The sequence below is a fragment of the Apium graveolens genome, chromosome 2, assembly GCF_009905375.1.
Source record: "Apium graveolens cultivar Ventura chromosome 2, ASM990537v1, whole genome shotgun sequence".
NCBI lineage: Eukaryota > Viridiplantae > Streptophyta > Magnoliopsida > Apiales > Apiaceae > Apium > Apium graveolens.
Window position 1 is genome coordinate 235,913,281 of NC_133648.1, and position 72,089 is coordinate 235,985,369.

A 72,089-nucleotide genomic window follows, 5' to 3' on the forward strand; every position below is an offset into this window, starting at 1 on the left:
ACATACTAAGGCTTATTCTTGATGAAATCTCCCCACAAATGCAAGTAATACCCTGAAATGCACAAACACTAGAAAAACGCATCAAATACAAAAAATACTTGATTCCAAGATATCAATTCAAGCCATTATAAGACGTTCTAAGTGGTATAAAATGTCATTTATCACTCATACACCTGAGTTTGATTGCACAACCTCAGGGGGAGAAAGAGGATTTTCAGATATTTGAAGGGAACTCCAAACTTGGGATTATGGTATCCTAAGGGAACTGGTTTTGAAGCTGTTGGATACACAGATGCAGATTTTGCTGGATGCAGGGTTGATAGAAAGAGTACCAGTGGAAGCTGTCAATTTTTTGGACAAAGACTTGTATGTTAATACAACAAGAAACAAAAATATGTATCAACTTCTATAGCTGAAGTTGAATATATTGTTGCAGGAAGTTGTTATGCTCAAGTGCTTTGGATTAGTAATCAGCTAATGGATTATGACTTAGTGTTACACAAAATTCCTATAATGTGTGACAATACTAGTGCTATATCTATAGTAGCTAATCCAGTTAATTATTCTAGGACAAAGCACATTGATGTGAGGTACCATTTTATTAGAGAACATGCTACTAATGGTACCATTGAGCTCATTTTTGTACCAACAAAAAAACAACTAGCTGATATTTTTACTAAACCTTTGGTTGAAGCAACTTTCACTAGACTTGTAAGTAAAATTGGAATGCTCAATTCTTCATCCTAAGGCAAGAACTCAGCTAATGTTTTGCAGGAGATTAATCTCCAGTAAATCAAAATTTATTTGATTAAATTGGAAATTAACTGAAATATGAATTATAAATATTTCAGAAATCTCTGCATATTTTTTTTTCAAATTCATTTAACTTGGAATTTTTCAAATTCTGAGTAAACTGCTTAGTTGTTAATTGTTAGATATATTTGTGATGTCATGTCTAATAATGATTTTTGTTTAGTTTTCAGATCTTGACTAACAGACAAATCAGGACTTAACTGGAAATCAATACTTATACTGAAGTCAGAACTTAAGATATCAGAACTTAAGTTATCAGAACTTAGGATATCAGAAGATATTCATCAGGAGATAATATCAGGACTTAAGAAGACTTTCAGATAAGGAAGGCGGCTGATTGAAGGAAAGAAGATTAAGACAAACACAAGAAGAGATATACATGGAGAAGAATTCTATGAAGAATAGATGACTTGGAGGAAAAGATAACTAATTGATATATTTTAGGATGCAGACTTATATTCGATATCAATTAGAAGATTATCTTGTAACTGTGTGGTATATAAATACATCATAGGGTTTACACTAGATGTGTTGTTATAATCGAGAATATTATTCATTGTAACCCTAGCAACTCTCGTGATATTTGTTCATCATTGAGAGAGAACGGTTCCATTACAATACTATTTTATTAATAAGATTATTCTGTGTTTCATACTTGTGTTCTTAATTCGATTTGATAGTAGTATACACTGTATTCAACCCCCTTCTACAGTGTGTGTGACCTAACAAGTGGTATCAGAGCCTATCTGTTAACACATATACAGTAAAGATCCAAAACAATCATGTCTGAAGAAGAACAAACTCCAACCAAGCCCACCAAAACTGAAGAAACTCCAAAGAGTCTGTGAAAATCCTTGTTTTCATTATGGTAGTTTATGGCATTCCATTTATACTTGTAAGGAATATCATAGTTTATACTATGATTATTATCAAATAAAACCTTCTTTAAAGAAAGTTACCATTATTCCTTCTAGTGTAAGTTCTGATGCAAAGTCTGATACTGTAAATTCTGATAAGAAAAATGTTAACATAAACTCTGATGTTAAATCCGCTGCAAATGTTAACAAACTTAATAAGGCCAAAGGATCCAAGCAAGTCTGGGTCCTTAAAACTAATCATTAGTGGTCTTTGTGATTGCAGGGCAACAGGAAAAACATCCTAGTTCTGGATAGTTGATGTTCAGGATATATGACTGAAAATAAAGCCCTGCTATCAGACTTTGTGGAGAAAGCTGACCCATGAGTTTCTTATGGAGACGACAACATGGGAAAAACTCTGAGATATGGCAATATCAATCTTGGGAATGTCATCAATGAAAAAGTAGCTCTAGTCTCAGGACTTAAACACAATCTGCTAAGTGTTAGTCAAATCTGTGACAGAAGTTATCATGTGGATTTCTTTGAAGAACACTGTGAAGTTGTAAGAAAATTTAGAGGCAAAGTTGTTCTGAAGAGATACAGGCATGGTAACATTTATGAAGCTAAGCTTTCAACAAGTTCTGATGGTTCTGCAATCTGTCTGTTAAGCAGAGCATCAATTGAAGAAAGCTGGGATTGGCACAAGAAACTCTCTCATTTAAATTTTAACAATATAAATGAACTAGTCAAGAAAGATCTTGTGAGAGGACTGCCAAAATCAGTATTTGCTCCTGATGGCCTTTATGATTCATGTCAAAAGGCAAAACTAAGAAAATCTTCATTCAAGAGCAAGACTGAATCTTCAATTCTTGAGCCTTATCACCTACTACATGTTGATCTATTTGGTCCAGCGAATATCATGTCTATTGCAAAGAAGAAATATGCTATGGTCATAGTAGATGAGTTTACCAGATACACATGGGTGTATTTCTTGCACACAAAAAGTGAAATTGCATCTATCTTGATTGATTATGTCAAACAACTGGATAAATTGGTCAAAGACTCTGTGAAAATCATAAGAAGTGATAATGGCACTGAGTTCAAGAATATGATTATGGAAGAGTTCTGCAAAGACCATGGAATAAAGCAGGAATTCTCTGCTCCTGGAACTCCACATCAAAATGGAGTTGTTGAAAGAAAGAATAGAACTCTTATTGAAGCTGCAAGAACTATGCTTGATGAAGCAAAGTTACCAACTTACTTTTGGGCTGAAGCTGTGCAGACTGCTTGTTTTACTCAGAATGCAACACTTATCAACAAGCATGGAAAGACACCATATGAGATGGTAAAGAAAAAGAAGCCAAATCTGAAGTACTTACATGTATTTGGATGCAAGTGTTTTGTTCTTAAGACTCATCCTGAACAGCTATCCAAATTTGATCTAAAAGCTGATGAAGGAATTTTTGTTGGATATCCACTTTCCACAAAAGCCTTCAGAGTCTACAATTTAAGAACAATGGTTGTCATGAAATCTATCAGTGTCTCTTTTGATGATAAAAAGATTAATGGACTTGAAGATTTCAATGATCATGATTAGCTGAGATTTGAGAATGAAGTTTTAAATTCTGATTCTGTAAATTCTGATAGTCTAAATCTTGATGCTACAAAGTTTGATGGGTTAAACTCTGATGTTATTGAAACTGTGATGACTACGCCAAAGGAAAATGCACCTATGCAGGGGGAGCATATTGAAGATCCAACCACATCTCAAGAAGCATCAGAACCTAGAACAGGCTCTTTAAGTTCTGATTCATCAAGTTCTGATGGGCCAAGTTCTGATAATTCTGGAAACTCAAATTCTGATTCATCAAGTTCTGATGGGCCAAATTCTGAAAATTCTGGAAACTCAAATTCTGAAGAATCCAACTCAGAGAGCATAATTTCAGGGGGAGCATCAGAAAATGTTGATAGAGACAGCACGGATCATGGGGGAGCATCCAGTTCTAGAGATCACCTTCCATCTGCAAGGAAGTGGACTAAAGCACATACACCTGACTTGATTATTGGAGATCCTGAAGCAGGAATTAGAACTAGAACAGCTATATCAAATGAATGTCTCTATCATTCTTTTCTTTCTCAGGCTGAACCAAAGAAAGTGGAAGAAGCTCTTCAAGATGCTAATTGGGTGCAAGCAATGCAGGAAGAGTTAAATGAATTTGAAAGAAATAAAGTCTGGACCCTAGTGCCAAGACCAAACAACAGATCAGTTGTTGGTACAAAATGGGTGTTGAGAAACAAAACTGATAGTGATGGCATAATTACAAGAAATAAAGCAAGGCTGGTTGCAAAAGGATATTCTCAACATGAGGGAATTGATTATGATGAAACATTTGCACCAGTTGCTAGATTGGAAGCCATAAGGATATTTCTGGCTTATGCTGCTCATAAAAAGTTTACAGTCTTTCAAATGGATGTAAAAAGTGCTTTTCTTAATGGAGAATTGGAAGAAGAAGTATATGTTGAACAACCTCCAGGTTTTGTAGATTCAAAATTTCCTAATCATGTCTACAGACTTGATAAAGCACTTTATGGCCTTATGCAAGCTCCAAGAGCATGGTATGAGACATTAGCTCAGTTTCTTCTGGAAAGTGGATTTAACAGAGGGACTATTGACAAAACTTTATTCTATATCAACCATGGAAATGACTTACTTTTGGTGCAGATATATGTTGATGATATCATTTTTGGTTCTACAAATGACAGACTTTGTAAAAGGTTTGCCAAGCTAATGCAGTTAAGATATCAAATGAGTATGATGGGATAACTTAGCTATTTTCTGGGCCTTCAAGTCAAGCAGAATGAAGAAGAAACTTTTATTTGTCAATCTAAGTACACCAGAAATTTGTTGAAGAAATTTGGAATGCAAGAATGTTCAAGTGCATCCACTTCTATGGCCACTGCAACAAAATTGGATAAGGATACTGGTACATTAGTAGATATTACTGATTACAGAGGTATGATTGGCTCACTACTCTATCTAGCTGCAAGTAGACCTGATATTATGTATGCTACCTGTCTTTATGCAAGATTTCAAGCAGATCCAAGGGAACCTCACTTAACAGTTGTGAAAAGAATTTTCAAGTACCTTAAGGGTACAGCTAATCTGGGATTGTAGTATCCTAGGGAATCAGACTTTAAGCTAATAGGTTACTTAGATGCAGATTTTGCAGGGTGCAAAATTGACAGGAAAAGCACAAGTGGAAGCTGCCAATTTCTTGGAGGCAGATCAGTTTCTTGGTTTAGCAAGAAACAAAAGTCAAATTCCACATCAACTGCAGAGGCAGAGTACATTGCTGCAGAAAGTTGTTGTGCATAAATTCTTTGAATGAAGAATCAGTTACTGGATTATAGGTTAGAATTTTCTAAAATCCCTATTTACTGTGATAATTAAAGTGCTATTGCTATGACATGTAATCCAGTTCAGCACTCAATGACAAAGCACATCAACATTAGGTACCACTTCATAAGGGAACATGTGATAGAAGGTACAGTGGAATTGCATTTTGTTCTAACAGATCAACAACTAGCAGATATCTTCACAAAACCACTGTGTGAAGCTACTTTTACCAAATTGGTAAATGAACTTGGAATGGTTTCAGGTTCTTTCTCTAAATCTGTTTAGTTTATGTTCTAATACATCAGACTTTATGATTAGTATTAACAGATATTACTATCTTTGTGTAATTTGTGCTTAAATTGAAATTTACCTAAGTGCTGATTATTGTCTGATGTGAGTTTCTAAATTCTGATAGTGATATGAATGTTTCTGTGAATATTCAATCCAATAAGGATAACTATGCTAGATGCTGACCTAGTAGTCTCTAATATACTAAAGATCCCATGTTTAAAGTAATTGTTTATGAGGAAATCTTTTAACACAAGCAAATTCTGATATTGAGCATGGTTAGGTTTACTTTGTGTATCTTATTACTAAGTCAAAAACTAGAATAATGCTTATTATCTGTTAAGTTTTGATGTTGGTAAATCTCATGGATGTACTAAGTGCTGATAAGCCTCACTTATCAAAAGAAAAAGTAAAGAAAATAAATAAATATCAGGTACTCCTTTGAGATCTAGAGAAAAATGTATGTGGAGGGAAGACCCAAGTGCATTGCTGGTATTAAGTAATATGCATTAGAAAAGCAAAATAAAATTTTCTTGGTGACTTTTCACATTCTCTGATTACTGGAGAAATACTCTGATAATAACATAATTTCTTATAAGCAGTCATGACTCACTTACACTGGGAAGCCACTATAAAAAGGAATTTCAAAAGATGCATAAAATGAGCACAAAACAGTTGAGGTGGACTCATGCATGAACTCATTCTGTAGTGGACTTCAGACTAATGACAGATTTTGAGCAAAGTTCTTAGTTATGCCTTATTTGTTACGACCGGCATTTTATGTAATATTATTTGTGAATAATATTAAGTTAAATAAAAATATATTCAATGATTGTGCGCTAGTGTGAGTAAAAATTTCTGCATTATAAATTTGCTTTGTGTAGTATATGATTTTTCAAAGCAAAAGTTTACTTAATTTCTTTATTTTTGATTTATAAGGAATATTCTAAGCCTTGGAGAAATTTTCTTTTAAAAGATATTTTGTTCACAAATTTTGAAAGTGATTTTATAAAATCTCTAAAAATCCAAGTTATTTTATGGTATAAATTTTATAATTTTTGAACTTGTGTTTTATTTTATAAAAATAAATCTTTATAAATATAATTAGCAAATTACATAGTTATCCTTGCATGCAAATTCCTTCCATACATTCCAAAAGGGCTAAAGAGTCAATAACCACCCCACTAACTCTTATTTCCTAGCCAAATACCTTCTTTACCCTTGCATGCAAATTCAACCAAGTTTAAGTGGAAGGTTAATCATGACAATTCCTAATTCCACTCACTTTTGCCAATACAAAAACCATAAGACAAGCAAAGTCATGATCATTTTACTCATCACCCACACCACACTCACTCTCTCCTCCCTCCCCTTCTCCCTCACTCTCGGCTCTCTCTCTCATTCTCGGGTTTTTAGACCGAGAACCCCCCTCCCCATTTTTCTTCATTTCTCCACCAAGCTTCTACTCTTTATACAAGTAAATGTTATCTCCCATACCATGATCATTCATATTTCAAAGAGTTTTGAGTAGAAAGTTTAAGTTTAAGGGTTGCATGTAAAGGTTTTAGTGAAACTCAAAATACAATCTTGATTCTTATGGATTTAAGGTTGTTTTTGAGAGGACTACAATGAATGGATAAGTGCCAAGTCATGAGAAGGAAAATCTTGATGATTTAATGGCCATTTCCATCCATTTCATTCGGCCATGACCATATGGGAGCCGAATGAATGGTCCTTGAAATCATTCTTGTAGTTTTGATCAATTTTTGCATGTTTATGTGATAATGACTTGAATTTGGTGGTGAAAATTTGATAAAACTCCTTGCATGCTAAGTGATCATCTAGGTATACCTTAGGCTAGGCTTGCATGTCAATTTTAAGATGGAATATATGTAGAAAATATGTTGTTTTGGTTTGAAAAACCCGAAGGCATGCATGCATGTGGAATTCTCTTAGTTTGTTGTAAGATTTTGACCATTTGGAAAAGATTTTGTTAGTGAGCCTTAATTTCAGTAGGAATAATGTGATAATATGGATTTATGCTTCTTGTTGCATGGTAATAATTTGTGGTTATCTTTTATAAAAATATATATCTTGTTGTTTCAAAAGCATAAAGGTTTATGATTTGTTAAGAGTAGTCTCTTTTATTTTGCCATAGTTGCACCATAGGCAAGGATGATCTCACCAAGGGTATTTTGAGAAAAAGGGAGTTAGTTCAGTAGAACACCAAGTATAGGTCTTGGTTTAAGTATTTAGTTGTTGATAATTGGGTTTGTCAAGTCAAAACCTTGGAAAATGAGAGTTATAGTTTCTGCAGAAAAATCAGTTTAGTACCCTGAGTTTAGAGTGAGTTTTGACCATGTCATTGATGTGCACTTTGAGGCCCAAGCCACCAGAAGTTAGTATGGGGAGTATATAATAGGTTTTAGGAGTTGGTTGGAGGTTTGCATGTCATTTGGTTAGGTGCACAAGTAGAATAACAAAATCTGTCCAGCAGGGGACAGTTTTGTTGCAACTTAGAAATAGGGAGATTTGGCCATGTCATGGGTAGGCCCTCATTAGGCCCAATTGGGCCTTAGTTAGAGGGTATGTCAGAGAAGTTTTTCCAACCATAGTTCATAGGATATGAGCTAGAACCATGTGTCACAAGTTAACTCAAGTCAGGGCATTTTCTGCCCAGAAAAACAGGGGAACCTTGGACTTTTAGCTTAGGCCCAAGAAGGCCCAAGCCAGGCCTTTGAGCCACATCAAGCTTGTGAGATGCCCTTAGGTCAGGAGAGTCTTGTGTAAAAATTTTGAAGAAAAACTTGTAGTTTAAGAGTGTCTAATGCACTCAAGAAACCTTAGTTACCATTCTGAAATTTGCACCAGTGAGCACTTTCACTTATCACATAGTTTTAGGACACTTAGAAGTGAGTATTAGGTCGACCACCATAGTTGTAAGATAGTATAAGGTCAGTAGAACAAAAGGCACAAGTGAGGGTCAATAGGTTTTGGATAATTTAGGAAAGGCACATTGAGTTAGGAAGCCCAAATTCGAAGACTTCGTTTAGTTAGCGACCAAGTAACTTAAGTGGTGAGTCGAGATCATCCAAGCCTAGTGTGGCATTATGGTGTATATGATGTTATTTGGTATTAATATACGATATGTGATTATGTGGCTACGTGTGTACATTTGAAAATATAAATGTTGGATATGAATTAAGTGTGTATAGGCCTAAGTGCCATCCATGTTTAATTTCGGGTTGTAAATAGGTTAAGATGAAAAGAATATATTATAATAAGGATTATTATTATTTATGTAGGATCTCGAGACGAGGGAAAACTTGCCATAAAAGTCGAGTGAAGCTCCAGTTGTTGCTCCTACTAGTCAGACCAGACCAGTCTATCTCAAGGCAAGTGATTCAACTTGACCTTCGCATTTACTGTAACCAGTTCATATATATATCGATGCAATTATCCTGAGTCATTTTGATATATTTAAATCAAGAGTATCTTTTGTTTATCTTTGAGTTACATAGAGATGCCATGAACCCTCGAGTACGTATTGCAAGTAGTTCAAAAGTCTTTCATGATAGTTTAATGCCATGATAAAATAGAGATGTGTTATAATACCTTATTGATCCTTTTGATTATCATGCTATTGATCCCTGAGAAATCTTGATGTTGCACCCTGATGCTATGATTCAACTCTTGAAATAACCTCGATGGAAACTTTATCTTGATATCTAAAAGCCAATCTTTTCTTAAATTCATTCATGATTGTTTGATAACCCTATCCTTACCCTAAAGCTTGATGCCCTGTTATATCTTGAGCTGATGATCACTTCCTTTATATTTTAGCACCTCTATCCTATTGGAACCAGTGATGCTTATCTCCTTGATGTTCTAATACCTATACCTTGTCTACAACCATTGCTTTAAGCCTAGTTTGGCATTACTCTTTCATATTATCCAATAGCCTTGCTTAATTTCCTTGTCAAAATTCTTGTTTATGGAAATCTCTCGATTACCCTAATATAGTAAAGTCTAGTAGATCATGGCCCTGAGATTTAGAGTCAGAATTCCAGTGTTTCAAGTTGATCTATAATCCCCTGATAAAAATGATTTCAGTCAAAAGAGATTTTGTCATAAATCGGCATCAGTTTTCGAAATGAATAAAAGGTGGATTTTTCAGTCCCAAAGGGGGACAAATGTTTTCTTGAATGGTGGATCTGGACTGAGACGCGAGTCCTTTCCACACTTATATTAGGCTTAAAAGTTGCCTAGGGATTCCCAATAATGTTTTAGAACCCAGCGAGGTTCGGGATTACTTCGCGGCTGATCACCGGCTGTAATCCGTAGCGTCATAAAATGATTTTGATTAAGAATGGTTTTAAAATTTGTTTTGATGCAAGCAAAATGATGCCAACTCACATATGTTTTTATCTTTCGATTATCATTGGTTATGTCATTCCATTGTCATTCCTAAAGATATATCTCGATTTATGCTTTGCGTTGTATTGTTAGCACTTGTTGAGCTTTTGGCTCACTTCTTGCTTTACCCTGATATTACAGCTAGCAGCCATGGTTAGATTCAAGCAGACTGCCCGTAAGACCTGTGATGCTGACGCTTATGTTCGAGCTCAGGTAGAATAAGTAATAATAGTTGTGTGAGGACTCGGTATTTGTAATCAGATGTAATAGTTGGTAGTGTTGGGCTGTTCCAAACCCTAAACTGTAAGATCTTGGATTTTGGTTGTGTAATACTCATTAAAATGATGTAATAGCTATAATTATTTTGCTATTTAAGTTGGGGGTGTGACAGGTTTTGGTATCAGAGCTACGGTTTAGAGTCCCTGGACAGCCCAAATAGGTTATAGGATTTGTGTGTAGGTTATAGATACTACGCGAGAGAGTAGGTAAAGTAAATTATTATTAATACTCCTCTTATTGGTTGTCAGCAAAGGGCGCATTCCTCGTCATCCTCTGGGTCGGACGACACTATTGCTTTCTCCGTGTATGCTGAGTTGAGGCGCGAGTTCGATATGCTTCAGGGCAAGTACGACCGACTGATAGACCGACTGAAGAACGTGTATCCGGACAGCCGAAACTACGAAGGGAAGCCCAAGGAGCAGATGATTGCGAGACTTGAGACCTTGGTTGGGTACGTCAACACTAAGCTTGAGGAGATGCCAGTACACCGGGACCGTACCAGCCAGTATGTCATTCAGATGGTGGCGGATGAGCTCCAGAGCATTGCGAAGACGCTTCGAGAGAAAAAGTCTACCAAGCCCCGTTCAGATGGAGTGGAGCCTTAGTTCTTTCCATTTACCTTTCATGTTGTTGTACTATCAGACTCTATGGAATCCCCAGTTGTTTCCGTCTTTCCTTTAAATAAGCCTGTTATTTCTAGAATCAGACTATGTCCCAATCCTATGTACTGTGACCTTTAAAATTTCAATAATTATGTGCTATTGTTCCATCTGCTCTCAACTGTTATTTTATGTTTTGTCATCATATCTGGAAACTTGACCCCATATGTAAACAGGAATGCCATGCGATACCCTCGAATCATTTTATCATTCATATTTGTTATAACACAACTCTTATTTCAGGATCATGCCTCCCAAAAAGAAGAATCCAACAACCACCTTCACCACAGACCCAGATATTCTTCAACTACTGGAAACCTTGCAACAGCAAACCAATGCTATAGCTCAACAACAACTAACCCTTCAACAACGAATTGAAAACCAAGATAACCGTGAGCCATATCAACCACCTGAACCACCAGTACCACCAAGACAAATTGTCACTTTCAAGGCTTTTCAGAATGTGAATCCACCTGTATTTCATGATACCACTGATCCAGTGATAGCAAACACATGGATCAAGGAGATGGAAAGGGCTTTTGAGTTGGTACAGTTAGGGGACGATCAGAAGACGCTGTATGCCACTTACTTCTTGAAGGGAGAAGTCATTTATTGGTGGGAATCAGTAAAAGCTATGGAAGTCACTCAGCAGATTTCTTGGGAGAGATTTAAGAAGTTATTTCTGGACAAGTATTACCCTAAGTACATGCAGAATCAGATGGAGCTAAAATTTCTTGAGTTAAAACAAGGGAACATGACTGTACTGGAATATGAGAAGAAGTTCACTGAGTTGTCAAGGTTTGTGACAAAGTATACCAGCACTGAGGAAGAAAAAGCAAAGAAATTTCAGCAAGGATTGGAGCCTTGGATCAGAGATAGGGTGGCTATGTTTGAACTTGAAACTTATGCGGGAGTAGTACAGAAAGCTGCTCTGATTGAGAATAATGGGATGCAGTCAAGGAAAGAGAGGGATAACAAGAAGAGGAAGGTTCCATTTTATGGAGAAAAGTCTGAAGCTGGAAGTTCGCAAGATCGGAATGTAAGGAGGATTGGTTTCCAGAAGGGCGGAAATTTTCAAAGGAAAGGAAATTTGGGCAAAAGGCAAGAATCAAAAGGGAACAATCAGGCAAGCCAAGGGCAAGTTGGAGAAAACAGGTTCCAGAGGCCAGAATGCAAGCACTGTGGAAGAAGGCACCCCGGAGTATGCAATAAGCTGAGTATGACCTGTTATAGGTGCAATCAGAAAGGACATTTGGCCAATGAGTGCAAGATGCCGAAGCCGGGAGTTACGTGCTACAAATGTGGGAAGACTGGACACATGGCTAGGGAGTGTAAGGCAACAGGACCAGTCAGAGCTCTGATGAACGTGGCAAGTACCAGTGCAAGCGTGCCAGCTGAGGTATTGGCATTACCTCCACCACCCGCACCAACCCCGCAAGCAACAGCCAGGACATTTGACCTAAAGATGAAAGATGCTGTTCAGAATTCTGAGGTGATAGCAGGTACACTTTTACTCAATAATGTCAAAGCTAAAGTATTGATTGATTCGGGAGCCACAAGATCTTTCATATCAGAATCTTTTGTTGATAAGATCCAATGTGATAAAACGGTTATGAGTGAGGTAGTAAATGTGGTAATTGCGAACCAAGAGAAGATTCCTGTGAATCAATTTTGTCCAAAATGTGAGATTGATATTTCGGGATATAAGTTCTCGGCCGACTTGATACTCTTCAAGCTGGGAGAGTTTGATATAATCTTAGGAATGGATTGGTTAGGAGAGAATAGCGCGCAGATAAATTGTAAGACCAAGAGAGTGTATTTAAAGACGAAGAGTGGAGAGAAGGTAGTATTTAAGGGACAGAGGCAAGAGCGACTATTTCTTACAATTATTCAGGCTAAGAAGTTACTTAGAAAAGGTTGTGAGTCGTTCCTAGCATATGTAGTGGATTCAGAGAGAGGCAGCCCCAGCATGGAAGATATTCCTGTAGTTAATGAGTTCCCCGATGTGTTTCCCGACGAACTACCAGGCTTACCACCAGATCGACAGATTGAGTTTGAGATCAACCTTGCTCCAGGCACGGAACCAGTTTCAAAGGCTCCGTATAGGATGGCACCAGCAGAAATGAAAGAGTTGGCGAGCCAGCTACAAGAATTATTGGATAAGGGAGTGATACGACCAAGTACGTCGCCATGGGGAGCACCTGTTCTCTTTGTGAAGAAGAAAGATGGGAGTATGCGTCTATGCATAGATTACCGGGAGTTGAATAAAGTAACGATCAAGAACCGCTACCCGCTACCAAGAATAGATGACCTTTTTGATCAGTTAAAGGGAGCAAAATGTTTTTCGAAGATTGACTTGAGATCGGGATACCATCAATTAAAGATCAAGGAAGAAGATATTCCCAAGACCGCATTTAGGACTAGATATGGGCATTATGAATTCCTAGTAATGCCGTTTGGATTGACCAACGCTCCGGCCGCATTCATGGATCTGATGAATCGGGTATTTAAGAAGTATTTGGATAAATTTGTCGTGGTATTTATTGATGACATCCTTATTTATTCTAAATCGGAAGAAGAACATATGCAGCATCTCTGGATAGCCTTGGAGATACTCCGACAAGAGAAGTTGTATGCCAAGTTTACCAAATGTGAGTTTTGGTTAAAGGAAGTTCAATTTTTGGGGCATGTTATTGGAAGTGATGGAATTAAAGTGGATCCGGCAAAGATTGATGCAGTTATGAGTTGGGAGAGGCCAAGGACTCCTACGGAAGTGCGAAGTTTTCTAGGATTGGCCGGGTACTATAGAAGATTCGTCAAGGATTTCTCGAAGATCGCCACACCATTGACCAAGTTAACCAGAAAGAATCAAAAGTTTGAATGGAGTGCAGAATGTGAAAATAGCTTTCAAGAGTTAAAACAGAAGTTGGTAACAGCTCCGGTGTTAGTACTTCCAGATGATCAAGGGAATTTTGTAATATTCAGCGATGCCTCACATAAGGGTTTGGGTTGTGTGTTGATGCAACACAGCAAGGTAATAGCATATGCGTCAAGACAGTTGAAGCCGCACGAGTTAAAGTATCCGACGCATGACTTGGAACTAGCCGCCATAGTGTTCGCACTCAAGATTTGGAGACACTATCTCTATGGAGAAAAGTGTGAAATCTACACGGGTCACAAGAGTTTAAAATACATTTTTACTCAGAAAGAGCTCAATATGAGGCAGAGGAGATGGCTGGAATTGATTAAGGACTATGACTGTTCGATAAATTACCATCCTGGAAAGGCGAACGTAGTGGCCGATGCGCTGAGTCGGAAGGAAAGATTGAATGCAAAGATAACATCAAAAGAGTTATCTGAAGAAATCGGAAAATTTGAATTGGAACTTTGTGCTTATGGGAAAGTCAAAGAAGTTTGTCATGCAATGACCTTTCAGCCAACACTACTGGAAAAGATAAAGAAGTATCAAGAGGAAGTAATGGAAAAAGAGAAAAATCAGTTATCTGGAGAAGAGATTAATACTAAAAGGGATGAGCAAGGAATACTAAGGTTTTCATCCAGAATATGGATTCCCCATGTATCTGAATTAAAGAATGAGATCCTCCATGAAGCCCACCATTCGAAATTTTCAATCCACCCGGGAAGCACCAAGATGTATCAAGACTTAAAGAAGAACTTTTGGTGGCCAAATATGAAAAGAGACGTGGCAGAATGGGTTGCGAAGTGCTATACCTGTCAGAAAGTAAAGGCAGAACATCAACGACCAAGCGGATTAATTCAGCCCCTGAAGATTCCAGAATGGAAATGGGAAAACATCGCTATGGACTTTATAGTAGGACTACCGCGAACAAAGTCCGGACATGACGCAATATGGGTTATAATTGATCGTCTTACGAAGTCGGCGCATTTCCTTCCAATAAATGAGAAGTCGTCACTGGACAAGTTGGTTCATCTGTATGTGCACGAAATCGTATTAAGGCATGGAGTACCTGTATCAATAGTTTCAGACAGAGATCCCCGATTTAACTCAAGATTCTGGAAGCAATTCCAGGAATGTCTTGACACGAAGTTGAATATGAGCACGGCGTATCACCCGCAGACTGATGGCCAGAGTGAAAGAACAATTCAAACAATTGAAGACATGTTGCGCAGTTGTGCAATCGATTTTGCTGGAAGTTGGGACGACCACCTGCCATTGATTGAATTTTCATATAACAATAGCTATCATTCCAGTATCGGCATGCCACCATATGAAGCTTTGTACGGGCGAAAATGTAGATCACCAACAAGTTGGGATGAAGTAGGAGAAGGAAGAATTCTCGGCTCAGAATTGGTACAACAGTTGCATGACTCAGTCAAGTTAATTCAGAAAAGGTTGCTTGCTGCTCAAGATAGACAGAGGAAGTATGCAGATCCAGCGCGTAAGGATGTTCAATTCCAAATTGGCGAAGCTGTGTTACTAAAAGTGTCACCTAGGAAAGGGTTGATAAGATTTGGCAAGAAAGGAAAGTTAGCACCTAGATACGTAGGTCCTTTTGAGATTTTGAGTCAAGTAGGAAAGGTGGCCTACGAGTTGGCCTTACCACCTCAGTATCAGCATGTGCATAATGTGTTCCATGTGTCGTTGCTTAAGAAGTACAATCCTGACGCTAGCCATGTGATAGAATATGAACCTGTAGAAATTCAGGCAGACCTGTCATTTGTGGAGCAACCGGTTAAAGTACTCGACTGGCAAGTAAAGAGTCTTAGAAATAAATCAGTAAAGTTAGTAAAAGTACTTTGGAGGAACCCTAAGGTCGAAGAGTCGACTTGGGAGTTAGAGTCTGATATGCGTTCCCGGTATCCTCATCTGTTCTCTTAGATTCTGGGGACAGAATCCCTTAAGGGGGAGAGGATGTTACGACCGGCATTTTATGTAATATTATTTGTGAATAATATTAAGTTAAATAAAAATATATTCAATGATTGTGCGCTAGTGTGAGTAAAAATTTCTGCATTATAAATTTGCTTTGTGTAGTATATGATTTTTCAAAGCAAAAGTTTACTTAATTTCTTTATTTTTGATTTATAAGGAATATTCTAAGCCTTGGAGAAATTTTCTTTTAAAAGATATTTTGTTCACAAATTTTGAAAGTGATTTTATAAAATCTCTAAAAATCCAAGTTATTTTATGGTATAAATTTTATAATTTTTGAACTTGTGTTTTAGTTTATAAAAATAAATCTTTATAAATATAATTAGCAAATTACATAGTTATCCTTGCATGCAAATTCCTTCCATACATTCCAAAAGGGCTAAAGAGTCAATAACCACCCCACTAACTCTTATTTCCTAGCCAAATACCTTCTTTACCCTTGCATGCAAATTCAACCAAGTTTAAGTGGAAGGTTAATCATGACAATTCCTAATTCCACTCACTTTTGCCAATACAAAAACCATAAGACAAGCAAAGTCATGATCATTTTACTCATCACCCACACCACACTCACTCTCTCCTCCCTCCCCTTCTCCCTCACTCTCGGCTCTCTCTCTCATTCTCGGGTTTTTAGACCGAGAACCCCCCTCCCCATTTTTCTTCATTTCTCCACCAAGCTTCTACTCTTTATACAAGTAAATGTTATCTCCCATACCATGATCATTCATATTTCAAAGAGTTTTGAGTAGAAAGTTTAAGTTTAAGGGTTGCATGTAAAGGTTTTAGTGAAACTCAAAATACAATCTTGATTCTTATGGATTTAAGGTTGTTTTTGAGAGGACTACAATGAATGGATAAGTGCCAAGTCATGAGAAGGAAAATCTTGATGATTTAATGGCCATTTCCATCCATTTCATTCGGCCATGACCATATGGGAGCCGAATGAATGGTCCTTGAAATCATTCTTGTAGTTTTGATCAATTTTTGCATGTTTATGTGATAATGACTTGAATTTGGTGGTGAAAATTTGATAAAACTCCTTGCATGCTAAGTGATCATCTAGGTATACCTTAGGCTAGGCTTGCATGTCAATTTTAAGATGGAATATATGTAGAAAATATGTTGTTTTGGTTTGAAAAACCCGAAGGCATGCATGCATGTGGAATTCTCTTAGTTTGTTGTAAGATTTTGACCATTTGGAAAAGATTTTGTTAGTGAGCCTTAATTTCAGTAGGAATAATGTGATAATATGGATTTATGCTTCTTGTTGCATGGTAATAATTTGTGGTTATCTTTTATAAAAATATATATCTTGTTGTTTCAAAAGCATAAAGGTTTATGATTTGTTAAGAGTAGTCTCTTTTATTTTGCCATAGTTGCACCATAGGCAAGGATGATCTCACCAAGGGTATTTTGAGAAAAAGGGAGTTAGTTCAGTAGAACACCAAGTATAGGTCTTGGTTTAAGTATTTAGTTGTTGATAATTGGGTTTGTCAAGTCAAAACCTTGGAAAATGAGAGTTATAGTTTCTGCAGAAAAATCAGTTTAGTACCCTGAGTTTAGAGTGAGTTTTGACCATGTCATTGATGTGCACTTTGAGGCCCAAGCCACCAGAAGTTAGTATGGGGAGTATATAATAGGTTTTAGGAGTTGGTTGGAGGTTTGCATGTCATTTGGTTAGGTGCACAAGTAGAATAACAAAATCTGTCCAGCAGGGGACAGTTTTGTTGCAACTTAGAAATAGGGAGATTTGGCCATGTCATGGGTAGGCCCTCATTAGGCCCAATTGGGCCTTAGTTAGAGGGTATGTCAGAGAAGTTTTTCCAACCATAGTTCATAGGATATGAGCTAGAACCATGTGTCACAAGTTAACTCAAGTCAGGGCATTTTCTGCCCAGAAAAACAGGGGAACCTTGGACTTTTAGCTTAGGCCCAAGAAGGCCCAAGCCAGGCCTTTGAGCCACATCAAGCTTGTGAGATGCCCTTAGGTCAGGAGAGTCTTGTGTAAAAATTTTGAAGAAAAACTTGTAGTTTAAGAGTGTCTAATGCACTCAAGAAACCTTAGTTACCATTCTGAAATTTGCACCAGTGAGCACTTTCACTTATCACATAGTTTTAGGACACTTAGAAGTGAGTATTAGGTCGACCACCATAGTTGTAAGATAGTATAAGGTCAGTAGAACAAAAGGCACAAGTGAGGGTCAATAGGTTTTGGATAATTTAGGAAAGGCACATTGAGTTAGGAAGCCCAAATTCGAAGACTTCGTTTAGTTAGCGACCAAGTAACTTAAGTGGTGAGTCGAGATCATCCAAGCCTAGTGTGGCATTATGGTGTATATGATGTTATTTGGTATTAATATACGATATGTGATTATGTGGCTACGTGTGTACATTTGAAAATATAAATGTTGGATATGAATTAAGTGTGTATAGGCCTAAGTGCCATCCATGTTTAATTTCGGGTTGTAAATAGGTTAAGATGAAAAGAATATATTATAATAAGGATTATTATTATTTATGTAGGATCTCGAGACGAGGGAAAACTTGCCATAAAAGTCGAGTGAAGCTCCAGTTGTTGCTCCTACTAGTCAGACCAGACCAGTCTATCTCAAGGCAAGTGATTCAACTTGACCTTCGCATTTACTATAACCAGTTCATATATATATCGATGCAATTATCCTGAGTCATTTTGATATATTTAAATCAAGAGTATCTTTTGTTTATCTTTGAGTTACATAGAGATGCCATGAACCCTCGAGTACGTATTGCAAGTAGTTCAAAAGTCTTTCATGATAGTTTAATGCCATGATAAAATAGAGATGTGTTATAATACCTTATTGATCCTTTTGATTATCATGCTATTGATCCCTGAGAAATCTTGATGTTGCACCCTGATGCTATGATTCAACTCTTGAAATAACCTCGATAGAAACTTTATCTTGATATCTAAAAGCCAATCTTTTCTTAAATTCATTCATGATTGTTTGATAACCCTATCCTTACCCTAAAGCTTGATGCCCTGTTAAATCTTGAGCTGATGATCACTTCCTTTATATTTTAGCACCTCTATCCTATTGGAACCAGTGATGCTTATCTCCTTGATGTTCTAATACCTATACCTTGTCTACAACCATTGCTTTAAGCCTAGTTTGGCATTACTCTTTCATATTATCCAATAGCCTTGCTTAATTTCCTTGTCAAAATTCTTGTTTATGGAAATCTCTCGATTACCCTAATATAGTAAAGTCTAGTAGATCATGGCCCTGAGATTTAGAGTCAGAATTCCAGTGTTTCAAGTTGATCTATAATCCCCTGATAAAAATGATTTCAGTCAAAAGAGATTTTGTCATAAATCGGCATCAGTTTTCGAAATGAATAAAAGGTGGATTTTTCAGTCCCAAAGGGGGACAAATGTTTTCTTGAATGGTGGATCTGGACTGAGACGCGAGTCCTTTCCACACTTATATTAGGCTTAAAAGTTGCCTAGGGATTCCCAATAATGTTTTAGAACCCAGCGAGGTTCGGGATTACTTCGCGGCTGATCACCGGCTGTAATCCGTAGCGTCATAAAATGATTTTGATTAAGAATGGTTTTAAAATTTGTTTTGATGCAAGCAAAATGATGCCAACTCACATATGTTTTTATCTTTCGATTATCATTGGTTATGTCATTCCATTGTCATTCCTAAAGATATATCTCGATTTATGCTTTGCGTTGTATTGTTAGCACTTGTTGAGCTTTTGGCTCACTTCTTGCTTTACCCTGATATTACAGCTAGCAGCCATGGTTAGATTCAAGCAGACTGCCCGTAAGACCTGTGATGCTGACGCTTATGTTCGAGCTCAGGTAGAATAAGTAATAATAGTTGTGTGAGGACTCGGTATTTGTAATCAGATGTAATAGTTGGTAGTGTTGGGCTGTTCCAAACCCTAAACTGTAAGATCTTGGATTTTGGTTGTGTAATACTCATTAAAATGATGTAATAGCTATAATTATTTTGCTATTTAAGTTGGGGGTGTGACATTATTTCTAAGATGTACTGAAGTGAATCAGACTTTACTCTTTGTCTGATATTTAGCTTAATGCACACACTTACACTCCATATAAATGATGAAAATTATTGTGGTGATCAATGTTGTTTTAGATGAACAGGTTAAGTGTCAGTTGCATAAATTCTGAGGACAAGTTCTGATGGAAGTTCTGATGATTAAATTATGTTGAAACCATATCAGTATTTGTGTGAAGAATTACATAAATAAACATTCATTTTTTTAGTAAAGGAGCCATATTCTGATGACTTTTAAATTCTGATAATAATCAAGTTCTGATGCTTATGTGGCAGTATTTATTTCCTTGATTTATTTTTGGGTCAATACTTGAACGGTTATATTTTATCAGAATATTGGTTTAAATGAGATAAAGACAGTAATAATCATTTATTTAGTGGGAACAATTTTTTTTGAAAAACTGCATGTGCATAGTAATCATTACTTATTTCCTGTGCCCATTAACTTTTGTCTTAACTATTGCATGGCTGACAGGTGTATAGTCTGTTCCACTTCTCAATAACTGCTGTCAAGTGGAGCGTGTATAAGTAAAAGAGAGAAAAGATTTTAAATCTTTTATCTACTTTTGTATTCTATACTCTTTTTTTTCTTATTTTCTCATATTCTCTGACGGTTTTCTATACAGACATTTTATCAAACACCTTTTGCGCACTCTAAATTCTCACTCATTTTCAATGGCACCCAAGGATATAATCTTCAATGGAGCAAAGTTCGTCCCCAACAACTATGCTGCCATTCTCACTAAGAGTGAAGCTCTTTCGGAACTTCATTTTATTCAAGATTTCTTATCTCATAGTGAAATTGGGTTCGCTTTGACGCAACCATCCTATTTATCTGAAACTCAAGTTTTGACATTTTAGCGTACAGGACTTTATGATGATGGTGGTAAGAATGGGACTCCAAGCATCGTGTTTACAACAAAGGATGTTGAGTATGTTGTTACTCCGGCAACAGTTCGAAAAGCTCTACACCTACCTGAAAACTGTCAATTCAGTTCTGCTGTTGAGGAGCCATTGCTACAGCAAATGATGGCTAATCTTAGGTATGAACAGAGTTTGGAAAAGTTGGGTCAACTCAAACGCCCATATATTCGAAAGGAATGAATTTTCTTCTTTGATTGCATCACGAAGACGTTTGCCAACAAATGCTCAAATTTTGATGCCATTCCTATTCTGACACAACAAATTGGGTATGCACTCCTAAACCAGTCTCATTTTGATTATGCAAAGACTGTGTTATGTTTTATAGGAGATAGAATGAAAGAGGACAGGAATGTAGTTTACTTTGCTAGATTCTGTCAGTTAATTTACAGCTACTGTACATCATATGAACCACAACCAGCAAGTGAACAAATAGAACCTTTTAGGTTAGCTAAGAGGGCTTTTACTGATCTGTTAACTGCTGACAACAAGAAGGGAGTTTTGAGACCCCTTAGGATTCCTTTATCAGTAAAGCAAGCTCTGGTAAATGCTGATTATGATACCTATTCATGGCTATATCCTGATGTCCAACCCACCAACACACAACAGCCATCAGCACCTACTACTGTCACTCAACAAATACTCACATCAGAACATGCCAACCAACCATCAGCACATAATCAAGTGAAGCCTTCTCCTTCTAGAGCAAAGAGGACTAAGATAGTACCTCAGTCACAGCAGAAAAGAAGGAAGATGATTTTAAGAGATGAGTCTGATGATGAGGTACATGTTCAACCATCAGAACCTGTTGCTGAAGTAGCTGAGAAGGTTATTTCTCAGACAGCACAAGAAACTGGAAGTCCTAGGCCCCTAAAAAGGCTTAGAAAGCTAAACTCTAATGATCAAGCTCCCGGAGTCTCTCCATCAGCTAAGAGACTTAAAAAGCAAAGAGCAAGGAGGGCTGCAGAATCATCAATCTCTGAAGAAGGAATGGAAGTAGCAGCTGAGGAAGGAGGTTAGGAATCTCTGATCTCAAAAGACCCAATAGTGATTGAATCTCTTCCCACTACTGAACCAGACTTTACTGAAGCTCACAAATCTCTAATTCAAGAGCCAGAAAATACTCTAGAATACATGCCTACACCTCCCGTGTCTCCTATCATTGATCAAGTACATGCTGATATTCCAGGTACAAGGGCTGAAATAGATATTCACAACTTGAATGTGCATGAGGTTCTATACTTGGAAGCTCCAACCATCCCTCAGCAAACTCCACCAGCAACTCCACTGCTAGATACTGATGTCAATGCAGATGAATCTTCTATTGCTTCACATATAGTTATTCTATCACAAGATGCTGATACTGAAGATTCTGCAAGTTCTGTTGAAGTAAATGCTGATAATACTAGTGAAGCTGCTACAAATGTAAATGCTGATGCAGCTGGACCTTCAGGACATGCACCTCTACAAACAGTTAATAAAGCTGATTTGATTAAAAAGTTTGTGGGAGAGGATGCACCAGTACCTTGGAGTGAAACCTCCAGAGGAAGAGAATGGATCAAGGAGTGGAACAAAGTTGATTTTGTTCCTAATGCAAATATTCTTGCTGAGCACCTGGCTAAAGCTGATGAGATATTGATGAATGATGACTTCAAAGCACAACTCAGAGTTACTACATTGAGTACCAGGAACCTTCAAGGTTAACACTCAATAACTCAAGCCAAGGTGAACAAAATTCAAGAAACACTGATTCAGCAAGACATGAATGTCAAATTGGAAAAGAACAGGTTTTTTAAGCCAGCCTTTGACCGAATTGGGTATATAGAAAAGACTCAAGAAAAGCAGCAAGCTCAACTATCTGATATTTTGAAAAATTAAGCTGCTCAACAAGACCAACTCAATGAAATCCAAAACTCTGTGGAATTGCTTGTCTCCCTGCTTCTACCAGATGATGCCAAAAATGGGGAGAAAGTGATTAAGTCCAAATGCACAACTGATCAACCACTGAAGGGTAAGGATGATGATAATGAAGATCAGGGAAACTCTGGGAGGAGTTGAGGTCTAGGTCAAGGCAGGGGCTCTTTATCAAGGGTAGCCAGAATTACAAGTCAAAGAACAAGTTCTGATGCTGGGAGAAGAACAAGTTCTGATACTGGTAAAAGGATAAGTTCTAATGAACAAACTCTGAAACTTGATGAAGAGATCTCCAAAAGGCTGTTCCTAAAGGACAATCCAGGCATGGATATTGAAAGTCTGAAGGAAGAAGAGATTAGACTGAAAGCTGAAAATGATAAATCTAAGTCAAAGTCTAAAGCTCAAGTCATTGTAAAGAAACCACCTAAGCTTAAGGGCATTGTGATCAAAGAGAGGACAGATACTGAAGCATCTAAGGCCAAGTCCAAATCACAGGTGGAAGTTGATCCTAGATTCAAGGGTAAGGCAAAAATTGATGAACCTGTAAAGATATATATGCCAACCATGGATCTGGAAGCAAAATCTGATGAAGATACTAGTCTAATTTTGAAGAAGGAGAAGAATATTCAAACAACCTCTGACAGAGCTCATGTTGTTCAAGATTAGGACTTAGTAAATTCTGATATTACAATGAAGCAAGCAACTTCTGACAGAGCTCAAGTTGTCTTGACATCAGAAGAAAATGAAACTTCTGACATTGCTCATGTTAAACCTTCAAAATTCTACTACCTGGGTTTACAAAAGCTCAACAATCTGCTCAACCTATGAATACTTTAACAAATGTTTTTAAAGGTAAATTGCTTCAAGGGAAGGAAGCCAGAGATAAAACAAGACTAGGTAATGCTGATGAGAAAAGAGTAAACAACTCTACCTTGATCCTACATCTCTTTCTGAACCAGGAGTAGGGACAACTCCAGAAAGACTAAATCAATTGGAGTCTGTACAGATGGTTTACAATTCCAAGCTGAAAGAAGACATAATGCTTTATTTTATGACAGATGGGAGAGTATTCCAGATAAGAAAGAATGCAATTCGATTGAAGTATTATGAAGAACTGCAACATGTTTTGTTTCTACTTCAAGTGAAGAACATGTCAACATATGGTGCTGCCAGTTACTTAAAATCTGATATTCAAAGGCAGAAGAAACTTTACTCTATAAAGTCTGACAGACCATACTATCCAAAGTACAGAGCTCACAATGGTGAATTAGTTGAGATGAAGCCCAATACTGCCAAGATAACTACTTTTTTAGGTATTAAGGGTGTTGAATTTAATCTGAAGTCTGACAAAGCTTATCTGATCAGATTAGATCAGGATATAAGGAAAGCAAATATTAATGATCTCAGGGCTGCTATCTTTCAGACATGGGAAGATACAGTTGAACTTAAAGATGCTAAAAGGAGGATGATAAATGAACTTGAATATGCTGAGAGAAATCTTTTGAAGAACTATCTCAGAACAACTCCTGACATTCAAGAGATCACAAACTGAAGCCAAGTCAAGAACTACAACTGATAAATTTTGAAGGATATACAGGCTAAAGCTGATATCAGACTTTAAGGATGGTAAAAGCTACAAGGACTGTGAGTTGTAGTTATCTAGTCAAATTCTCATATGCATTTGTACTTAATGTTTTTGACATCATCAAATATCTATTGAACTTGTATATTATGCTAATTTACAAGTTGGGGGAGATTGTTAGATATATTTGTGATGTCATGTCTAATAATGATTTGTGTTTAGTTTTCAAATCTTGACTAACTGAACAAATCAGGACTTAACTGGAAATCAGTACTTATACTGAAGTCAGAACTTAAGATATCAGAACTTAAGTTATCAGAACTTAAGTTATCAGAACTTAAAATATCAGAAGATATTCATCAGGAGATAATATCAGGACTTAAGAAGACTTTCAGATAAGGAAGGTGGCTGATTGAAGGAAAGAAGATTAAGACAAACATAAGAAAAGATATGCATGGAGAAGAATTCTATGAAGAATAGATGACTTGGAGGAAAAGATAACTAATTAATATATTTTAGGATGCAGACTTATATTCGATATCAATTAAAAGATTATCTTGTAACTGTGCGGTATATAAACACAACATATGTAACACCCCCAGATCCGGGGTCGGGGATCCGGGTCGTCACGGTCTTTCTTTCCACAATATCACTTCACTTAATTAATAAATAACCTTATGCTGTGACCCCACACTAACACACACCACAACCCGTTATAGTCTCAGAGATGAAATTTAAATAAGTACAAGTCTTTGAATCCACAATTTAAAAGTTATTACAACCCAAAATGATTACTTGATAAATTTACAGTTAATTGCCATTATCTGCCACAAGTTATAATTATACATAATTGATTCTCGAAAGTAGATGGTCTGATCTACAATAGATCTACCTCTGCAGCTATAGCAGCTACAACATCAACGGGAAGACGCAGGACGCTTCCCACGCGCTTGCGCTGGGTCTGCTGGAGTCTGGCCATCTTTCCTAACTGTTGTTGTGTGATGAAGAAATAAAGCAAGGGTGAGCAGCAAGCCCACCAAAATAATATGTATAATGATTAACAATATATGAGTCTTCTCATAGTACTCATGAAAGTCTTGGTCAAAAGAAATGAACCAAGTTGATATCTTAATGTGATGAAGTCGCAAAATATTCAGTGTATATATATATATTCATATATACTTTTCAAAATATTGGAAGTCCTCTTCCATGCATAATACACACACAGTTCCAGTGTATAACTGTATAAAAATATCGTTGCAAGGTGATCTCATATATCTAACCTTGTCTCAATATTATTCTGAAAATCTTTATCATGCATAAGATAATCATTTACTAGATATAAGTTTAAAAGATGAAGTTACCAGATACTCCAATATACTTATATCTTTTCCAAAAACTACTTGAACTACCACCGTTCAAGTTATAATTAGTTCAAAAGTTCATCACATAGATGAGACTACAAGATAATACTTGAATAGATTCAACCTTTAAAATATCATCAAAATAAAATGAAGTTATGAGATACTTCATTTGATGCAAACATCATTTTGAAAACTTGACCCTGCCAACACTCAACAATCGCCCAACCGTAGCCTTTCTATCGAAGTGCTCTGGGTAGTGTTGCAGAAATATCCAATTGGATGATGAACTCATTACGGGAGTTTGCCGCGCCAGGAAGACCACTTACGATGATCAGTCGTAGTAGTGCAACCCCACCATTTTCTACATGTAGAGGAGAACCTGTCGGATTTACTTGTCAACCGAACACTGAACTCCTAAGGAATGGACCGCCTTAGCGGAACTTCCAGGCCATTTGGGCCAATATAATAAGGCTGGGCCGGCGCTACTCGGCCACTTACGCCACTCCTAGTTCAGATGAAATCCATGACTCTGAAACGTAAAGCTCGTTTCCCCCTTTCCCCAAGTAGAAACTTGTTGATACGGCTCCACCAAGAAGTCGTACCTAGTTGGAAAGGAAAACTCACCGATATTTCCCAGGCGATGCCTGTTAATGGATTAACTTGTTCCAAGAATTTTACTTCCCGAATATTGGGTAAGTAATCAAAAACTCTTTTACCAAGACAGCAACCTTGTTGCGAATATAAAACACACCACCGAGCCGGATCCCCCAGGTTTTGAGCGAGTATTTAAATCCCCTTTTTAAAAGGAAGATCTTAAATATAAAAATAGTTTTGGGATCCGCTCTAACTTTTGAAAATCATTTTAAAGACTCGAAAACACTTTAAAGAGTGTTTGGAGTAAAACTGATTTAATGAAGTAAATCAGTCCCCAGAATATTTAGAAAATGTCTGAATATTATTATTTAAATAATATTCCCATAAAAATAATCTTTATAAAATAATTGAAGTAGAAGTATTAAAACTTATACTTGAAATGAATAGCAAATAATCAAAGATATACTTATACGAAAGTAATATCTTTATTTGAATAATCAAAAATAAGTTTGATTATCGACACCTTATGCTTTAATAAAATAAAGAATATATCTCAGCAAATAATCGGAGTCATAGATCCTCAAATGAATATTCAAATAATATTCAATAAATAAAATAAGCTGAGTCATAATACCTCGAATGAATATTATAAATAATATTCATTAAATAAAATAAAGGAGTCATACATCCTCAAATGAATATTCAAATAATATTCAATAAATAATGTAAAGGAGTCATACGCCTTCGAATAATATTCGAAATAATATTCAATAATAAAATAAAGTTAAAGTTATCGAATAAACCTTATTCGATTAATAGTTTTAAAAACTATATCCATATATATATATATAAATAAATATATATATATATATACTCGGGAACATCGACTCCCGGTTTATAAATATGTTCACCTTTTATCCCCTATACTAAGGGTATACGCAACTACTTGCTTATTTCTAGCATAGGTATTATGCAACTATAAGCATTGAAATCAACAGATAGATAACCAGATTACGAAACAGATATGCATATATACCATATTAGCATGCTCCAATATATCGCAAAATTTGCTAATAACAATCATGCAATATCACAAGATAATGCATATACATATATTTACATCACAACAACAGTATAACGGGTAGAAAACTTGCCTGAGCGACTGGGGTTACGAATGGCTCGGGACGAGTCTGGTAACCTATAAACAACAAGTAAGTTGGAATTAAACCAAAATCACTTGTAAATCTATACTTTAACTAACTTAGACTCTAACGCTTGTTTTGCGCTCACTGATTTGCTTAAGTCGCTCGGGTACCCTCGGCTCCACCATTTTTAATAATTTAACCTTTATGGGTTTTAAAGCGATTCCTTCGCGAGTGTCTTACCAACTGCCTAACACACTTACCATAAATGTTTCATACATTAATTAACCCTTTTTGGTCTTTAACCTATGTTTCAAAGTAAGGCGAGGGGAAAAGTTTCGTTCGCGAAACGCCGTTACTTGAAACGGTCGTTTCTCCTAAACCGTGCATCGGAATCGAACGAACTACATATCAAAACGAAACTCGTAACATGAGCTATCTAAACATGGCAGTGGTCATAATCTAGCAGGGGGTTCTCGGGTCATAATGCTATGCACAAAAACAGTCCAAAGAAAATCGGACGTTACGACGGCTATGTTTACGCGATTTCCCAATTTTAAACCATACAAAACCAACCACAAACCAACCTCAAATCCAACATACAACCAACATCCATCCTCATCACATCATAACAACCCCAACCAATTCAATTTAATCATTCATACTTATGCCTAAACTTAACTTTAATCATACTTAAGTTCCTTTAAATCAAAACCACAACAATTACCATTCCATTTCACTACCATTCCAAATCCCAAACTCTAAATCATAACAACAAGCTACAATATCAACCCACTAATCAAAATCATCTTATAATATATAGGAATCTAGGGTTTGGAGATGGTATACCTTCCTTGAAGTGGTGGGTGGAGCTAGGAAGCCTTAAGAAGCTTTGAGAAGTCTTAAGAATGCTTGGATCTTCAAGAAAAACAAGAAAAAGTTCAAGTTAAAAACTTGAAAACACTATTCATTGTCTTCTTTTTTGATTAAATGAAGAAGATTGAGAAGGAATTAATGGCTTAAACTCATGATATAGTCCTAACTAAGCATGAAGATGATTAGGGAATTATCTTACCAATTTAGGAAGCTTGGATCTTGGATTTTGAATTTCTCTTGCCTTTTGAATAGTGAAAAGCCGTGAGCAATGAAGAACAAAGCCTTGGTTGCTTTTGATTTTTGATGAAAATGATTTTACTTGGCATGGTTGATTGGTTTTTGTGCTTGCTTTAGTCAATTACCTTCTTGCCCTTGGATTTGTGTGGTTACAAAGCCACCACACCTCCTTCCTTCCCATGTCATGCTTATGTCACCTTGCACATGTCATTATGCTCCCACTTGTCCACACCTTGTGGTTTGATGATGTCACAATCCCTGGCTTCTTGTACAAGCTTGTCTCTTGGTCACTTATTTGTTTTACGGTTCGCTTATCTTTCGTTCTCGTTTATCGTTTGAGGGATCATACCCGGGATCTTATTACTTAGGTTCCCTTAACCCTTCTCAATATATTATATTCCTTTTATGATCCTCTCCTATAATCCTTTAATTTCAATCCTTTTTATCCTGTTACCTTATACTCAATTCTCTCCGTATCTTGTGGATTTCCGGGAAAAATCAAAGTGTTCGGAATTGGATTCTGACGATCTTTACATACACTTATATACCACATAGAGTACTAATAATATCCCATAAGATCAATAACAGAACCCCTACATAGCGTGGCATGAAAAGTTTTCTCGTTCAGCAAAAACACTATTCATAAGGGTTTCAAAATTTCTCAAAAATTGGGGTCATTACAACATAGGGTTTACACTAGATGTATTGTTATAATCTAGAAGATTATTCATTGCAACCCTAGCAGCTCTCGTGATATTTGTTCATCATTGAGAGAGAACGGTTCCATTGCAATATTGTTTTATTAATAAGATTAATCTGTGTTTCATACTTGTGTTCTTAATTCGATTTGATTGTAGTATACACTGTATTCAACCCCCTTTTACAGTGTGTGTGACCTAACATTAATTTACATCCTTAATATGTAAATTAACTCAAGGCAGAATTACAATAACCAAAAGTATGTAGAGAACTGAGTTCTCGATAAGTATAAATTGACTTCTCGACAAGTCATTTTAGGACTTCTCGAGTGAGTCCTCGATAAGTCAACTTACTGACTTCTCGATAGGTTTAAAATGACTTATCGATTAGTCCTTGTAGAGTTCTCTAATAATGTTCATTCACAGAGTTCTCTACAAGTACAATTCTTGACTTATCAATAACTCAGAACTGAGATAATTTAAATTGATAAATTATTTTGGTAAATTACTTTCGAAAATTTATTCTAATTCTATTTTGAATTTATTCAAATAATAATTAGAATTATTTCAGCCCTTTTTGGACAAACTGGGCATTTATCTAACATTTCGATAAGTCGTTTTTGAGTTCTCTATAGGAGTAATTTAAAATGACTTCTCGATATGTACTTCATTTCTCTAAATGACTTCTCGATAAACAACTCCAAATGTCTATTTTTGATTTCTTGACAAGTCATCTACTTTCACTATAAATACCCAGACTTCTCGATTAATTTTAACTTGAAATTTCTCAAAATTCTAAGTAAACTGAATATTTATTAATTCATATCCTCACTATATGAAGTTAATAAATATCAGATCAAAAGAAGCAAAAAGTATGAAAAACTAACATAATTTAATTCATAAATTATGTTCAGCAAAATACTTTTGACATAACTTGTCTATAAGTACTCTGACTTATTGACATATTTACATGCTTATTTTTTTATGTTGGTCTTATGTAAGTAGACTAGTACTTTTTATCTGATGTTTTAAGATAGCTATTAATGGTTAAATTATTTGACTATATGTTGATAGGAGTAGTTACTTTTATGTAGGGAGTACTTGTTTATTTGCATGGGGAACAGTTTTTCTAAATAGTGAACTAATATTCTTGAGTACTTGCATGGGGAATAGTAACTAGTCATTTTTAACTGTCAAATATGTGGCGCCCTCCAAACCCGGGTCAGAAGTTTGGGGTCCACAAACACATACCTTATTTATAACCTGCTTATAACAATAATAAAGACAATAATAATATACAGTGACCCTACTTACCAACTACCACGGACCGCAACAGGTTAAAGTATGCACACAAGCCAAACACATCTACTTATATTACAAACCGTTCAAATCCCAGCTATCCAAACTCAGAACTGAGTATTAAACATTATTACAAACTTTTACAAACTTAAAATTATCCCAAATGAAGCCTACTAGCTCAACTTGATCAACCTGAACCCCTAGCTCTCGCGCTGGACTGGGGATCCTCGCTACCAACTGGTTCTTTCTTAACTGGAAAAGAACATAAACAACATTGCACAAATGAGCTAACTAGCTCAGCAAGTCACAATGACAAAATGGAGAATAATGATCATCAGGTAAATATGGGTATGATATCAAGTGAACAGTGGATTATGATTTAGAATTGGATATTATATTTTCATTTTAAAAACCAAGGTTAGGCTGCTGATCAGTCACGCACTAACCCCGAGCAAAGTACACAGCACTGCTCTAACTACTGGATCCAAGACACACATTGGCCTAACTTGACCATTATATGGTCTGACCACGAATCTGGTCCACAATTTTATAAAAACAATCCAATTCTACCAATATAATAGAATAAGCAGTAATAAACAATAAACAGGATCATTAACAATATTAGACGTTCAATAATGAAAATGGTTTCAATCTGTATAAAGATCAATATGGCATTTTCAAAGCTTGGCTGTTAGGTAATGAAAGAATTGGATAACAAAGGAATCAACATTTCAGGGTTCCAAAGATTTGGTCTTTCAAAGCATAAGATACAATGGTTTGAATGTGTAAGCAATCTGGTTCAGTGTTTAATATTTAGTTTGTATGTATTTGTGGAGTAGTATCGTATATTTGAGGTTCGTATTTGGGTATACAACAATCAATGCTCTAGAAAGAATCAGGGTACGGCTCAAGATCAATAACTGGAATCAAGGTTTAGGGTTCAGTGCTTCAAAACACTTGCAATATAAAACAGGAATATCAATCACTACAATATCTCGAGAAGGTTCAGAACACTTGCCTAGTACTAGCTTACTACACTGCACTTGCTCTCAATCACCACTGTCTTACTCCTTGACTATCTGTTTCTCTTTCCTACGCCTTGCCTCTTCTGCTCACATATCATAAGCATCTATCAATATTTAACTCATACGATTCTATTTGACACATACTTCTATCTACCCTTCGTTTCACCTAAATCCGATTAACGGATTAAAAGTTACGCAATAAACAAGTAAATATCGAATATACAGACCGACAGTCAACCAACAAGTCACATATAACACATAGCACGTCACATAATCAATAATATATCATTTATAAATAAATCTCAGGTCATAAACAAGCTTTTTGGTATTTAAAATGGTTTTTAAAACATTTTTCGGAATTAAAACGGGTCGTTGGATCAATTTCGAAGTAGTAAATAGGGTTCGGTTGGCCAATTCTGGCTTCAAAACAATTTCATAATAATTATCGAGCCTTGAAAACAATTTAAAATAATATTTTAAAGCTCGAAACTATTTTTCGGAATTTTTAAATCATTTTTAAATAATTAAATTTAATTAACTAATTAATTAAAATCAATTAATAATTAATTAAATCAATTAATCAATCAATTTTCGAATTAATTGAACAATTAATCAATTAAAAATTAACTGAAATTAATTAACTAATTAATTCAGATTTATTTTTGAATTAAAAATAAATTTCGGAATTAAAATAATAATTTTTAGAATTTTCAGAAATTAAAATCGAATTTTTATAATAAAATAAATAGGAAATATGATTTCTAAATATTTTTAAAACAGGAATCCAAAATTTGCAAGTTCTGGAAACCTCAGGGACCTAACTGTTTCTTCCCCAAAAGATAAGGTACCAAACTGCAATTTTACAACCCCCGTCGCCGGAAAATACAGGGGTGGCCGGAGAACACGATTCCGGCACCCTCACCTCACCACCAGCTCCAGATCACATCTACAGACAACCAGGAACTTATTCATGCAATCAAATCATTCAAATAACCCCAGACTTGGCCGGAAATTGGCCAAGAATATCGCCGGTTTCCGGCGAACTTCGAAAATTTTCAAAACACAACTCCCTTCGATTCAGACATCCTCTGTTAACGAGCTATATACCAATCGATTGCAAATTTCATAAGGAACATAATCCACTATAAATCAACAGCTAATAACCCCTAAATCAAAAAGCCCCAAATTTCAATTGAAAACATTCATACGGGTTATAAACCCTAATTTTAAAATTCGAGAATTAAACCCACTTTTAAGCATGTTATTGAACTCCAAATCAGACGTATGACATATGAAAATCATCAGGAAAACAAGCTCTACAACATGCAAGCATCAAATCATACAAACAATCATTCGGACAAAAATTCATATTTTTAATAAAATTAATTCGAAAATAAATAAATTTTCAGAAAATAAACCTTGATTTCTGCAGTGATTTGGAACACAGAATCTGATAGAATACCTCAAGACCTTTGGATTAAGTACTCGAGCTTTTCAAACGGACTCCGGTAACGCCTCCGATTGTTGGTTTGATTCTCAGAAAGGTTTATGAATATACGAATTTTCTCTGGAAATTTACATAATTACTGACTGCAAATGATTTTTGATACGAAATAAAAAACGGTAAAGGCTATTTATAATTACGGAAAATTAGTATCCCGTTGGATCATTCCGGATATAAAACGGTACGTTTATTTGTAAAAACTGATCCAAACGGTATCGGTTTTCGGGACTGTTATCCAAATCAGTACAATTTGTACTGCGGTCTTGGTCTCAGCACTTGGTTACACGTACTACGAGGTGATAATTGGGATAGTTTAATAAAAAGCTTCCGTTTATCGAAAATACGAGTTTTATTGATTTACCGAAACGAATATTGTATCGAAAATGTTGCGCCGGGACCCGCGCAGGACAAACCGTACGCCGGATCGAAAAAGTCGAAACATGGAATATGCTCGGAATATTACAATTAGGTTAGGAATGAGTTCTCGGAAGAGTTTCAGGTTCCAAAACGTAACAACGGATGACGTCGGTTGGTTCCCATTTTTATAAAATAGATTTTAAATACTCGGAAAAAGATTTTATAAATTTCATATGATCCTTATAAATCCATAAATCAACATAAAAATAATTAGGAAGATATGACAATTATCTATATTTTATTTTGGACATATAAAAATTAAAATACTCAATTAATAATATTTTTAAACATCCAAACACATTTAACACTTAACAATTAATTCACAGAATAGATACTGAGCACATATATTAATTATTTATTAGCAAAAATAATTACACGATATATCCCGGATATTACATCTTTCCCCCCTTAAAAAGTATTCTGTCCTCAGAATCTCCTAAGAAAACAAATGAGGGTACTTTTCTCTCATATCACTTTCTAACTCCCATCTTGACTCTTCAACCTTTGGGTTTCTCCATAACACTCTTACTAGCTTTACCACTTTATTTCTCAATACCTTCTCTCTTTTCTCTAAAATCTCTATTGGACTCTCTACATATGACAAATCTGCCTGAAGCTCTATTGGCTCATATTCTATTACATGCCTGGAGTCTGGATTATATTTCTTAAGCATTGATACGTGAAAAATATTGTGAATGTGCTCCATGTGCGGAGGTAACGCCAACTCATAAGCTACTTTGCCAACGCGCTTTAGAATCTCAAAAGGTCCGACATATCTTGGGCTCAGCTTTCCTTTCTTTCCAAACCTCGTTAGCCCCTTCCACGGTGATACTTTCAGTAATACCAAGTTTTCTTCTTCGAATTCCATGTCTTTCCTGGACTGATCTGCATATTTCCTTTGACGATCCTGTGCGGCTATTAATCTCTTCTGGATAATTTCAACCACTTCCTTTGTTTGTTGTACTAATTCCGGTCCAAGTATTTTATGTTCTCCTACTTCGTCCCAATGCACTGGAGATCTGCATTTGCGTCTATAAAGGGCTTCATAGGGTGGCATCCCAATACTGGCATGATAACTGTTGTTATAAGAAAACTCTACGAGAGGTAAATGCTCGTCCCAACTTCCTTTGAAATCAATAGCACAAACACGTAACATGTCCTTGATTGTCTGAATCGTTCTTTCACTTTGGCCATCCGTCTGGGGTGATAAGCCGTACTCATATTCAATCTCGTTCCCAAACATTATTGAAAACTTTTCCAAAATCTTGAATTAAATCTTGGATCTCGATCAGATACGATAGACACAGGAACTCCATGACGAACTATAATTTCCTTCAGGTATATATGGACCAACTTGTCGAGTGAAAATCTTTCATTTATAGGCAGAAAAGGAGCTGACTGGGTAAGTCTATCCACTATAACCCAAATGGCATCATGATTAGCCCTTGTCTTTGGTAATCCAACTATGAAATCCATGGCAATATGTTCCCACTTCCACTCTGGAATCTCCAATGGCTGTAGCAATCCAGTTGGTCTTTGATGTTCGGCTTTAACTCTCTGACATGTATAACATCTGCTAACCCATTCCGCAATTTCCCTCTTCATATCTGACCACCAATAACTTTCCTTTAAATCTCTGTACATTTTGGTACTCCCTAGATGGATGGAATATCTTGAATTATGTGCTTCCTGTAAAATTTCATTCTTTAGCTCCGTCACCGGTGGAATCCAAATTCTTGAAGAAAACCTAAGAATACCTTGATCATCCTTCTGCATGCACAATTCCTCACCTACCAAACGATTTATATCTTGATCCATTACATCTTCCTGACACTTCTTTATTTTCTCTAGCAACTCCGGCTGAAAATTCATATTGTACACTTTTGCTTCATTAGGCCTGCAAACTTTAATCTCCAATTCCAGTTTCTGAAATTCCTTATATATCTCTTCAGGTACTGATAACACATTTTACTTTTCCTTCCGACTTAACGCGTCTGCTACAACGTTCGCTTTACCGGGATGATAATTAATCGAGCAGTCGTAATCCTTGATGTAATATCCGGGATATATCGTGTAATTATTTTTGCTAATAAATAATTATTATGCATGTTCAGTATCTATTTTGTGAATTATTTGTTAAGTGTTAAATGTGGTTGGATGTTTAAAAATGATATCAATTGAGTATTTTAATTTTTATATATCCAAAATAAAATATAGATAATTGTCATATCTTCCTAATTATTTTTATGTTGATTTATGAATTTATAGGAATCATATGAATTTTATAAAATCTTTTTCCGGGTATTCAAAATCTATTTTATAAAAACGGGAACCAACCGACGTCATCCTTTGTTACGTTTTTAGAACCCGAAACTCTTCCGAGAACTCCTTCCTAACCTAATTGTAATATTCCGAGCATTTTCCATGTTTTGACTTTTTCAATCCGGCGTACGGTTTGTCCTGCGCGGGTCCCGGCGCAACATTTTCGATACAATATTCATTTCGGTAAATTAATAAAACTCGTATTTTCGAGAAACGGGAGCTTTTTATTAAACTATTACAATTATCATCTCGTAGTACGTGTAACCAGGCGCTAAGACCAAGACCGCAGTACAAATTGTACTGATTTGGATAATTATCTCGAAAACCGGTACCGTTTGGATCAGTTTTTATAAATAAACGTACCATTTTATATCCGGAATGATCCAACGGGATACTAATTTCCCGTAATTATAAATAGCCTCTACCGTATTTTATTTTGTACCGGAAATCATTTATAAACAGTATTTACAGAGTTTTTACAGAGAAAATACTATAATTATATTTTGTTCTTCGTAATCAAACACAAATTCGAAGGCGTTATCGATATCCGATTTTGGCGTGCATATACTCAAAACGAAGCTACTGAAATCTAGAATCCAAATCTTCCATCAATTTGAACCCAGAAATATCAGGTGATTTCCTATTTAATTATTTATATCCGAATTTCTTGGTATTTAAATTATGAATTTTTGTACGGATGATTGTTTGAATGATTTGATGATTGTATGTTGTAGAGCATGTTTTTATGGTCAATTTGGTATATTATACTTCAAATTTGGAGTTCAATAACATGGTTAAATTTGAGTTTAATTCTCGGATTCATGAACTAGGGTTTATGTTCTTGAATATTATTAATTCGAATTTGGGGCTTTCATTTCTGACAAACCTGGGTTGATTCTGAGGTTACCAGTGTGTTAGACTTGCTTAGAAGATTCGATTTATATGGTTGCATGTATTGTCAGACCTCTGTTTTGACCTGGTCGGAGATTTGAACTCCTCGCCGGCGTCAATGGCTGTTTCGCCGGAAAGGACAACCTGGGGATCTTTTGTGCTTATTGTTGAAGGGGATGTATTTCTGGGAGGGTTCTCAGTAATTCCCCAGCGAAATATAGATTGAACGGTATCGAATTGAGCCTCGAATGGGGTCGCCGGAATCGGGAGTTCCACCGGAGTCTGGGGAAGTTCCGGCCAGACCCGGTTGTGTTCTTCCCGGCCCGTTTTTCGACCCGATTAAGACCCGTTTTTGATCTTTTAATTCTCAGTTGCATTCCTTGAATCTGTTTCTGGGAATTTATTTTTAAAATAAATTCAAAAATCCTTTATTTATTTTTCTAAAATTCATTTATAATTCCAAAAATCATTATTTTTAATTCTGAAAATTATTTCTAAATCCAAAAATAAATCTGAATTTGTAATTAATTAATTTTAGTTAATAATTAATTATTTAATTGGTTAATTAATTTAAATATTAATTGATTAATTAATTTAATTACTTATTAATTGATTTTAATTAATTATTTAATTAGATTTAATTATTTAAAAATGATTTAAAAATTCCGAAAAATAGTTTCGAGCTTTAAAATATTATTCTAAATTATTTTTAAGGCTCGATAATTATTATAAAATTATTTCGAAGCCAAAATTGGCCAACCGAACCCTGTTTATTACACCAAAATTGATCCAACGACCCGTTTTAATTCCGAAAAATGTTTTAAAAATCATTTTAAGTAACCGAAAGCCTGTTTATGACCCGAGACTCCTTTGTAAGTGATATGTCATTGATTATTTGACGTGTTATGTGCTATATATGACTTGTTGGTTGACTGTCGGTCTATATGTTCAGTATTTACTTGGTTATAGCGTAACTTTTAATCCGTAAATCGGATTTGGGTAAAACAAAGGGTAGTTAAAACCTTATGACATCCATGTGATGATTAGAATTATGTGAGATGAATATTGATAGATACCTATGATGCCTAGCAGAGTGAGCAAGGCGTAAGAAAGAGAAGCAGGTGATCAGAAAATGGAATTGACATGTAGAAAATATGGCAAGTGATCAGAAAATAGAATCGAGGCATAGGAAAAGTAGACGAGTGGTTGTTGAAGAAAGTTATTGGGCGAGTACAAGTGAAATTGGAATCGATTATGATAAGGCAAGTATTTCTGAACTTTCCTTCAAGATATATATTACCAATGTTTTCGAAATATTTTATAACATGTCGCTATTATACAAAATAACTCCTGTTTTATATTGTAAGAGTTTCAGACCATTTAACCTTGAACCTTGATTTTATTGATCTTGAGCCATAAGCCTTATTCTTTGTAATCCGTCCTTTGTTGATCCTCAGACACCAAACCATACAAATATAATACTACTTCCCAAAGGTATAACTACCAAACAACAAACACTGAAAGAAAATGATTTGAAAACACAGAAACTTTTATACTCCAATCATTCTTAATAACATCAAAGAACCATATCTTGAAAAATCATTACTGGTCAAATACATGACCCTTGTACAAACTGAAAACCGTTTCTTATACATACCCTGATATACCTTTGAGATATCCATGAGTTTCCTTACGTTTTTATGTAAATGTTTAACCATCATTGATTATGATCTTGGTTTATTGAATCATATTATTATCATATTGAACTACTTTAGGATTGGATAGTTTTTATATATGTGGACCAGATTCGCGGTCAGACCATACTAATGGTCAAGTTAGGCCAATATGTGCCTTGAATCCAGTAGTTAGAGCAGTGCTGTGTGCTTTGCTCGGGGTTAGTGCGTGACTGATCAGCAACCTAACTTTGGTTTTAAAAACTTAAAAAGAATATCCAATTCTATTGGTTATTTAACAAGCAACTTAATTCCTTTGAATCATCTCGTTTGAGCATTGTTTAACCTCAGTTATTTTTACTATGACTTGCTGAGCTAGTTAGCTCACTCTTACGAATCTTTTTATATATTTGACAGTTAAGAAGGATATGGATGATAGTGAAGCTTCTCAGTCCAAAGTGCGAGCTAGGATTCCAGTTTGAGTTGGATCGAGCTAGCAGAAGCTTCATATGGTATTAAGATACTAAGATTGTAAGAATAATTTCATTATCAGTTGTAAGTTAAATTAGTTGGGATTTGGTACGATGTAATAAAAGTAAGGTTGTGGCTTGTTTTCATACTTTAACCTGTTGCGGTCCGTGGTTATGTAGAGAAGGGTCATTGAAAATAATATGTCTTATACAGGTTTATATATTGTGTATGTGTTGTGGACCCCAAACTTCTGACCCGGGTTTGGAGGGTGCCACACTTGATCAATTCTAACCATCTCCTTTGCCTCATTTAAGCTACTTCTGAGTGAATATGTACTTTAAGCTTTTGTGATCCGTGAAAATCTCGCACATTTCTCCATACAGATAATGTCTCCAAATTTTCAAAGCAAAAACTATGGCTGCTAGCTCCAAATCATGAGTAGGATATTTCTGTTCGTGTGGTTTCAATTGCCTTGACGCATACGCAATCACTTTATCGTGCTGCATTAGAACACATCTTAGTCCTTTATGAGAAGCATCACTATAAATTACAAAATTCCCTTGATCGTCTGGAAGTGACAAAACATGTGCTGTGATTAACCGTTGCTTCAATTTCTGAAAACTTCCTTCGCACTTGTCGTTCCATATAAATTTTTCATTCTTCCGTATAAGCTTTGTCAATGGTATTGCAATCCTTGAAAATTTTTGAACGAATCGACGATAATATCCCGCTAATCCCTAGAAACTTCTTACCTCGATGGGTGTTCTCGGTCTTTCCCAATTTGTAATTGCCTCGATCTTTGCTGGGTCCACTCTGATCCCTTTCTTATTGACTATGTGTCCTAAGAACTGAACTTCCTGTAGCCAAAATTCACACTTCGAGAATTTAGCATATAACTTCTTTTTCCTTAAAATCTCCAAAGCTGTTCTCAGATATTCCGCATGATCCCCTTCCGCCTTTGAATAAATCAAAATATCGTCTATAAACACAATGACGAACTTTTCCAAGTATTCCTCGAAAATTCTGTTCATCAGGTCCATAAACGCTGCCGGCGCATTGGTCAATCCAAAAGACATCACTAAAAATTTGTAATGTCCATACCTTGTTCTGAAAGCTGTCTTCGGTATATCTTCTGGCTTAATCTTCAGTTGATGATATCCCGATCTTAAATCAATCTTAGAGAAGTACTTGGCTCCCTTCAGTTGATCAAACAAATCATCAATTCTGGTTAACAGATACTTGTTCTTGATTGTAAGCTTGTTGAGTTCCCTATAGTCAATGCACAGTCTCATGCTTCCATCTTTCTTCTTGACAAATAATACCGATGCACCCCACGGGGACACACTGGGTCTGATTACTCCTTTCTCTAACAGCTCTTGCAATTGCTTCGCTAGCTCTTTTATCTCAACGGGTGCCATCCTATACGGGGCCTTGGATACCGGTTCTGTTCCAGGTGCTAAGTTGATTGCAAACTCAATTTCTCTATCTGGAGGAAGTCCTGGTAACTCGTCGGGAAACACATCTGGAAATTCATTCACTACTGGAATATCTTCAAGTTTCGCTGGCTCTGACTCCTATCAATCACATATGACACGAAATGCTCGCATCCTTGTCGTAATAACTTCTTGGCTTGAATCATCGTTAAGAACTTCTTTACTTGTTTCTGGCCCTTGAACGTTACTATTCTTTCGTCTGGCATTTTCACCATTACCTTCTTATTTCGACAATCTATCTGGGCATCGTTGTAAGGCATATGTCATAGCCTATTTGTATATTCGAGGATTTAACTCAACGCAAATAAGAATGTAATAAGTAAATAGTGGATCTACCGTCAAAGAGATCTCGCAAAGTAACATCTGTCAAAGGATTCAGAAACAAGGTTCATCTACAGACTTGAGGAATTAATTCACTGGAAGAAGTTCAAGAAATTGATCAAACCTCAGTGATATAAATCAAGGTTGTAGATTTAATCAAGTAACATAGATCTCGTCAGGGTATCAAAGAATTACAAGGATTTAATCTGAAATCAAAGTCAAGACATGAAGAAATGTCACGGAAGTTAGTCACTCATGAACCAGACAATACATCGAGTGTCAACATTGAAGTGGTGGAATTGATTCAAAATTCTCAGTAATTTTCAGAAGATTTTCAGAAGAATGGTTGCTGCTCAGGATTAGTATTAATTCTCTATTAATTAATTAAGTCATATAATTTAATTAAGAAAATAAATTATATCTGCAAAGATTAATTTATTTATTAATTGAATTAATTGATTAATTAATTCAGAATTAATATTAAGAATTTTCAGAAGTTTAATTGGATTAAAAACAGTCTTAAATCAGCAAGACAATTGAAAATGAACTAGCATGACAATCTGGATTGTCATGCCAAGTCATTTCAATAGTCATACCGAAAGTTCTACTGGGAAGGAGATTGTCTTGCTAGTTCAACTGATTGTCGTACCGAAAGTCATTGTAGTTCAATCAGATTGTCTTGCTAGTACAATCAATAGTCCTACCGATTGTCTTGCTGAGCTCAGGATTGTCTTGTCAGTTAAATGAGAGTCTGTTGATTGATTTAAAAAGAACAGAAGCAGCATACATTCATAATCATCCAATATACAGAACACAACTCAAGAACAAAAACAAAGCAGCCGCAGAAGAAATATTTTATCCTTCATCTGCAAACTTCAAGATCATAATTTCTAGTTTGTAAAGTTAAATCCCAACCACTAGAAATCTTTATCTTGTTCTTGTGTAACTATCTAGCGGATCAAAATCCCTAGAACTTAATCTCAAATTGCGTTTAGCATTTGAATCTTTTTATTGCAAAAATAAAAAAAGATCATGTCGAATTTATTCTAGATTTGTGATAATTAATTTGAGATTAATTCCTTGTAATCGATACAGTTGTTGTAACACCTTTCAAGTTTAATAATATTCTTATTTAACTTGAATTTTGTTTCACATTTTTATTCCGCATTTAATTCGATTATTTGGTATTGTTTGTATTCAACCCCCCTTCTACAAACACATTGGGACCTAACAATCGTGCTTAGATAACCAATCCATTCCTAAGATAACGTCATATTCTCCTAACTTAAATGGTATCAAATCTACACAAAACTTACTACCAGAAATCTCAATCTCATAATTCCTACAAACTTGATTAACAGATACTCGTTCTTGATTTGCCAATTCCACAGTCATTATTTCATTTAAATATTCAACTGGACAATTTAACTTACTAACAAAATCTTGTGAAACAAACGATCGAGTTGCTCCCGAATCTATTAACACTTTGGCACATAAAGAATTCACATTAAGCGTACCTGCCACGACATCCGTATCCTGGATAGCATCCTTTACAGACATGTCAAAAACTCTAGCCCTTGGAGTCTCATTTACTGCTGGGGTAGATCCCATAATCCTCAATGCATTACTGACTGGGGTTGGTGTCTTGCAATCCCTGGCTATATGTCCTGGTTTCCCACATTTAAAACACGTAAATCCAATGGCTGGAACCTTCACTGCTGGATTCCGGATAGGCTGATCCTTATTTGCTGGCTCTCTTGCTGGCTGATTTCGGCACTCCCTTGAATAGTGCCCTTTCTGATTGCACTTGAAACAAACTACATTCAACTTATTACAAACTCCCCCATACTTCTTCCCACATACTTGACAATCTGGAAAAGTTAATCTCAACTGATTTGGTTGATTCGTATTAACTGGACGGTGCCCTGCCTTCCGTCGCTTGCATTTTGTCTCCTGAAATTAAAATTCCTCCCTTGCTGAAACTTGCCCTTCTTAAAATTTGGAAACTTCCCTGGTTGTGACTGACCTTCATTCCCTTCAAATTTCCTTTTCTTGCTTCTTTCTCCTTCTGTGACATCTCACTCTCTGTCTCTCTCTGTCTCTGCGATCATAGCCTTCTGTACAACTCCTGCATAGGTATCCAATTCAAAAATGGCTACCTTCCCTCTATTCCATGGTTTCAAACCTTGCTGGAATCTTTTAGCCTTTTTCCTGTCAGTATCCACATACGACGGCACATACCTTGACAATTCCTCAAACTTGCTCTCATAATCTGTCACCGACATGTTTCCTTGCTTTAGTTCTAAAAACTTCAACTCCATCTGATCCTAGACAAACTGAGGAAAATACTTTTCTAAAAACAATTCCTTAAACCTTTCCCAAGTAATAACATTTGTACCTTCCAATGTCTTCACCATCTCCCACCAATAGGTGGCCTCATTCTTCAAATAGTAACTTGCAAACTCAACCTTCTGTTCGTCCTTTATTTTTACTAAGGCAAATGCCTTCTCTATCTCCTTTAACCAAACATTTGCTTCGATCAGTTCTAAGGAACCCTTGAATTCTGGTGGGTTTACTGCCTGAAAAGTTTTAAAAGTTACTTGGGGATTGGTCTGTCTTTGTTGTTGTTGTGCCAGGTGAACTGTTTATTGGGCCAAGATTTTAAGAATCTAGGCTATTGCTGGGTCTATGGGTCCTGGGTTTGCATTCTGGTTTGTATCATCTTGGTTGTTATTATTGTTGTTGTTGTTGGTTTCTTCATTCTGGGTGTTGGTGCGGGTACTTCTTCGGGGTGGCATTTTCTGTACAGAATCAAACAACTTATTTAGCTTTTAAACCAAATTCTTTGCAGAAAAGAAAAGTTTTGTAAAACAGAAATATTTCTTTTTGAAAACAGTTGTAACTAAGCAAATTGCATGCTTCTTTACAGAATATAAACAGTTATAAAAAACAGGGTACATGGTATCACAGGGGTATAACTGGTGCAATAAATAAGGTAAAGTAAAACAGGTGCAGTAAAATGAATGACAATACTGGAAAGGAAAGGTGCTGATATATATAGATCAAAAGTTTTGGGTAGTACAAGCGTAAAGATGCTTCGAAAGTAAAAGCAAAAGGGTACAACAACCTACTCACTAGTCAGCATAGCTAGTCTATAAATACAACCCAAAAGTCTACTAATACACACTACACACTACTGTACATACTACACAAACATAACAACACTGCTCAGCATCTCTATCTCTGGATCTCTGACTCAACTCCAAGGAAACTCTGGTCCCGCCAGCCTCTCAAAGTCCTCCATCACCTCAGTAGCTCAGCCCATCAGTGCATCAGGGCCTCTGCCAGGTAGTGTAGCTCCATGTAGCCTAGCCTCAAGAACTCTCCGTGTCACATGAATCTCCTCTCGAAGCTCCTTCACACCACGATCAACATCAGTAGTCCTAATGATATGTCGTAGCTCTCTGATCTGGGCCAACAAGGAATCACGCTCCAATAGAAGAGCCTCATACCGGTAGTAAGGAACCGGGGGCAATGTAGACTGGAATGGGGCACTCGCAACTGAATGCCCAGTGGAATCTGAATCAGTGGGGGTCCTCTGATAGGTGGCCTCATGCTTGGAGGTGGAATAGCCTGCAATGGTACGGGCTGCAACACAGGTGGAGGTAGAATAGCCAACACTGGTGGAACAATAGGACGTGGATCCAAAGACGGTCCTCCAACTGAAGCCTCTGAGTGATCAGCTGATACGGGAATAAAAGAGTCGGCCATCGCTGCTATCTGAAATCATATCGCAATATAAGAATCTCGAACCATGACGCGAATTACATTAATACATGTTACACCGAAGCACTCAACCTCTCGACGTTCTATCTTTCTATTTCTTACTTCTAATCCTAACCCTCTACCCATTCCCGTCAACCTAGGCTTGTGTCAGTGACTTATAACCTGTAGCTCTGATACCAAACCTGTGGCGCCCTCCAAACCCGGGTCAGAAGTTTGGGGTCCACACACACATACTCTAATAACCCCAATTTTTGGAATTTTTGAAACCCTTATGAATAGTGTTTTGCTGAATAAGAAAACTTTTCATGCCACACTATGTAGGGGTTCTTTTATTAATCTTCTGGGATATTATTAGTACTCTATGTGGTATATAAGTGTATGTAAAGATCGTCAGAATCCAAATCCGAACACTTTGATTTTTCCCAGAAATCTACCAGATACAGAAAGAATTGAGTATAAGGTAACAGGATAAAAAGGATTTAAATTAAAGGATTATAAGAGATGATCATAAAAGGAATATAATGTATTGAGAAAGGTTAAGGAAACCCAAGTAATAAGATCCCGGGTATGATCCCTCAAACGAGAAACGAGAACGAAAGTTAAGCGAACCGTATAACAGATCAGCGGTCATTAGGCAAACAATTAGGAGTTAATCAAGGAGGTTAGGGATGATGAGGTCATCCAACCAATAAGAAGAGGGCAAGTAAGGGATGATGACATCACAAGGTGACATAAGCATGACATAGGGGGGAAGGAGGTGTGGATGAATGATAACCACACAAAGTTCAAGGTTAATAAGGTAATTAACCAAAATCTAATCAAAAACAACCAAGCTAAGCTAAACAAATCACAAACACAAAATCATTTCATTTCTTCAACCATTGCTCTCGGCTTTTCTCTCCATTTCAAGAAGAAGAATTTCAAAATTCAAGTTCCAAGCTTCCTTAATTGGTAAGATAATTATCTAGTACTCCTTATGCATATATATAGCTATCCTATAAGTTTAAGCCTCCAATTCATTCTCAATCTCTTCCAAGAAATCAATGAAGAAGATAATGAATAGTGATTTCAAGATTTTTAACTTGATTTTTCTTGTTTTTCCTTTAAGATCCAAGCATCCCTAAGACATCTCAAGGCTTCTTAAGGCTTCCTAGCTACTCAAATCACTTCAAGGAAGGTATAACATCTCCAAACCCTAACTTTACTTTGTATATTAGGATGGTTTTGATTGTTATGGTAAAAGAGAAGCTTGATTCTTGTATGTTTAGAGTTTGGGAGGGAGTTGTAGTGAATTGGATGTTGAAATCTTGTTGATTAGTTAAAGGACTTAAGTATAGTTTTAAATTCAAGTTTAAGAATAAGTAAAAATTGTTAATGTTGAGTTGTTAGGGCTGTTATGATGTAGTATGGATGAAGTTTTTATTGGGTTGTGATTGTGGATTGATTGTGGGTTGAATTGGAGTGTTTTAAATTTGGGAAATCGCGTAAACATAGCCGTCGTAATGTCCGATTTACTTTAGGCTGTTTTGTTCTTAACATTAGGACCCGAGAACTCCCTGCTAGGTTTTTACCATTGCCATTATTAGATAGCTCATGTTACGAGCTTCGTTTTGATATGTAGTTTGTTTGATTTCGATGTACGGTTTAGGAGAAACGACCATTATAAGTAACGGCGTTTCGCGACCGAACCATTACACCTCGCCTTACTTTGAAACCTTGGTTAAGGACCTTAAATGATTGGGGGTAAGAATCAATTATGTAAAGTGGATTAGGAAGTTGGTAAGGTACTCGCGAAAGAATTGCCTTAAAATCCTTAATGGTTAATTTATTAAAAATGGTGGAGCCGAGGGTACTCGAGCGACTTAAGAGAATCAGTAAGCGCAAAGCGAGCGTTAGAGTCTAATTTGGTTAAAGTATAGAATTATAAGTGACTTTGGTTTAATTCCAACTTATATGTTGTTTATAGGTGACCAGACTCGTCCCAAGCCATTTGTAACCCCCAGTCGCTCAGGCAAGTTTTCTACCCGTATAACTGTTGTTGTGATGTATATGTGTATATGCATGATCTTGTGATAAATGCATATTTGTTATTAGCAAATTCTTGCGATATATTGGAGCATGTGATATGGTATATATGCATGCCTGTTTCGTATTCTTGATTTATATATCTGTTGGTTCAAATGCTTACTAGTTGCATAATACCTATGCTAGAGATAAGCGGTATTTGAGTATACCCTTAGTATAGGGGATAAAAAGGTGAACTTTTTCTAAAACCGGGAGGCGAGGCTCCCGAGCATAATATATATATATATATATATATATATATATATATGAATAGTTTTTAAAACTATTAATCGAATAAGGTTTATTCGATAACTTTATATTATTTAATGAATATTACTTGAATATTCATTCGAGGAATTATGACTCACTTTATAGTATTTAATGAATATTACTTTAATATTCATTCGAGGAATTATGACTCACTTTATAGTATTTAATGAATATTACTTGAATATTCATTCGAGGAATTATGACTCACTTTATATCATTTAATGAATATTACTTGAATATTCATTCGAGGACTTATGACTCCTTTTATTTTATTTATGAATATTATTTCGAATATTCATTCGAGGGCTTATGACTCAGTTTATATTATTTAATGAATATTATTTGGATATTCATTTGAGGACCTATGACTCCGATTATTTGCTGAGATATATTCTTTATTTTATTAAAGAATAAGGTGTCGATAATCAAACTTATTTTTGATTATTCAAATAAAGATAGTACTTTCGTACAAGTATATCTTTGGTTATTTAATACTCATTTCAAGTAGAAGTTGAAAATTATTCTTTATGGGAATATTATTTAAATAATAATATTCAGATATTTTCTAATATATTGGGACTGATTTACTTTATTAAATCAGTATTACTCCAAACACTCTTTAAAGTGTTTTCGAGTCCTTAAAATGATTTTCAAAAGTTAGAGCGGATCCCAAAACTCAATTTTTTGTATATATTTAAGATCTTCCTTTTTAAAGGGGATTTAAATACTCGCTCAAAACCAGAAGGATCCGGCTCTGTGGTGTATTTTATATTCGCAACAAGGTTGCGGTTTTGGTAAATGAATTGATTACTTACCCAACGTTCAGGAAGTAAGTCCATCTATCGAGTCGGCATAAGCAACATGGGCTCAGTGGGCGTCCATGATAGTGTAAGTGGCTCAGTGGGAGTCCATCAAATGCGTAAGTGGCTGAGTGGCAGTCCAGCATAAGGTCCTATTGCGACCAGGGTGATGACCAGTGGAGAATTCGTCCATCTACTAGGAGAAAAGGTTACTTATTGGTATCTTTGCCTGATCAGCAAGATACCGGGTTTATGCCACAATTCTTTTCCTTTCCAAAAATTCATTGGATGTTACAAACTCTGTTCATGCTTTACATGAGAAAGGTTTTCAGGAAATGTATAAAGAGATATATATGTGGATATATATATATATCGGGACTTAATGAAGTATATCATAACTTTATTTCATTTAATGATATTTCAAAGATTGAATCTATTCAAGTCTTATCTTGGAGTCTCATCAGTGTGATGAACTTTTGAAACTAATTATAACTTGAACGGTGGTAGTTCAAGTTGTATTCGGAAAATATATAAGTATATTGGAGTATCTTGTAACTTCATCTTTTAAACTTATATCTAGTTAATGATTATCTTATGCATGACAAAGATTTTCAGAAAAATGTTGAGACAAGGTTGGATATATGAGATCACCTTGCAACGATATTTTTATACAGTTATAAACTGGAACTCTGTGTATATTATACATGTCAGAGGATTTCAAAGATTGTGAAAAGTATATATGTATATATACTGAATATTTTGCGACTTGGTCGCGTTAAGATATCAACTTGGTTTATTTCTTCTTGACCAAGACTTTCATGAGTACTATGAGAATGCTCATATATTGTAAATCATTATACATATTATTTTGGTGGGCTTGTTGCTCACCCTTGCTTTCTTCTTTCATCACACAACATCAGCTAGACAAGATGAACATGACCAAGCTTCCAATTTGCAAGCGGATAGAAAATGTTTCGCAGTTTTCTGGAAGCGTTGATGCCGCCGTAGCTGAGGTAGGAGCTACCAATAGGCTAGGTTTTCAACTATTGATGAACCAGATTTATGTATATTTATGAATTGTAATAATGGAAAAGAAATGTAAATTTATTCAGAAACCCTTTCAAGGTGTATTGGCATATAATTGTGGAATAAAACGACTTGTGATTATTTTTGGATATTCATCTCTGAGACTATAACTTGTGGTGTGTGTGTTATGGTGGGGTCACAGTACAGAATAGTTGATTATTTATTAAGATGGGGTGTTATTAAGGGAAATGGAACTCGTGACAACCCGGATCCCCGACCCCGGATTTGGGGGTGTTACAGAAATGGTATCAGAGCCAAGCGTTATAAACCTCAGAGATGATGTGACGTTAAGATAATAAGTTCACTAAGATAATAAGAACTCTTGCCAAGTTCATAGTCGGACTACCTAACGTAGTACTGACAGTTAAAACCCTTATGGGAATCCTTATAAATATAGTGATAGTAACATAGTTCGTTCTCGTATAGGGCAGCGGGGCACCGAACCCTGAGGTTCAGGAGCATCAGCATGAGGATGTTTTATTACATGTTGGAGATCAAATTTTGAATCTGATAGAGTACCCTAACGAGGGACCGGATGAGATTCATATTGAGAATGTTGCGGTTGAGGATGTTATCCCAGAAGGGATTGTTGCCGAGGAGGATCTCGTGGAGGATCCTGACGAGAATGAAGAGAGGACCGCTGAGGAATTGATGACCGTAGTCAGGGCGACTACCAGAGCAAGAATTGTTGGATTTTAAACGCAGCGGGGGCATGGCAAAACACTTTCGCACATATAAAATCCAAATAAAAGCATATAAATCGTGAATAAAAATTTGAGGGATCGAATCTAACCTTTAAAAATAATTCGGAGACAACGATCAGAGATCCTTAGCAGTTGCTCCTCAAGTGTGAAGCACTCCACCGGTATCCACCAAGAAAACGATGTTAAGGAGGAGGAAGGAGGTGGAGAGAATTGGGTTTTCCAAACTTTTTGGGTTTTCGGGTTTCCAGGTTGGAATAAAATTAGGGTCTATAATAGTGTATTTATAGGCAAAATTTTCAGCTGAAATTTTCCCATAAATATTATTATTATTATCCCATTTATTATTCTCATTAACAATTAAAACACCTTTTAATCATTAATCCTTTTTCTAAACACTTTAGAAATAATTCTCTCTCTTGATTTAATTTCCAAAAATTAAATCCTTTAATTAATAATATTAAGAACTTTTCTTAATTAATTTATAATAAATTAAATCTCATTTAATCAATTATTAAATTTGCCAATTAATTATTTATTTCATAAATAAATAATTATTAGCCATTATTAATTAATTCCTCCACCATTAAATCATTCTCTTTTTATGGCGTGACCCTGTAGGTTCAATATTAAGCCGGTAGAAGAAATAAATAATAATAAAACTATTTTATCATTATTTATATAAATTCTCTAATTTATTAAATATGATTAATTAATTAATCACATTTATTCTACATCGTGAGTGATGCTTCTCAACATATCGCGACTATCCGGATAATATGAATTCACTGCTTAGAATACCAAGAACCTGTCAGTGAATAGTTACCGTACAATAAACTCCTTCTACCCTACAATGTCCCGATTAAATACAAGGCATGGATCTCGTGTCAAGCCTATCTAATTCAATCAATTGCTTACCATTTACTATGCGTAGTTCTATGCAAATTAGAAACTCCTTTCTAATTTCATTCACTCTGGCCAGAGATTCCTGAACTAGCATAAGTGGATCAACCTTGAATATTCGCTTCCTTCACTGGAAGGGGTAGATCCTTTATTGATCATACACTATCTTCGTGTACAAATTCCTATACCCAGAAGAGCCATAATAATTGTCCCTGGAGACTAAGAACTAAACCAAAGCATAGTTCAGTGTACACAAGATGACTATGATGACCTCAAGTCTAAGGATACTTGTACAACTATCACTAAGCGAACAACTGCTGACACGTGAGTGAACTCCATCAGTTGTTCAGCTGAGCGAGTCATGTTCAGTGAACTTATTCTATAATAAGCACATACATACTAGCTATAGTGTCAACACACAAATGTCTATGAGAACAGACATCCTTCATAATGAAGCAAGCATAGTATGTACCGATCTTTGCGGATTATTAATTACCAGTTAGTAATCCTATGACCAGGAACTATTTAAGTTTAGAGTTATCATCTTTTTAGGTCTCACTATTATGATCTCATCATAATCCATAAAAAGCTTTACTCTAAACTATGGTATATCTTATTTAAACACTTAAATAGATAAAGCCCGTAATAAAAACAAAACAAGTCTTTATTAATATCAATGAAATCAAAACAGATTACATCAAAGTTATTCCTAAATCCTAATACATGATTGGACTTAGGACATGTTCCTTTCAATCTCCCACTTGTACTAAAGCCAATCACTCTGGTATCTAATACCCATCTTGTCTTTATGACGATCAAAGTGACTTTCATAAAGTAGCTTTGTGAGTGGGTCTGCTATGTTGTTATGTGTGTCAACCGTATTTCAATACAATACAAGAAATGTTACCGCGCTCCCACTAACCCTTTTGTAAACGCATGGTTCATCTGCGTTTTTGATAAAATCAAACTCTTTGATTGTCTCATCAAAACGAATGTTCCATCTTTCGAGAAGCTTGCTTTAAACCACATATGGTTCGCAGCAGCTTACACACTAGGTTTTCATTTCTCTTGGAAAGAAAACCATCTGGCTAATTGCCAGATCTCATAGTCGTAGTAAGCAGTATTCGCAAGCAAAATCCGAACTGATTTTAACAGGGCTACAGGTAAAAGTTTCATCAAAGTCAATCCATTGCCTTTGTTTGAATCCTTTTGCCACAAGCCTGGCCTTATAGGTCTCCACCTGGCCATCTGCTATAATCTACCTTTTGTATACCGTATACATAGATTCCATTCCGGATTTCATGGAACTTTGCCATTTCTCTGAGTCAACACTACTCATAGCCTCATTATAGGTCACAGGGTCGTCATCATCAATGATCGACAACTCATTGTCATTCTCAATGACAAGGCCATATTACCTCTCAGGTTGGCGAGACACTCTCCCCGATCTATGAATGGGCTGTTCCACAAAAGGTTGTTCAGTCAGAACAGGTGTTTCCACTTGAACCGTAGTAGTTTGTGCTTCTTGAACTTCATCAAGTTCAATTTTGCTCCCACTGTTTCCTTCAAGGATAAACTCCTTTTCCAAGAAGGTAGCATGTCTGGAGATAAACACCCGATGATCGGTGTGAAAGTAATACCCTAAAGTCTCTTTAGGATATCTCACAAAACTACATTTTACGGATCGATATTCCAGCTTATCTGGGTCAACTTACTTGACATAAGCTGGACATCCCCAAATCTTAACGTGTTTAAGACTCGGTTTCCTTTCTTTCCATATCTCATACGAAGTTTGAGGAACAGATTTTGGAAGGCACCATATTCAGTAAATATACTGAGGTTTCCAATGCATAACCCCATAGGAATACTGGAAGATTTGCATAGCTCATCATGGACCGAACTATGTCTAACAAAGTTCGATTTCTCCTTTCAGATACCAATCTGGAGGAGTCCAGTGGGAGACTATACCATTTACTTAGAGATAATCTAGAAACACTCCATTAAAGTATTCACCACCTCGATCTGATCGAAGAGTTATAATACTATGTTTGGTTGTTTCTCCACTTCATACTTATATTCTTTGAACTTTTCAAAGGCCTCAGACTTGTGTTTCATCAAACACATATCCGAATCCAGATCTATCATCTATGAAAGTAATGAAGTATGAAAATCCACCCATGGCTTGCGTAGACATTGGTCCACATACATCTGTGTGTACCATTCCTAGCAAATTTGCAGCCCTCTCTCCATGTCCACTAAATGGAGACTGCAGTGCCACAATGAAGTGAGATTTTCATCATCCCTTTTCTTTTATTAGTTTGTTCAATCTGAAGTAAACTATGTCACATTTATACAGACCATTATTTAAAGTACCACGTCCATAAAGAATATTATCTCTAAGAATAGAACATTCATTATTCTCAATAATAAATGAAAATCCAGCCAAGTCTAACATGGGAATAATATTCCTCACAATCGAGGGAACAAAATATCAATTATTTCAAACAATACTCTTGCCCGTAGGCCTATCTAAATGAAATGATTCCACATCTACAGCAGCAACTCTTGCTCCATTTCCCATCAGTAGAATCACCTCCTCTTCCTCAAGAGTCCTACTTCTCCCTGGTCCCTGCAACGAATTGCAGATGTCAGAACCATAGGCGGTATCTAATACCCAAGTAGAAATTTGATTTAATGACATATTCACTTCTATCATGAACATACCTGAATCAGAAGCGGTAGTCTCACTACCCTTCTTCTTCTTCAATTCTACAAGGTAAACCTTGCAGTTCCTCTTCCAGTGCCCCACCTTGTTACAGTGAAAGCAAACAACTTTGCTCTTGGGGTCTTCAGCTTTTGGTGGAACCGGCTTTTCTTCACCTACTTTCTTCTTCTTGGAAGAGTTCCTCTTCCTTTTCTTAGGATTGGAACCTTCACCAATTAGAAGAACAGAACTCTTCTTGGGGGAAAATTTGATTCTGCAGTCTTCAACATGTTGTGGAGTTCAGGCAGGCTGACATCCAACTTATTCATGTGAAAGTTCACAACAAACTGCGAGAACGAACTCGAAAGCGATTGCAAGACCAAGTCTTGGCTCAGCTCCCCATCCATGGCAAAACCAAGTTGTCCAAGACGTTCAATCAAATTGATCATCTTAAGTACATGGTCATTCACAGATGATCTCTCAGACATCCTACAACCGAACAGCTCCTTCGATATCTCATATCGAGTTGTCCTCCCTGCCACATCATACAACTCTTGTAGATGCGTGAGGATAGTGTGAGCATCCATATGCTCATGTTGCTTCTGTAGCTCAATGTTCATGGAAGCTAGCATGATGCATTGAGCAACATTTGCATCATCTATCCACTTATGATACACAATATGTTCATCATTATGTGCATCACTAGCAGGTTCAATAGGCTTAGGTGAGTCAATCACGTATTCCAGCTTCTAAATCCTGAGAACAATTCTCAAGTTTCGAAGCCAGTCAGCATAATTAGGACCAGTCAATTTGTGAGCATCTAGTATGCTCCTGAGTGATAGTGCAGAAGACATAACGTACAAAGTAAATCTGTAAATGATTAAATACATAACAACACTTAGAAAATATTCGATTTCATTTGAAAACACTATATGAATCGGGTCTTTATTCATAAGTGGCTCCCACTAGTTTTCCTAATTTATTCAACCCCCTACGTGAAAAATTAAGCATTCATAATGCTAGTGGGAATAGGGATCCTACATTCCATTACATAACCCCGGCTGTAGCACGAACCGCCATGCAATGTTCAATAGGCAGAAAACTCTTGTCAATTACATCTCATGTTATTTCCTAATCAAACTTTAGCCTCTTGAATAATTGAGTCTCGGCTGTAGCACGACAAACTCAATATTCTAAGTCAAGTCTAACCCAACATTCCGTACAGTTGAATCAGTCCCCAAAGGCCCACGGCTGTAGCACGTACCGACCTTTAGATTCTTATTCAATGTACACATCTCTATGTAATAGACAAGTATTTCTTATTTCGAAATCAAAGCCCTCGGCTGTATCACGAACCGATAATGATTCAAAAATAAGAACTACTTTTCTATCATGTTGGAAGGCTATGACCGACACAAGCCCGTTGTATCATTGGCCAATTACTACTTGATATTATTTAATTTTAGAGGGATTATATTTCGTTACAATCATAATCATATTATAAAGAGATTCTTCCTTTTAAATTAAATATTCCAAATCAATAATCAATAATCAGATGATTCCCAGATCGGGTGGAGCATTGTCAAGAGGCGTCACTTAATAACCCTTTCTTACAGATAGAGATCTGTTGTTGACAGAATCATCCTTTCTCTCATATCGAAAATTCATATTCAATTACGTGTTTCATAAACACAAGAATCTCATGATTGTATTCATAATATTATTATTAAGGTTATGAAACAATTTCACTATACTAGGTTGTCTAACAAACGCCTTATGTTTATTTAAGTTCACCTAAATCTATCATCGCATGATAAACTAAGCATATATCACATATATAAACATGAATAAACATCAAGGTAGGTATGTTACATCATCTACCACATAGAACTATGCATTATACATCTCTATGTATCACATGAAGCATTTAAAAGCAGTTAAAACAGTTAAAAACAACTTTAAAACACTTTATGGAAATATAAACAGTTCAAAACTTTTATATAAACTAAAATTGATCACTCCATTAGATCCGTCTCGGAAAAACGAATCCAACGGTATATTGCACGCCTAAAACGGAGTTACGAAACTCCCAGAAAATCAATTTTAAAATCAACAGATGGGCTGTAACGCATTCCGGTGATGCGTTACACCCCTTTTAAGCCATTAAAGGGTGTAACGCATTCCGTGAATGCGCCACAGGGTGTAACGCATTCCCGGAATGCGCGACACCCTTATTTTTTTTTCAGCAGCCGTCAACAGCTTCCTCGATCGCCGTGCAGCCGTCCTTCTCTGTCCTTTATCCGTGCATTCCACAAAGAACAGCAGACAAACAGCAGTACAAACCAGCAGATACAGCAGATGCATACATACTTATAATTCATATATATATGATTATTTAATTACGAATTTTAATTACAAGAACTTCAAAAATTCATAATAAAAAATCTATACATCCTAAAATTATAAGAAAAATACCCAGACGATGTACAACACTTGTAGAACCCAGATCAACATTCAAAATTATTCCGAGAAACGATTTCTCATCAGGCAAAATTAATCCATGATATAACTTGTAAAAATCATAATTAATTCATACGAGCACATAAAATTCTGAAATTTTTACCACAGATCTATATACATACAACCTAAGCTCTGATACCATTGTTGGATTTTAAACGCAGCGGGGGTATGGCAAAACACTTTCGCACATATAAAATCCAAATAAAAGCATATAAATCGTGAATAAAAATTCGAGGGATCGAATCTAACCTTTAAAAATAATTCGGAGACAACGATCAGAGATCCTTAGCAGTTGCTCCTCAAGTGTGAAGCACTCCACCGGTATCCACCAAGAAAACGATGTTAAGGAGGAGGAAGGAGGTGGAGAGAATTGGGTTTTCCAAACTTTTTGGGTTTTCGGGTTTCCAGGTTGGAATAAAATTAGGGTCTATAATAGTGTATTTATAGGCAAAATTTTCAGCTGAAATTTTCCCATAAATATTATTATTATTATCCCATTTATTATTCTCATTAATAATTAAAACACCTTTTAATCATTAATCCTTTTTCTAAACACTTTAGAAATAATTCTCTCTCTTGATTTAATTTCTAAAAATTAAATCCTTTAATTAATAATATTAAGAACTTTTTTTAATTAATTTATAATCAATTAAATCTCATTTAATCAATTATTAAATTTGCCAATTAATTATTTATTTCATAAATAAATAATTATTAGCCATTATTAATTAATTCTTCCACCATTAAATCATTCTCTTTTTATGGCGTGACCCTGTAGGTTCAATATTAAGCCGGTAGTAGAAATAAATAATAATAAAACTATTTTATCATTATTTATATAAATTCTCTAATTTATTAAATATGATTAATTAATTAATCACATTTATTCTACATCGTGAGTGATGCTTCTCAACATATCGCGACTATCCGGATAATATGAATTCACTGCTTAGAATACCAAGAACCTGTCAGTGAATAGTTACCGTACAATAAACTCCTTCTACCCTACAATGTCCCGATTAAATACAAGGCATGGATCTCATGTCAAGCCTATCTAATTCAATCACTTGCTTACCATTTACTATACGTAGTTCTATGCAAATTAGAAACTCCTTTCTAATTTCATTCACTCTGGCCAGAGATTCCTGAACTAGCATAAATGGATCAGCCTTGAACATTCGCTTCCTTCACTGGAAGGGGTAGATCCTTTATTGATCATACACTATCTTCGTGTACAAATTCCTATACCCAGAAGAGCCCTAATAATTGTCCCTGGAGACTAAGAACTAAACCAAAGCATAGTTCAGTGTACACAAGATGACTATGATGACCTCAAGTCTAAGGATACTTGTACAACTATCACTAAGGGAACAACTGCTGACACGTGAGTGAACTCCATCAGTTGTTCAGCTGGGCGAGTCATGTTCAGTGAACTTATTCTATAATAAGCACCTACATACTAGCTATAGTGTCAACACACAAATGTCTATGAGAACAAACATCCTTCATAATGAAGCAAGCATAGTATATACCGATCTTTGCGGATTATTAATTACCAGTTAGTAATCCTATGACCAGGAACTATTTAAGTTTAGAGTTATCATCTTTTTAGGTCTCACTATTATGATCATATCATAATCCATAAAAAGCTTTACTCTAAACTATGGTATATCTTATTTAAACACTTAAATAGATAAAGCCCGTAATAAAAACAAAACAAGTCTTTATTAATATCAATGAAATCAAAACAGATTACATCAAAGTTATTCCTAAATCCTAATACATGATTGGACTTAGGACATATTCCTTTCAAGAATGGCCGTGAGGGTGGCACTAGAGGATGAAGAGTTACCAAGGGCACAAAGGTTAATGAGGGCAGAAGGAGTGGGGCCTTCCACGGCACCAATTATACCAGTATCAGACCCTCTTCCCGAGGTTCCTGAAGACATCCATGAGGTTCCACCAATTCCTGTTCCCTCCCCTATACAGAGCCCAGCACCTACTGAGGAAATGCCACCTTTATCTCCTACACCATTGTCACCTGATACCGTGCTTGGTTATCAATTTGGATCCCCTGGGCCTGCACCACCTGCACCCCATGGACTGCTAGATGCAACCACTCAGGCTTCTCTTATCGCCGATTATTACATGACTTTGGATGGCCTGTCCGAGGCCCGTAATGTTAGGAGTGATCTGTTAGATCGACTTACTGCACCAAGGATTGAGGGCGGGGTACTTCTGGCAGGATTAGCTCATAGCATGGAAAGGATTGAGGCTACCACCCGTGTTACAGCTAGAGGCCATCTTGAGGGTCAGATTGATCCAGCTCTACTTGCAACTATCTTAGACCTCATCACCTCTGTGATGGAGCAGGTTAGGGATGTCATGCGTGCCCGCATTTCTTGATCCATGGTAGTGTGCAGAGCCAGAGCGATCAGACAAGGGTTTCATGTAGCACCGCTTTTGGAGGATTAGCCTAAGTTATGAATGATTAGTTTTAATGATGAGATGATTATCTATGGTAGTACTTTTGGGATATAAGCGATCAGATCAAATGATGTAATTCTTTTTAATGAGTTCAGTAGTTGTACCCTCGAACAAATGGTTATGTATATATTCATTAATTTCAGTTCAGATCAGTTGTTTGTGATAAGTTCATATTGTTAATTGCACTATTAACACTTAAGAGAGTGTCATGAAGTTTATAGAACTTGAGAATTCATAATTTGCAATCATGCAAGGACAGGACGAGGGAAAGACTTAAGCAAAGTAAGTAAAATAAATATCCAGTGATTCTTAAAATTTTTCCGAGCATTATGCCCTCATGAGGAATAAGATTAGGGGAAAACCTTGAATGTGATAATTAGGGAGGTCGTAATTAAGATATAAGGAACCCAGAATATAATAAAGTGGAAAATGAAGATTTTAAATTAAAGATGACCCCAATAATGGGGAGTGGGAAGAAATATTTAGACTGAGAAAACAGAAGTCGAGCAAGATAGGAAGAACCAAAATGGTACTCCTATTGGGCAATCCATGGACCTGCCTAAAACAAAACTTATACTTTTACCCTAACCACCACCTTGAGGAAATAATGTGGTGTGAAATTCTTCAGGACCTTTAAGTCGCTAAGCTCTCAGAGTTCCAAGGGAATAGCTGACCCAGCCGAGGCAAGAGCCTGGCTAAAGGAAATATAGGAATCATTTGAGATTCTAAATGATTGACGAATCAGAAAATAGTGTTTTTGTCACTTACCCTCCTAAGAGAGAGACCACCCATTGGTGAAAGACCAAGAAAGGCACAGAGCAAGAGGTTATGATAAACTGATTACAGTTCAGTCAATTGTTTTCTAGAAAGTACTTCCCAAGGTTATGGAGATAGTGTAAAAGCTTTAGAGCCAGAACAAGGCGGACGAGTATGATGAATTATGAATCTAAGTTGTAAAAGTTGTCAAGATTCGTTCTGAGGACACGAATCCAGAATGACGGGATGTTTGAAATCAATGCTTATGTTGTGTTAGTTCAGGAAATAATGATAAGAGAAAGGAAAATAAAAAGAAACTGAAGTGGAAATGAATATAAAGGCAATAGAGTTTGAGGAATAATAAGGAATTTGGGTATGAGGAAACCCTAAAGACTCGTAGCAATAGAAATAGAAAAGTAAGTAATCGTCAGGATGAGGGTGATTCACCATGAGTTAAATTGATGGTTGAAGGCATAAGAGATACATATATGTTGTACCCCCTTCAAGTTGGAAGGATTCGGGAAACCTTAAGATAGTTCGAAGGATAAATAATGAGACGCGGATAGACCGAGGAGACAAGAAAGTAAGAAATTAGGAAAATTGGATGAAGGAAGTGACCTTCAAGAATGTGGAGTGTGAGACCGGTGGCTTGATACCCAGGAAGATGCCAGGAATGAGAGATATCCCAACATTGAGATGACTGTTGAGATAGACAGCAAAAGTAAATACGGAATTATTAAGAAGAAGTTCACGTTGAACATGACCAATATCTTCCAGAACATCCTTGTTATCATTACCGAATCAGGCAAGAAAAGTGGATAACCGTTATTGTCTTTTGGAGGCCATAATGATTGACCTCATTTTGGATAAGGATATTATTATGAAATTAGGCAAATACTATCGAGGTGGGAATGATTGAATAAAGACACCCTCATCATGGATATATGACTTGATTTATCCATGGAAGGATGCATGTACCTTTTTAAAGGTGGAATTAAGGATAGAACATCGGTAACTTAAAACGAATCCTAGGGGAATGTATAAAGGTTGGAATTTCACCCTTAATAGGGATAGTATGAGTTTTTACAGTATGAATTGGAAAGGATTAAGGTAACAACAATCTTTAAGGATCAGTGGAGAAATTTTTCAAAAGTATATAGATAATGGTTCTAGTATTAGTAAATGGTATTTTGATATGCCCTGTATCTAGGGAATATAGGAGGAACAATTCAAGGATAACCTTAGAGGTCTTATGTAATAACCCCAATTTTTGGAAAATTTTGAAACCCTTATGAATAGTGTTTTTGCTGAATGAGAAAACTTTTCATGCCACGCTATGTAGGGGTTCTGTTATTGATCTTATGGGATATTATTAGTACTCTATGAAGTATATAAGTGTATGTAAAGATCGTCAGAATCCAATTCCGAACACTTTGGTTTTTCCCGGAAATCCACAATATACGGAGAGAATTAAGTATAAGGTAACAGGATAAAAAGGATTTAAATTAAAGGATTATAAAAGAGGATCATAGAAGGAATATAATATATTGAGAAAGGTTAAGGGAACCTAAGTAATAAGATCCCGGGTATGATCCTTCAAACGATAAAACGAGAACGAAAGTTAAGCGAACCGTACAACAGATCAGCGGTCATTAGGCAAACGATTAGGGAGTTAATCAAAGGGATTAAGGGGAGTGATGTCATCCAACCAATAGAAAGGAGACAAGGAAGGGAGGATGACATCATAGGGGTGACATAAGCATGACATGGAAGGAAGGGGGTGTGGTTGATTTAGGACCACACAAATGCAAGGACAAGGTGGTAATTTGCTAAATGGAAAACAAAAACAAGCCAACCAACTAGCAATTCATTTCATCAAAATCAAAAAAATCAACCAAGGCATTGTCTTCACTTTGCTCTCGGCTTTCTTGCATTTTCAAAGCTAAAAAATTTCCAAAATCAAGATCCAAGCATCCTTAATTGGTAAGAAAATTCCCTAACCTTCTTTATGCTTAGTAATGGCTATGTCATAAGTTTAAGCCACAAATTCTTTCTCTAGCTTCTTGATTTAATCATTGGAGAAGACAATGAATAGTGTTTTCAAGTTTTAACTTGAGTTTTTTTTTTCTTGTTTTCTTGAAGATCCAAGCTTTCTTAAGACTACTCCAAGCTTATTAAGGCTTCCTAGCTTCACCCACCAATCCAAGGAAGGTATGCCACTTTCAAACCCTAGGTTCATATATATTATAAAGTGATTTTGATGAGTAAGATGTTATGGTATCTTGTTGTTATGTTTAGAGTTGAGATTTGGAATGGTGGTGAAATGAAATGATAATTTAGTGGTTTTGATTTAAAGAAACTTAAAGCATGATTAAAGTTAGGTTAAGCATATGTATGAATGAGTAATATTGAATTGTTTGGGATTGTTATGATGTGGTAAGGATAGGTGTTTGATGTGTGTGGATTTGAGGATGGTTTGTGATGATTGTGGGTAGTTTTAAAAATGGGAAATCGCGTAAACATAGCCGTCGTAACGTCCGATTTTCTTTGGACTGTTTTTGTGCATAGCATTAGGACCCGAGAACCCCCTGCTAAATTGTGACCACTGCCATGTTTAGATAGCTCATGTTACGAGCTTCGTTTTGATATGTAGTTCGTTCGATTCCGATTTACGGTTTAGGAGAAACGACCGTTTCAAGTAACGGCGTTTCGCGAACGAAACTTTTTCCCTCGCCTTATTTTGGAATGTAGGTTAAAGACCAAAAAGGGTTAATTAATGTATGAAACATTTATGGTAAGTGTGTTAGGCAGTTGGTAAGTCATTCGCGAAGGAATCGCGTTAAAACTCGTAAAGGTCAAGTTATTAAAAATGGTGGAGCCGAGGGTACCCGAGTGACTTAAGCGAATCGGTGAGCGTAAAACTAGCATTAGAGTCTAAGTTAGTTAAAGCATAGACTTACAAGTGATTTTGGTTTAATTCCAACTTACTTGTTGTTTATAGGTTGCCAGACTCGTCCCGAGCCTTTCTCACCCCCCAAGTCGCTCAGGCAAGTATTCTATCCGATACACTGTTGTTGTGATGTAAATGTATGTATATGCATTATCTTGTGATATTGCATGATTGTTATTTAGCAAATGTTGCGATATATTGTAGCATGTGATATGGTATATATGCATGCCTGTTTTATATTCTTGAGATGTATATCTGTTGGTTTATTTGATAATACCTATGCTAGAGGATAGTTGTATCTTGCATATACCCTTAGTATAGGGACCCAAGGGTGAAAATATTTTCTAAAACCGGGAGTCGAGGATCCCGAGTAGATTTAATATGGATATGGATATATATATATATATATATATTTATATATATATATGGATATAGTTTTCCAAACTATAAATCGAATAAGGTTTATTCGATAGCTTTAAACTTCATTTTATTATTGAATATTATTTGAATATTCATTTGAGGATGTATGACTCCTTTATTTTATTTAATGAATATTATTTATAACATTCATTCGAGGTATTATGACTCAGCTTATTTTATTTATTGAATATTATTTGAATATTCATTTGAGGATCTATGACTCCGATTAATTGCTGAAATATATTCTTTATTTTATTAAAGAATAAGGTGTCGATAATCAAACTTATTTTTGATTATTCAAATAAAGATATTACTTTCGTATAAGTATATCTTTGATTATTTGCTATTCATTTCAAGTATAAGTTTTAATACTTCTACTTCAATTATTTTATAAAGATTATTTTTATGGGAATATTATTTAAATAATAATATTCAGACATTTTCTAAATATTCGGGGGACTGATTTACTTCATTAAATCAGTTTTACTCCAAACACTCTTTAAAGTGTTTTCGAGTCTTTAAAATGATTTTCAAAAGTTAGAGCGGATCCCAAAACTATTTTTATATTTAAAATCTTCCTTTTAAAAAGGAGATTTAAATACTCGCTCAAAACATGGGGGATCCGGCTCGGTGGTGTGTTTTATATTCGCAACAAGGTTGCTGTCTTGGTAAAAGAGTTTTTGATTACTTACCCAATATTCGGGAAGTAAAATTCTTGGAACAAGTTAATCCATTAACAGGCATCGCCTGGGAAATATCGGTGAGTTTTCCTTTCCAACTAGATACGACTTCTTGGTGGAGCCGTATCAACAAGTTTCTACTTGGGGAAAGGGGGAAACGAGCTTTACGTTTCAGAGTCATGGATTTCATCTGAACTAGGAGTGGCGTAAGTGGTCGAGTAGCGCCGGCCCAGCCTTATTATATTGGCCCAAATGGCCTGGAAGTTCCGCTAAGGCGGTCCATTCCTTAGGAGTTCAGTGTTCGGTTGACAAGTAAATCCGACAGGTTCTCCTCTACATGTAGAAAATGGTGGGGTTGTACTACTACGACTGATCATCGTAAGTGGTCTTCCTGGCGCGGTAAACTCCCGTAATGAGTTCATCATCCATTTGGATAATTCTGCAACACTACCCGTAGCATTTCGATCGAAAGGCTACTAATGGGTGGTTGCCGAAGCATTGACAGGGTCAAACATTTTTATTGGTGTATCCATTGAATGAAGTATCTCGTAACTTCATTTCTTTTCAAAATGTTTCAAAGATCAAATATTTTCAAGTTTATTTGTGGTCTCATCTATGGGATGACCTCGTGAATTTTATTATACTTTGAACGGTGATAGTTCAAGTAGATTTATAAATGATATAAGTGTGGGGAAGTATTGGTAACTTCATTCCTTGTTTTTACTTATATCTAGTAAGTAATTATCTTACACACGATAAAGATTTTAGTAAGTATCCATTTAGATACTTGTGTTATTGTTATCACTACATATTATCTTGCGAGCTGTAAGGCTCACTCTTGCTTTATTTCTTCATCACACAACAACAGTTAGGAGAGATGGCCAGACTCCAGCAGACCCAGCGCAAGCGCGTGGGAAGCGTCCCGCGTCTTCCCGCTGATATTGTAGCTGCTATAGCTGCAGAGGTAGATCCATTGTAGTTTAGACCATCTACTCTTGAGAATCCAATTATGTATAATTATAACTTGTGGCAGATAATGGCAATTAACTGTAAATTATCAAGTAATCATTTTGGGTTGTAATAATTTTAAATTGTGGATTCAAAGACTTGTACTTATTTCAATTTCATCTCTGAGACTATAACGAGTTGTGGTGTGTGTTAGTGTGGGGTCACAGCATGAGGGTATTTATTATTAATTAAGTAAAGTGATATTGTGGAAAGAAAGACCGTGACAACCCGGATTCCCGACCCCGGATCTGGGGGTGTTACAGAAATGGTATCAGAGCTAAGCGTTATAAACCTCAGAGATGATGGGACGTTAAGATAATAAGTTCACTAAGATAATAAGAACTCTTGCCAAGTTCATAGTCGGACTACCTAACGTAGTACTGACAGTTAAAACCCTTATGGGAACCCTTATAAATATCGTGATAGGAGCGTAGTTCGTTATCGTATATGGTAGCGGGGCTCCGAACCCTGAGGTTGAGGAGCAACAACACGATGATGTTTTATTACTAATTGGAGATCGGATTGTGGATCCGATAGAGTGTCCTAATGCAGGACCGGATGATGTTGATATTGAGGATGTAGCGGTTGAGGATGTTGTCCTAGAAGGGATAGTTGTTGAGGAGGATCCCATGGAGGATCCTGACAAGATTGGATAAAGGACCACTGATAACCATGGTTAGGTCGACTACCAGAGGTAGGATGGGCCGGTCACTACCAGAGGTTCGTTCAAGTTTGTAAAGATAGTAGCCCCTTTAACGCGGCTTACTCGTAAGATTGAGAAGTTCGAATGGACAGAGAAATGCGAGAACAACTTTTAAGAACCGAAGCAAAGGTTGGTGACGTTCCCTATGTTGGCGTTGCCGGATGGAAAATGAGATTTTGTGATTTGTAAGTGACGCTTCGCATAAGGAATTAGGGTGCTTCTTATATAGCACAGCAAGATAATCGCGTCTGCGTCAAGACAATTAAGGGAATTTAAAATTCGATATCCCCACCCATGAGCTTGGGCTCGTGGCAATAGTTTTGCCCTAAAGATTGGAGGCACTACTTGTATAGAGAGAAGTGTGAGATTCACAAACCATAGGAGCTCTAGTACATTCTTACGTAGAAAGAGCTCAACATATGCCAGAGGAGGCAGTTAGAGCTAATCAAGAATAATGATTGGGAGATTCTTTATCATTCGGGGAAAGCCAATGTGGTGGCTGATGCCCTTAGTAAAAAGGAGAGACTCAAGATGATAATGTCTTTGGGAGAGTTTATAAGAGATTTTGGAAATAGTAGTGAAGGTAACCGGAGCCGGTACCGAAAAGCTGTTTGAGATTGCAATAGAGACCGAATTATTGGAACAGAGCATACGGTGCCAGAGAAAGATGATAAGGGAATAATGAGGTATTCCTATAGAATTTGGGTTCCGAAAGTTCAAGAGCGTAAGGATGAGAACTTAGATGAGAGCCATAGTTTGAGGAATAAGATTTAGAGCAAACCCTGAACGTGATAGTCAGGGAGGTCGCCATCAAGATAGAAGGAACCCATGACATAATGGAGTGTAAAATGAGGATTTTAAATTAAAAGATGACCCCAATTATGGGGAGTAGGATGAAACATTTCATACTAAGGAAACAGAAAGTCGAGTAAGGAAAGGAGACCCGAGACGGTACTCCTATACGGCAATTCATGGACCTGTCTAGACAGAACTTAGACTGTTATCCCCAACCACCACCTTGAGGAAACAATGCGATAGGAAATTCTTTTGGGACATTTAAGTCTCTAAGCTCTCAGAGTTCCAAGGAACAGGTTGACCTAGTCGAGGCAAGGGCCTGGCTAAAGGAAATAGAGGAATCATTTGAGATTCTGAATGATTGACGAACCACAAAAGACTGTTTTTGTCACTTACCCTCCTAAGAGAGAGACCACCCGCTGGTAAAAGACCAAGAAAGGCACGGAGCCAGAGGTTAGAATAAACTGATCTAAGTTCAGTCAATTGTTTTCGGGAAAGTAATTCCCAAAGATAAGGAGATAGTGTAAAAGCTTTGGAGCTAGAACAAAAGTGGATGAGTAGGATAAATTATGAATCTAAGTTGTAAAAGTTGTCAAGATTCGTTCTGAGGACACGAATCCAGAATGACGGGATGTTTGGAATCGATGCTTATGTTGTGATGGTTCGTGAAATAATGATAAGAGAAAGGGAAATAAAAAGGAACTGAAGTGGAAAGGGATATAAAGGCAAAAGAGTTTGAGGTATGATAAGGGAGTCGGGTATGAGGAAACCCTAAAGACTCATAGCAATAGAAATAGAAAAGTATGTAATCGTCAGGATGATGGTGATCCACCATGAGTTAAAATTGATGGTTGAAGGCATAAGAGATACATATATTGTACCCCCTTTAAGTTGGGAGGATTCGAGGAAACCTTGAGATAATTCGAAGGATAAATAATGAGACGCGGATAGACTAAGGAGACAAGAAAGTAAGAAATTAAGAAAATTGGATGAAGGAAGTGACCTTCAAGAAGGTGAAGTGTAAGACCGGTGGCATAATACCCAGAAAAGGGAGACGCCAGATATGAAAGATATCCCAACATTGAGGTGACTGTTGAGATAAACAACAAAAGTAAATAAGGAATTATTAAGAAGAAGTTCACGTTGAACACGACCAATATCTTCCAGAACATCCATGTTATCGTTACCAGATTAGGCAAGAAAAGCGGATAACCGTTGTTATCTTTTGGAGGCCATTTTGATTAACCTCATTTTGTATACAGATGTTATTGTGAAATTAGGCATTTACTATCGAGGTGGGAATGATTGAATAAGATACCCATATCAGGGATATATGACTTTATTTATCCAAGGAAGGATGCTTGTACCTTTTTAAAGGTGGAATTAAGGATAGAACATCGGTAACTTAAAATGAATCCTAGGGGAATGCATAAAGGTTGGAATTTCACCCTTAATAGGGATAGTGTGAGTTTTGACAGTATGAATTGGAAAGGATTAAGGTAATAATAACCTTTAAGGATCAGTGGAGAAATTCTTCAGAAGTAAATAAACAATGGTTCTACTAATAGTAAATGGTATTTTGATATGCCCTGTATCTAGGGAATACAGGAGGAACGATCCAAGGATAACCTTAGAGGTTTTACGAGGAGAAAGGTAATATTCAAAATTCTCAAGAATAGAAATGTTGATAAAAGAAATATGACGTAATTATGATGTTGCCAAGTGGGGCACATGTTAAACCACGAGAAAGTATGGATCGAACCAGTAAAGGTTGAAATTATTCAGGGTAATTAGGACTTAAGATAAAAGATGTTCTAATTATGATTGAGAGTCAGTCATGACAGTGATTAACCTCTAAAGACTGAGGCAATAACTTATGGAAAAAAATGGTGATTTTTTTTTACTCATCAGATTTTAAGGAAAGCATTTTCACATAAGCTGTGATTGAAATAAGGTAAAAAAAAAAAAAAAAAAAAAAAAAAAAAAAAAAAAATTTATTTGGAGATGGTTAAAGTGACATTGACTGTAAGGAAATTTTACTATCAGGAAAGGCCAAAGAGGTGGCCGACACTTTAAAGGTAAGAGGATAATTATAGGCGCTTGTGCCAAAAGAATACAGTGATGATGGTTAAAACTGTGAAGGTTGTATTATGGTTTGGAAGATTGACATTCCTTCTGATGACTGTGCAATACCCAACCTTAATAGTAGTTAGTAAAGGTTTAATTCGTGTAATCGCCATGAGCGGGCTATCTATCTCAGAAGATACTATCTTGAGATAAGCCGGGACCATAGTTCAAAAAGGACTAAACAAACCTTTGAGTTAAGTCTTCTATTGAAGGCATATGATTAAGAATGGTATTAACCTGCTATCTTTGCTTTGAGCGAAACTCTTCTGCAAATTTTATCTGCTTCATGTCATGAAAGTACGTCAGAGTTTGGAGTGTTCTTCATGAATTGTGATTGGTGGTTATGTTAACTCCTTAGGAGAATTAGATACGAGATGTATGGACTCCGTATGGTTAGTTATTAAGACTTCATGGAAAATGAATGACTACAGTAGGTCAGTGGTGGACCATAGTAAGGCAGTAATGATTCTGCGATTAATGAGCTGATTACAACCGTGAGAGTTGTATTGGAATGGGTGTTGAGATTGAGTACCACTAATCGGGTAGTGGTAGTGTATAAGTTATCATTGATAGACTAATTAAGTAGAGTATCTACCTAGTGAATTATTATTCTTTCTTATCAATAGAGAGTCGTATTATTATACGAGGAAGGTTGCGGTGCAAGCATAGAATTCTAGTAACGATGATGTCTAGAATGAGATCCCAGGTTCGATTTTCGATGTCGAGGGAGTTTCAAAGGTAATTGTGTATAAGCTCGAGGAGGGGCATGGGTCCATAGAATGATGGACGGGATAGCGAAAATATTTAGGCACGTGAAATACGATGCTATAATACTTGATGTTGATATAAATACATATATGTTTTGTTCTTCTATGACAAACCTCTATAGTTCAGAGGTAGGTTCCAAGCCAGATATTTTGTGGCAGTATATTTATTTTTTTTTTCATATATACAATTCTCTTCAGTTCGTTCTTTTCTCTTCTTTTCATTTCATGTAAGCTGAGAAGAACAACCCTTCCAGAAGGGGAGGTATTGCCGAATGACTATCTATCTTTGTGATAGAAGCCTAGTAGGATACCACATGTTGTTTAATTGCTTGTCAAGTACTAAAGGCTGGCCACCTTCTGTACTAACTATGCAATATAACAAGTGTTCATGATCATAGTGATCTCTCAACAAATTCCTTTACTTCTATTTGATTGATCAAATTTTGGAAAATAGAAACAACTGAAAAAGGAGTAATAAAGTGGTGGTAGTATGCGGAATGGGAACACATTCGTGATACTAAGGTTGACGTGGTTATTAAAAGGTTATAGAACGCTAACGAGCAAAAGTATAACCCGTATAATATTAGGAACGGAAGGTAGTAGTGATTACGAACTGGAAAAGAATGGGTATTGAGAAGCAAGAGCTCTAATGATTGGAAGCTATGATGAGAGTCTGTGCAATAGACTTGAAAGAATTTGGAATGATCACTTAATTCGGATTGAGTTATCTTACGACAATAGATCATATGTCATTATCGAGATGTCGCCTTATGAGATCCTTGAGGGAAGACAATGTCGATCTCCCTTATGTTAGGATGAAGTTGTAGAGCGCAAGATGCTCGGACCCGCAGTAGTCCAAAGGACCAAGGATATGATAGATCTAATCAGAGGACGGCTGGTAGTAGCCCAAGATGGACATGATAAGTATGTTGATTTGACACGGAAGGATAAAGAGTATGAAATAGGGGACCTAGTAATGTTATAGGTATCCCTTGGAAAGGATTGATGAGGTTCGGAAAGAAAGGAAAGCTAAGTCTATAATTTGTTGGACCCTTGGATATATTAAGACGTTTGGGAAGTTAGCATATGAGCTAGCCCTACCCCCGAACCTGTAGCAAGTTCATAACGTGTTCCACGTATTAATGTTAAGGAAGTGTAATTCAGATGCCAGACAAATAGAGGCATATGAGCGCATAGATATGTAACCCGACGTAACCTATATGGAGCAACCAGGAAGGGTTATAGGGTAAAAAGGGAACAAGTGCTTTGGAGAAGGGTTATCAAACTAGTCAGAGTTTGATGGTAGAACCACAATGTGGAAAATTGACTCGGGAGTTAGAAAGTGTAATGCTAAGAAAGTATCCCCATTTGTTTTCTATCTGATTCCGGGACGGAATCCTTTTAAGGAGGGGAGACTGTAATAACCCCAATTTTTGGAAAATTTTGAAACCCTTATGAATAGTGTTTTTGCTGAATGAGAAAACTTTTCATGCCACGCTATGTAGGGGTTCTGTTATTGATCTTATGGGATATTATTAGTACTCTATGAAGTATATAAGTGTATGTAAAGATCGTCAGAATCCAATTCCAAACACTTTGGTTTTTCCCGGAAATCCACAATATACGGAGAGAATTAAGTATAAGGTAACAGGATAAAAAGGATTTAAATTAAAGGATTATAAAAGAGGATCATAGAAGGAATATAATATATTGAGAAAGGTTAAGGGAACCTAAGTAATAAGATCCCGGGTATGATCCTTCAAACGATAAAACGAGAACGAAAGTTAAGCGAACCGTACAACAGATCAGCGGTCATTAGGCAAACGATTAGGGAGTTAATCAAAGGGATTAAGGGGAGTGATGTCATCCAACCAATAGAAAGGAGACAAGGAAGGGAGGATGACATCATAGGGGTGACATAAGCATGACATGGAAGGAAGGGGGTGTGGTTGATTTAGGACCACACAAATGCAAGGACAAGGTGGTAATTTGCTAAATGGAAAACAAAAACAAGCCAACCAACTAGCAATTCATTTCATCAAAATCAAAAAAATCAACCAAGGCATTGTCTTCACTTTGCTCTCGGCTTTCTTGCATTTTCAAAGCTAAAAAATTTCCAAAATCAAGATCCAAGCATCCTTAATTGGTAAGAAAATTCCCTAACCTTCTTTATGCTTAGTAATGGCTATGTCATAAGTTTAAGCCACAAATTCTTTCTCTAGCTTCTTGATTTAATCATTGGAGAAGACAATGAATAGTGTTTTCAAGTTTTAACTTGAGTTTTTTTTTTCTTGTTTTCTTGAAGATCCAAGCTTTCTTAAGACTACTCCAAGCTTATTAAGGCTTCCTAGCTTCACCCACCAATCCAAGGAAGGTATGCCACTTTCAAACCCTAGGTTCATATATATTATAAAGTGATTTTGATGAGTAAGATGTTATGGTATCTTGTTGTTATGTTTAGAGTTGAGATTTGGAATGGTGGTGAAATGAAATGATAATTTAGTGGTTTTGATTTAAAGAAACTTAAAGCATGATTAAAGTTAGGTTAAGCATATGTATGAATGAGTAATATTGAATTGTTTGGGATTGTTATGATGTGGTAAGGATAGGTGTTTGATGTGTGTGGATTTGAGGATGGTTTGTGATGATTGTGGGTAGTTTTAAAAATGGGAAATCGCGTAAACATAGCCGTCGTAACGTCCGATTTTCTTTGGACTGTTTTTGTGCATAGCATTAGGACCCGAGAACCCCCTGCTAAATTGTGACCACTGCCATGTTTAGATAGCTCATGTTACGAGCTTCGTTTTGATATGTAGTTCGTTCGATTCCGATTTACGGTTTAGGAGAAACGACCGTTTCAAGTAACGGCGTTTCGCGAACGAAACTTTTTCCCTCGCCTTATTTTGGAATGTAGGTTAAAGACCAAAAAGGGTTAATTAATGTATGAAACATTTATGGTAAGTGTGTTAGGCAGTTGGTAAGTCATTCGCGAAGGAATCGCGTTAAAACTCGTAAAGGTCAAGTTATTAAAAATGGTGGAGCCGAGGGTACCCGAGTGACTTAAGCGAATCGGTGAGCGTAAAACTAGCATTAGAGTCTAAGTTAGTTAAAGCATAGACTTACAAGTGATTTTGGTTTAATTCCAACTTACTTGTTGTTTATAGGTTGCCAGACTCGTCCCGAGCCTTTCTCACCCCCCAAGTCGCTCAGGCAAGTATTCTATCCGATACACTGTTGTTGTGATGTAAATGTATGTATATGCATTATCTTGTGATATTGCATGATTGTTATTTAGCAAATGTTGCGATATATTGTAGCATGTGATATGGTATATATGCATGCCTGTTTTATATTCTTGAGATGTATATCTGTTGGTTTATTTGATAATACCTATGCTAGAGGATAGTTGTATCTTGCATATACCCTTAGTATAGGGACCCAAGGGTGAAAATATTTTCTAAAACCGGGAGTCGAGGATCCCGAGTAGATTTAATATGGATATGGATATATATATATATATATATTTATATATATATATGGATATAGTTTTCCAAACTATAAATCGAATAAGGTTTATTCGATAGCTTTAAACTTCATTTTATTATTGAATATTATTTGAATATTCATTTGAGGATGTATGACTCCTTTATTTTATTTAATGAATATTATTTATAACATTCATTCGAGGTATTATGACTCAGCTTATTTTATTTATTGAATATTATTTGAATATTCATTTGAGGATCTATGACTCCGATTAATTGCTGAAATATATTCTTTATTTTATTAAAGAATAAGGTGTCGATAATCAAACTTATTTTTGATTATTCAAATAAAGATATTACTTTCGTATAAGTATATCTTTGATTATTTGCTATTCATTTCAAGTATAAGTTTTAATACTTCTACTTCAATTATTTTATAAAGATTATTTTTATGGGAATATTATTTAAATAATAATATTCAGACATTTTCTAAATATTCGGGGGACTGATTTACTTCATTAAATCAGTTTTACTCCAAACACTCTTTAAAGTGTTTTCGAGTCTTTAAAATGATTTTCAAAAGTTAGAGCGGATCCCAAAACTATTTTTATATTTAAAATCTTCCTTTTAAAAAGGAGATTT